The 72,089-nt window shown below is 42.0% G+C and overlaps 1 long non-coding RNA gene across 1 annotated transcript; it reads right to left on the bottom strand.

The window, feature by feature from the left end:
- Positions 1 to 22,626: 22,626 nt before the first annotated feature.
- Positions 22,627 to 31,367, bottom strand: LOC148114325 (uncharacterized). Its single transcript, XR_015734011.1, has 2 exons — positions 31,335 to 31,367; positions 22,627 to 23,106 (listed from the first exon to the last, which is right to left on the bottom strand). It is a non-coding gene; the product is annotated as an uncharacterized LOC148114325 (long non-coding RNA).
- Between the last annotated feature and the right edge of the window lie 40,722 nt (positions 31,368 to 72,089).

Raw genomic sequence — 72,089 nt, forward strand, 5'->3', positions numbered from 1 at the left:
AGATTTCTTTTTCCTCACCAAAAAAGGTAGGTGCAAAACTGCAAACAATGGGAAATTTAGGGCAAAAGAGGAGGTTCAAGATTTTAAAACACAAAATAAAAAAAGCTCTATTTAACTAGGGAATTGTAATAATTGAGATACTATTAATTGTATATTGTGTTGAAAGCAGAAATGGTTAAGTTGTGGTTTGAAGGAATATATGGGGGAAATTATTTGGTTTATTATTATTGATAAATATAATTAATTGATTTGTAAGAAATTGGATTGCATGGAAATAATTGGAATATTCATGTTCATATTGATTAATATACAAAAAAGATAGTTATATAACTAATTGATTTATATTAAAATGTTGAATTTGTATTAAACAACTGTATTGCATAATTAACCAATGTGAGGATGGATATAAAAATAGATGACAATGGGAAGGGGTATAATATAGAATAGAAGGGAAAAAATGAATTTGATTAAGATTAGAGATGAGGATGAAGGGTAATATTGTTTTTTTAAAAAAATAAATGAGAAATAAATATGGCAAAAAGGAAATATAGAAATTGTAAATTTAATTGAAATGACTAAACACTGTTTAAATTTGTGAACCGGCCAAATACTCTGTTCAAAGAAAATACATTGTATGTTTGTATGTGTGTTTCTAATTATTGCTATTTATTCATATTTGTTCTCTTTTATTCTTTAAAGTTTAACAATTCATTCTTAATCTTAATATCTTAATATTTGTTTGGGGTTGGTTTTCTTCCCTTTCATCTTTTTTATTGTACAGCAATCTTTCTCCTCAAACCTACCACCTCTTTTCTTTCCTTCTTACTTTCTCTTCCCCCCACCCTCTTCTTCTCCTCCCTACTTCCTCTTCCTTTCTCCTTCTCCTCCTCTCTTCCTCCCTCTCTTACCCTCACTCCTATTCTAATTTCCCTTCCCTTCCTTCATCCCTCTCTATTGCTGTATCCTTTTATGCACATGGACTACTCAGACGGCTGAAAAAGTTATTTTTGACTGGTCCTCGCTCTTTTGACCAGTCCTCAAATTTACGACTGTCCTCACATTTTACGTTTTTGCCCTATCTTGTCACCATGATGAAGAGAAGCAGTTGTGAAATGAGTGACATGGTTGTTAAGAATGCTGCACAGGCATAAATGTGAGGATAGTTATAAGTGTGAGGACCAGTCAAAAGTGCGAGGACCTGTCAGAAATCACTTTTTTCAACCCTCTGGGTAGTCCTTTTGTGCACATGGACTACTCAGAGGGCTGAAAAAGTTATTTTTGACTGGTCCTCACACTTTTGACCAGTCCTCGAATTTATGACTGTCCTCACATTTTGTTTTTTGCCCTATCTTATCACCATGGTAAAGAGAAGCAGTTGTGAAACGAGTGACATGGTTGTTAAGAATGCTGCACGGGCATAAATGTGAGTATGGTCATAAGTGTGAGAACCAGTGAAAAGTGCGAGGACCTGTCAGAAATGACTTTTTTCAGCCCTCTGAGTAGTCCCTATACACATAGCCATGGCCACCCTGTCACATGACCAGCTAACCATGCCCATCCAGTCACATGACCTCCAAGCCACACCCATAAAATAAGCCACACCCACAGAACCGGTAGTAAAAAATTTTAGAACCCACCCCTGGTTGGGGGTCATCACAACATGAGGAACTGTATTAAAGGGTCGCGGCATTAGGAAGGTTGAGAACCACTGGTTTAGCACGTCATACGAATACTATCATGGTTCAAAAATCATGATGAAGCAAACATGTCAATGCAACATATTTACCCAGATTAGATTTGATAAATCCAGATTTCCACTGAATATAGAAGTAAATGGACTTGTCTCAAAAAAGGTTGGATGAAGGCAGGAGTCGTGAGAGACAGACTCTAGAAAGAGTGCAGAGAAGAGCAACAGAGATTATTACGGGACTGGAGGCTAAAACATATGAAGAATAGTTGCAGGAACAGGGTATGTCTAGTTTAATGAAGAGAAGGACTAGGGGAGACATGATAGCAGTGTTCCAATATCTCAGGGGCTGCCACCAAGAAGAAGGAGTCAAACTATTCTCTGAAGAACCTGAGGGTAGAACAATAAGCAGTGGGTGGAAACTAATCAAGGAGAGAAGCAACTTAGAATTAAAGAGAAATTTCCTGACAGTTAAAACAATTAATCAGTGGAACAACTTGCCTCCAGAAGTTGTGAATGCTGTTCCAACACTGGAAGTTTTTAAGAAGATGTTGGATAACCATTTGTCTGAAGTGGTGTAGGGTTTCCTGCCTAAGCAGGGGATTGGATTAGAAGACCTTCCAACTCTGTTATTCTATTCTATTACCTAGAATTGACATAGATCGGAGTAATCAGGTATTTGAATGGATTGCTTTACTTATTTAAGATACCTAGCAACCTCAAAGCTGAAATTAAATAGAATAAATTGAACAATATAGCCATAAACAAGGACATGCTGAGGATTTTGCGCATTATCTGCATGTTAAAGTCGCTCAAATTTGGGAAGACTTGGACTCTGACTGGGTGGGTACAGGTGGGTTGTCCGAGGTGTGTCTTGAGAATGTTATCTGGGATGAGTTTGACCCTGTGGCTCCCGAGGACGTGAACAGGATGCTGGGGAGGTTGAACGCAACCACATGTTTATTGGACCTGTGTCCCTCCTGGTTGGTGCTGGCTACCCGGGAGGTTACACGAGGCTGGCTCCAGAGGATTATAAATGCTTCCTTGAGTGAGAGTTTCTTGCCTCCCCCCTTGAGAGAGGCAGTGGTGAGGCCCCTCCTCAAGAAGCCCTCTCTGGACCCAGCTGTTTTGGCAAACTATCGTCCAGTTTCCAACCTTCGCTTTCTAGTGAAGGTTGAGAGTGTGGTGGCACGACAGCTCCCGCAGTACCTGGATGAAACTGTCTATTTAGATCCATTCCAGTCCGGCTTCAGGCCCGGGTACAGCACGGAAACGGCATTGGTCACGTTGGTCGATGATCTCTGGAGGGCTCAGGACAGGGGTTGCTCCTCTGTTCTGGTCTTATTAGACCTCTCAGCGGCTTTTGATACCATCGACCATGGTATCATGCTGCACCGGTTGGAAGGGTTGGGAGTGAAAGGCACTGTCTTACGGTGGTTCTCCTCCTATCTCTCCGACCGATCACCGTCCGTGTTGGCTGGGGGGCAGAGGTCGACCTCAAGGCACCTGGTTTGTGGGATGCCACAAGGGTCAGTCCTCTCGCCTCTTCTGTTCAACATTTATGTGAAGCTGCTGGGCAAGATCATCCGTGATTTTGGGTGCAGTGCCATCTGTATGCTGATGACACCCAGCTGTACATCTCCACCCCAGACCACCCCAACAATGCCCTTGAAGTGATGTCCCAGTGTCTGGAGGCCGTGCGCATCTGGATGGGGAGGAACAGGCTACGACTCAACCCCTCCAAGACTGAGTGGCTGTGGTTGCCGGCGTCCCAATATAGTCAGCTGGTGCCATCGCTGACTATTGGGGGCGAGACATTGGCCCCTACAGAGAGGGCGCATAACTTGGGTGTCCTCCTGGATGCACGGCTGTCTTTAGAAGAGCATATGACAGCCGTGGCCAGGGGGGCTTTCTATCAGGTTCACCTGATACACCAGTTGTGCCCCTTTCTGGATCGGGACTCCTTATGCACGGTCACTCATGCCCTCATCACTTCTCGCCTGGACTACTGCAACGCTCTCTACATGGGGCTCCCCTTGAGGAGCATTCGGAGACTCCAACTGGTGCAGAATGCAGCCACGTGGGTACTTATGGGGGTGACATGGTGCCCCCACGTGACACCTCTCCTGCACGAGCTGAATTGGCTTCCAGTGATCTTCCAGGTGCGCTTCAAGGTATTGGTTCTCATCTTCAAAGCGCTCCATGGCTTAGGGCCCAGTTATTTACGAGACCACCTTCTGCCACCGATAACTTCCCACCGGCCAATACGCTCCCACAGAGAGGGCCTCCTCAGGGTGCCGTCGGTCAGGCAATGTCCGCTGGCGACCTTCCGGGGAAGACCCTTCTCTGTAGGGGCAACCGCCCTCTGGAATGAGCTACCCCCAGGGATACGACTGATCCCGGACCTCCGGACCTTCCGCTGGGCTCTGAAGACTTTTTTATTTCAGCAAGCCAGGCTGGGTTAAAAATCTTATAATTGCTGAATTTTATGGATAAGGTGTTTTAAATTGGGGGAAGCCAATATAAATTTAATTTTATTTTTATAGTATTTTAATGTTTATATTGTATGTTTTTTAATTTTGGCTGTTCACCGCCCCGAGTCCTTCGGGAGAGGGGGCGGTATAAATTTTTTTTAAAAAAAATAAATAAATAATAAAAATAATCTCTCTGCAGTTATTTTTTAATGCTTGGGCTGTCATTCTCAAGTTCCTCAACTACTACTTAGTACTGACTTCATTCATCTTTTTGTTTTAGGCCCCTTCTAGGTTCCTTGACTTGGAACTGGTGCTGCACCCATACTCCCAATACTAAGAACTTTTTGGATGTAGGATTTGGTTCAACTGTATCATAGGAAATGGTGCAGAGATCATTTTCCAGCATTAATCTTGTACCTATGTCTGAGATTATTTCCCATTCATAAGAACTCTTGTGTCATCCCAATTCCTTTGCTCTCCCCCTCTCATTAAGGTAATGCTACCTTGCTTAGCCCATTGGAACAAGTAGTAATTCAGAAAATAATGAATTGTGCGGAATCAGATTGACTTACTATGTTACTGAAAGGATGGTGGAGGGGGGAACACAGATTACTATATATCTTGGAGTTAATGGTATAATTGGATGTCAAATCGAGCTATAAATAGAGATATTGGATAAGCATGTCAATTGGTATATGTAATAGACGTTTGTACATTATCCTATACTGTATATGTAATGGGACAAGTTTATTTCCTTCTCGTGTTGTGATGTAGACTGCTATAGATTTAATGTTTGTTGGATGTATAAGATAAAATAAAATAAATAAAAAAAAGGTAATGTTACCTTGCTATGACATTTTTTAATTAAGCAGTGAATCAGTTCTGGAGATGCTCTTCATAGTGACATTTTTTTTCCTCCTTACTCCAAGAAATCAGGAAACTATCTGCAGTCATGGGAAAAGGACAAGTGACATAGATCCCAGGCTGCTAGTCAGTACTTATGCTCTCCATCAGATAGAAGAGTCTGGGGTCAACTGAATATTGTGAAGGAAGAAGAGAGCACTTTCACCTAGCAAGGTGTTCACCTATTGAGAATTTGAAGTGTGAAGCTGAAGGTTAAAGTGGAAGTGTCCTTACTCTTTTGCAATACTTCCCTTAGTCATTTTATATATATATAAAAGTGAAATAGCACTCATGCATCATCACAAAATCTCCAGAACCATAAAGCCAACAAACTGGAAATTTGCCATGTATGTTCCTTTTGGCTTCTAGGTGCTCGGGAAAAATGGCAAAGGATTTTTCGAAATGACGATCAGACCATTAGTATTTCCTATATTATTATTAACCCTCTCTGATGCTAGGGAGTTCTACTTCCCCTGCCCACCTGAAAAGAAATCTGTTTCAAATACAAAACACAAGCAGAGGCGTTTCAGGTTCAGTTTTATTTTCACAGCAGCAAGCAGCTTTACTACACAACAGTCGAGCTAAGCCATGGCAAGGCTCCTTCCTGTCTCCTTCTTGATCACACAGCAAATACTGTTTCACTTTCCAAACAGCACTCTGATGCTTAGGACATCTACTCCCCGCCCCCAGCTGAAATCTGTTCCATGCTCTGATGCTAAGGAGTTCTACTCTCCCTCCCCATCTGAAAAGAAATATGTTCCGAATGCAAAGCACAAGCAGAGGAGAAGAGTTTCACTTTCAGTATTACTTTTACAGCAGCAAGCAGGGGATAGGATAGGAGAGGCTTCTGTGGGGCAAACCTGAGGGAGAGAAGGGCATAGGATAGGGCAGGCTTCCATGGGGCAAAGCTGAGGGAGAGAAAGGGATAGGATAGGGGAGGCTTCTGTGGGGTAGGCTGAGGAAAAAAGGGGACAGGAAAGGGGAGGCTTCTGTGGGGCAAGTCTGAGGGAGAAGAGGGGATAGAATAGGGGAGGGATAGGATAGGATAGGCTTCTGTGGGGAAAGACTGAGGGAGAGAAGGGGATAGAAAAGGGGAGGCTTTTGTGGGATAAGCCTGAGGGAGAAAAGGGGAAAGGATAGGGGAGGCTTCCATGGGGTAGGCTGAGGGAGAGAAAGGGATAGGATAGGAGAGGCTTCTGCAGGGCAAGGCTGAGGGAGAGAAATGGATAGGATAGGGGAGGCTTCTGTGGGACAAGCCTGAGGGAGAGAACAGAGATAGAATAGGATAGGCTTCCGTGGGAAAAGCCTGAGGGAGAGAAGGGGGTAGGATAGGGAGGCTTCTGTGGGGAAGGGCTGAGAATGAGAAGGGAATAGGATAGGGGAGGCTTGTGTGGGGCAAGGTTGAGGGAGAGAAGTGAGATAGGATACGATAGGCTTCGGTGAGACAAGCCTAAGGGATAAAAGGGGATAGGATAGGGGTGGCTTCTGTGAGGCAAGACTGAGGGAGAGAAGGGGATAGGATATGGGAGACCTCTGTGGGGCAAGGCTGAGGGAGAAAAGGGGATAGGATAGGATTCCATGGGACAAGCCTGAGGGAGAGAAGGGGATAGGTTAGGGGAGGCTTCAGTGGGAAAAGTCTTAGGGAGAGAAGGGGGATAGGATAGGGAGGCTTCTGTGGGGAAAGGCTGAGAATGAGAAGGGAATAGGATAGGGGAGGCTTGTGTGGGGCAAGGCTGAGGGAGAGAAGTGAGATAGGATAGGATAGGCTTCGGTGGGACAAGCCTGAGGGATAAAAGGGGATAGGATAGGGGTGGCTTCTGTGAGGCAAGACTGAGGGAGAGAAGGGGATAGGATATGGGAGACCTCTGTGGGGCAAGGCTGAGGGAGAAAAGGAGATAGGATAGGATAGGATAGGATAGGATAGGATAGGATAGGCTTCTGTGGGACAAGCCTGGGGGAGAGAAGGGGATAGGATAGGGGAGGCTTCCGTGGGGCAAGACTGAGGAAGAGAAGGGGATAGGAAAGGGGAGACTTCTGTGCAACAGGGCTGAGGGAGAGAAGGGAATAGGATAGGGGAAGCTTCTGTGGGGAAAGACTGAGGGAGAGAAGGGGATAGAAAAGGGGAGGCTTTTGTGGGACAAGCCTGAGGGAGAAAAGGGGAAAGGATAGGGGAGGCTTCCGTGGGGTAGGCTGAGGGAAAGAAAGGGATAGGATAGGGGAGGCTTCTGCAGGGCAAGGCTGAGGGAGAGAAATGGATAGAATAGGGGAGGCTTCTGTGGGACAAGCCTGAGGGAGAGAAGAGAGATAGAATAGGATAGGCTTCAGTGGGAAAAGCCTGAGGGAGAGAAGGGGATAGGATAGGGAGGCTTTTGTGGGGAAAGGCTGAGAATAAGAAGGGAATAGGATTGGGGAGACTTCTGTGGGGAAAGGCTGAGGGAGAGAAGTGAGATAGGATAGGATAGGATAGGCTTCGGTGGGACAAGCCTAAGCAAGAAAAGAGGATAGGATAGGCTTCTGTGGGGCAAGCGTGAAGGAGAGAAGGGGATAGGATAGGGGAGGCTTCCGTGGGGCAAGACTGAGGAAGAGAAGGGGATAGGAAAGGGGAGACTTCTGTGCAACAGGGCTGAGGGAGAGAAGGGGATAGGATAGGGAGGCTTCTGTGGCGAAAGGTTGAGAATGAGAAGGGAATAGGATAGGGGAGGCTTGTGTGGGGCAAGGCTGAGGGAGAGAAGTGAGATAGGATAGGATAGGCTTCTGTGGGGCAAGAGTGAGGGAGAGAAGACGGATAGGTTTCTGTGGGGCAAACTTGAGGGAGAGAAGGGGATACTATAGGGGAGGCCTCTGTGGGGCAAGGCTGAGGGAGAAAAGGGGATAGGATAGGATAGGATAGGCTTCCGTGGGACAAGCCTGAGGGAGAAAAGAGGATAGGATAGGCTTCTGTGGGGCAAGCTTGAAGGAGAGAAGGGGATAGGATAGAGGACACTTCCGTGGGGCAAGGCTGAGGGAGAGAAGAGAGATAGGATAGGATAGGCTTCAGTGGGAAAAGCCTGAGGAAGAGAAGGGGATAGAATAGCGGAGGCAACTCTGGGGCAAGGCTGTGGGAGAGAAGGGGATAGGATAGGGAGGCTTCTATGGGGAAAGTCTGAGAGGGAGTAGGGAATAGGATAGGGGAGGCTTGAGTGGGGCAAGGCTGAGGGAGCGAAGGGGATTGGATAGGGGAGGCAACTGTGGGGCAAGCCTGAGGGAGAGAAGAGTGATAGGATAGGATAGGCTTCAGTGGGAAAAGCCTGAGGGAGAGAAAGGGATAGGATAGGGAAGTTTCTGTGGGGAAAGGCTGAGAGTGAGAAGGGAATAGGATAGGGAGGCTTGAGCAGGGCAACGCTGAGGGAGAGAAGGGGATAGGATAGGGGAAGCTTCTGTGGGGCAAGAGTGAGGGAGAGAAGACGGATAGGTTTCTGTGGGGCAAACTTGAGGGAGAGAAGGGGATACTATAGGGGAGGCCTCTGTGGGGCAAAGCTGAGGGAGAAAAGGGGATAGGATAGGATAGGATAGGCTTCCGTGGGACAAGCCTGAGGGAGAGAAGGGGATAGGATAGGGGAGGCTTCAGTGGGACAAGGCTTAGGGAGAGAAGGGGATAGGATAGGGAGGCTTCTGTGGGGAAAGGATGAGAATGAGAAGGGAATAGGATAGGGGAGGCTTCTGTGGGACAAGCCTGAGGGAGAGAAGAGAGATAGAATAGGATAGGCTTCAGTGGGACAAGCCTGAGGGAGAGAAGGGGATAGGATAGGGGAGGCTTCCGTGGCGTAGGCTGAGGGAGAGAAAGGGATTGGATAGGGGAGGCTTCTGTGTGGCAAGGCAGAGGGAGAAGAGGGGATAGTATAGGGGAGGCAACTGTGGGGAAAGGCTGAGGATGAAAAGGGGATAGGAGAGGGGAGGCTTCCGTGGGGCAAGGCTGAGGGAGAGAAGAGAGATAGGATAGGGGAGGCTTCCATGGGGCTAGGCTGAGGGAGAGAAGGGGATAGAATAGCGGAGGCTTCCGTGGGGCAAGCTTGAGGGAGAGAAGGGGATAGGATAGGGCAGGTTTCTGTTGGGCAACCTGAGGAAGAGAAGAGAAATAGGATAGGATAGGCTTCAGTGGGACAAGCCTGAGAGAGAGAAGAGAGATAGAATAGGATAGGCTTCAGTGGGAAAAGCCTGAGGGAGAGAAGGGGATAGATCAGGGAGGCATTTGTGGGGAAAGGCTGAGAATGAGAAGGGAATAGGATTGGGAGGCTTGTGTGGGGCAAGGCTGAGGGAGAAGAGGGGATAGAATAGGGGAGGCAACTGTGGGGCAAGGCTGAGGGAGGGAAGGGGATAGGACAGGATAGGCTTCTGTTGGGCAAGCCTGAGGGAGAGAAGGGGATAGGATAGGGGAGGTTTCTGTGGGGTAAGGCTGAGGGAGAGAAAGGGATTTGATAGGGGAGGCTTCTGTGGGGCAAGGCAGAGGGAGAAGAGGGGATAGTATAGGGGAGGCAACTGTGGGGCAAGCCTGAGGGAGAGAAAGGGATAGGATAGGGAAGTTTCTGTGGGGAAAGGCTGAGGGAGAAGAGGGGATAGTTTAGGGGAGGCAACTGTGGGGCAAGCCTGAGGGAGAGAAGAGAGATAGGATAGGGTAGGCTTCAGTGGGACAAGCCTGAGGGAGAGACAAGGATAGGATTTGGGAGGCTTTCGTAGGGTAGGCTGAGGGAGAGAAGTGAGATAGGATAGGGGAGGCTTCCATGGGGCTAGGCTGAGGGACAGAAGGGGATAGGATAGGGGAGGCTTCTGTGGGGCAAGAGTGACGGAGAAAAGAGGGATAGGCTTCTGTCGGGCAAGCTTGAGGGAGAGAAGGGGATAGGATAGGGGAGGCCTCTCTGGGGCAAGGCTGAGGGAGAGAAGGGGATAGGATAGGGCAAGTTTCTGTTGGGCAACCTGAGGAAGAGAAGAGAAATAGGATAGCATAGGCTTTAGTGGGACAAGCCTGAGGGAGAGAAGAGGATAGGATAGGGAGGTTTCTGTGGGGAAAGGCTGAGAATGAGAAGGGAATAGGATTGGGGAGGCTTGTGTGGGGCAAGGCTGAGGGAGAGAAGTGAGATAGGATAGGATAGGCTTCGATGGGACAAGCTTGAAGGAGAGAAGGGGATAGGATAGGGGAGACTTCCGTGGGGCAAGGCTGAGGGAGAGAAAAGAGATAGGATAGGGTAGACTTCCATGGGACAAGCCTGAGGGAGAGAAGGGGATGAGATAGGAGAGGCTTCCATAGGGTAGGCTGAGGGAGAGAAGGGGATAGAATAGCAGAGGCATCTGTGGGGCAAGGCTGAGGGAGAGAAGGGGATAGGATAGGATAGGCTTCTGTTGGGCAAGCCTGAGGGAGAGAAGGGGATAGGATAGGGTGGCTTCTATGGGGAAAGGCTGAGAGTGAGTAGGGAATAGGATAGGGGAGGCTTGAGTGAGGCAAGGCTGAGGGAGAGAAAGGGATTGGATAGGGGAGGCTTCTGTGGGGCAAGGCAGAGGGAGAAGAGGGGATAGTATAGGGGAGGTAACTGTGGGGCAAGCCTGAGGGAGAGAAGAGTAATAGGATAGGATAGGCTTCAGTGGGAAAAGCCTGAGGGAGAGAAAGGGATAGGATGGGAAGTTTCTGTTGGGAAAGGCTGAGAGTGAGAAGGGAATAGGATAGGGGAGGCTTGAGCGGGGCAAGGCTGAGGGAGAGAAGGGGATAGGATAGGGGAAGCTTCTGTGGGGCAAGAGTGAGGGAGAGAAGGGGATAGGATAGGGGAGGTTTCTGTGGGGCAAGAGTGAGGGAGAGAAGAGAGATAGGCTTCTATGGGGCAAGCTTGATGGGGCAAGGCTGAGGGAGAGTAGGGGATAGGATAGGGCAGGTTTCTGTTGGGCAACCTGAGGAAGAGAAGAGAAATTGGATAGGATAGGCTTCAGTGGGACAAGCCTGAGGGAGAGAAGAGAGATAGAATAGGATAGGCTTCAGTGGGAAAAGCCTGAGGGAGAGAAGGGGATAGGATAGGGAGGCTTTTGTGGGGAAAGGCTGAGAATGAGAAGGGGCTAGGATAGGGGAGGCTTCTGTGGGGCAAGGCTGAGGGAGAAGAGGGGATAGTATAGGGGAGATCTCTGTGGGGCAAGGCTGAGGGAGAAAAGGGGATAGAATAGGATAGGCTTCAGTGGGACAAGCCTTAGGGAGAGAAGGGGATAGGATAGGGAGGCTTCTGTGGGGTAAGGTTGAGAATGAGAAGGAGATAGGATAGGGGAGGCTTCTGTGGGGCAAGGCTGAGGGAGAAGAGGGGATAGAATAGGGGAGGCAACTGTGGGGCAAGGCTGAGGGAGAGAAGGGGATAGGATAGGAGAGGCTACTGTTGGGCAAGACTGAAGGAGAGAATGGGATAGTATAGGGGAGATCTCTGTGGGGCAAGGCTGAGGGAGAGAAGTGAGATAGAATACGATAGGCTTCGGTGGCACAAGCCTGAGGGATAAAAGGGGATAGGATAGGGGTGGCTTCTGTGAGGCAAGACTGAGGGAGAGAAGGGGATAGAATAGCGGAGGCAACGGGGGGCAAGGCTGAGGGAGAGAAGGGGCTAGGATAGGATAGGCTTCTATGGGGAAAGTCTGAGAGTGAGTAGGGAATAGGATAGGGCGGGCTTGAGTGGGGCAAGGCTGAGGGAGAGAAGGGCATTGGATAGGGGAGGCTTCTGTGGGGCACGGCTGAGGGAGAAGAGGGGATAGTATAAGGGAGGGAACTGTGGGGCAAGGCTGAGGGAGAGAAGGGGATAGGATAGGATAGGCTTCAGTGGGAAAAGTCTGAGGGAGAGAAAGGGATAGGATAGGGAAGTTTCTGTGGGGAAAGGCTGAGAGTGAGTAGGGAATAGGATAGGGGAGGCTTGAGTGGGGCAAGGCTGAGGGAGAGAAGGGGATTGGATAGGGGAGGCTTCTGTGTGGCAAGGCTGAGGGAGAGAAGGGGATTGGATAGGGGAGGCAACTGTGGGGCAAGGCTGAGGGAGAGAAGAGTGATAGGATAGGATAGGCTTCAGTGGGAAAGACTGAGGGAGAGAAAGGGATAGGATAGGGAAATTTCTGTGGGGAAAGGCTGAGAGTGAGAAGGGAATAGGATAGGCGAGGCTTGAGCGGGGCAAGGCTGAGGGAGAGAAGGGGATAGGATAGGGGAAGCTTCTGTGGGGCAAGAGTGAGGGAGAGAAGGGGATAGGATAGGGGAGGTTTCTGTGGGGCAAGAGTGAGGGAGAGAAGAGAGATAGGCTTCTATGGGGCAAGCTTGATGGGGCAAGGCTGAGGGAGAGTAGGGGATAGGATAGGGCAGGTTTCTGTTGGGCAACCTGAGGAAGAGAAGAGAAATTGGATAGGATAGGCTTCAGTGGGACAAGCCTGAGGGAGAGAAGAGAGATAGAATAGGATAGGCTTCAGTGGGAAAAGCCTGAGGGAGAGAAGGGGATAGGATAGGGAGGCTTTTGTGGGGAAAGGCTGAGAATGAGAAGGGGCTAGGATAGGGGAGGCTTCTGTGGGGCAAGGCTGAGGGAGAAGAGGGGATAGTATAGGGGAGATCTCTGTGGGGCAAGGCTGAGGGAGAAAAGGGGATAGAATAGGATAGGCTTCAGTGGGACAAGCCTTAGGGAGAGAAGGGGATAGGATAGGGAGGCTTCTGTGGGGTAAGGTTGAGAATGAGAAGGAGATAGGATAGGGGAGGCTTCTGTGGGGCAAGGCTGAGGGAGAAGAGGGGATAGAATAGGGGAGGCAACTGTGGGGCAAGGCTGAGGGAGAGAAGGGGATAGGATAGGAGAGGCTACTGTTGGGCAAGACTGAAGGAGAGAATGGGATAGTATAGGGGAGATCTCTGTGGGGCAAGGCTGAGGGAGAGAAGTGAGATAGAATACGATAGGCTTCGGTGGCACAAGCCTGAGGGATAAAAGGGGATAGGATAGGGGTGGCTTCTGTGAGGCAAGACTGAGGGAGAGAAGGGGATAGAATAGCGGAGGCAACGGGGGGCAAGGCTGAGGGAGAGAAGGGGCTAGGATAGGATAGGCTTCTATGGGGAAAGTCTGAGAGTGAGTAGGGAATAGGATAGGGCGGGCTTGAGTGGGGCAAGGCTGAGGGAGAGAAGGGCATTGGATAGGGGAGGCTTCTGTGGGGCACGGCTGAGGGAGAAGAGGGGATAGTATAAGGGAGGGAACTGTGGGGCAAGGCTGAGGGAGAGAAGGGGATAGGATAGGATAGGCTTCAGTGGGAAAAGTCTGAGGGAGAGAAAGGGATAGGATAGGGAAGTTTCTGTGGGGAAAGGCTGAGAGTGAGTAGGGAATAGGATAGGGGAGGCTTGAGTGGGGCAAGGCTGAGGGAGAGAAGGGGATTGGATAGGGGAGGCTTCTGTGTGGCAAGGCTGAGGGAGAGAAGGGGATTGGATAGGGGAGGCAACTGTGGGGCAAGGCTGAGGGAGAGAAGGGTGATAGGATAGGATAGGCTTCAGTGGGAAAGACTGAGGGAGAGAAAGGGATAGGATAGGGAAATTTCTGTGGGGAAAGGCTGAGAGTGAGAAGGGAATAGGATAGGCGAGGCTTGAGCGGGGCAAGGCTGAGGGAGAAGAGGGGATAGAATAGGGGAGGCAACTGTGGGGCAAGGCTGAGGGAGAGAAGGGGATAGTATAGGGGAGATCTCTGTGGGGCAAGGCTGAGGGAGAAAAGGGGATAGGATAGGATAGGCTTCCGTGGGACAAGCCTTAGGGAGAGAAGGGGATTAGGATAGGGAGGCTTCTGTGGGGCAAGGCTGAGGGAGAGAAGTGAGATAGGATACAATAGGCTTCGGTGGGACAAGCCTGAGGGATAAAAGGGGATAGGATATGGGAGACCTCTGTGGGGCAAGGCTGAGGGAGAAAAGGGGATAGGATAGGATAGGATAGGCTTCCGTGGGACAAGCCTGAGGGAGAGAAGGGGATAGGATAGGGGAGGCTTCAGTGGGACAAGTCTTAGGGAGAGAAGGGGATAGGATAGGGAGGCTTCTGTGGGGAAAGGCTGAGAATGAGAAAGGAATAGGATATGGGAGACCTCTGTGGGGCAAGGCTGAGGGAGAGAAGTGAGATAGGATAGGATAGGCTTCTGTGAGGCAAGACTGAGGGAGAGAAGGGGATAGGATAGGAGAGGCTTCTGTTGGGCAAGCCTGAGGGAGAGAAGGGGATAGGATAGGGGAGGTTTCTGTGGGGCAAGGGTGAGGGAGAGAAGGGGATAGGATAGGGCAGGTTTCTGTTGGGCAACCTGAGGAAGAGAAGAGAAATAGGATAGGATAGGCTTCAGTGGGACAAGCCTGAGGGAGAGAAGTGAGATAGGATAGGATAGGCTTCTGTGAGGCAAGACTGAGGGAGAGAAGGGGATAGGATAGGAGAGGCTTCTGTTGGGCAAGCCTGAGGGAGAGAATGGGATAGGATAGGGGAGGCCTCTGTGGGGCAAGGCTGAGGGAGAGAATGGGATAGGATAGGGGAGGCCTCTGTGGGGCAAGGCTGAGGGAGACTAGGGAATAGGATAGGGGAAGCTTCTGTGGGGCAAGAGTGACGGAGAGAAGATGGATAGGTTTCTGTGGGGCAAGCTTGAGGGAGAGAAGGGGATACTATAGGGGAGGCCTCTGTGGGGCAAGGCTGAGGGAGAGAAGGGGATAGGATAGGGGAGGTTTCTGTTGGGCAACCTGAGGGAGAGAAGAGAGATAGGATAGGATAGGCTTCTGTGGGGCAAGACTGAGGGAGAGAAGGGGATAGGATAGGAGAGGCTTCTGTTGGGCAAGCCTGAGGGAGAGACGGGGATAGGATAGGGGAGGTTTCTGTGGGGCAAGAGTGAGGGAGAGAAGAGAGATAGGCTTCTATGGGGCAAGCTTGAGGGAGAGAATGGGATAGGATAGGGGAGGCCTCTGTGGGGCAAGGCTGAGGGAGAGAATGGGATAGGATAGGGGAGGCCTCTGTGGGGCAAGGCTGAGGGAGATTAGGGGATAGGATAGGGCAGGTTTCTGTTGGGCAACCTGAGGAAGAGAAGAGAAATTGGATAGGATAGGCTTCAGTGGGACAAGCCTGAGGGAGAGAAGAGAGATAGAATAGGATAGGCTTCAGTGGGAAAAGCCTGAGGGAGAGAAGGGGATAGGATAGGGAGGCTTTTGTGGGGAAAGGCTGAGAATGAGAAGGGGCTAGGATAGGGGAGGCTTCTGTGGGGCAAGGCGGAGGGAGAAGAGGGGATAGTATAGGGGAAATCTCTGTGGGGCAAGGCTGAGGGAGAAAAGGGGATAGGATAGGATAGGCTTCAGTGGGACAAGACTGAGGGAGAGAAGAGAGATAGAATAGGATAGGCTTCAGTGGGACAAGCCTTAGGGAGAGAAGGGGATAGGATAGGGAGGCTTCTGTGGGGTAAGGTTGAGAATGAGAAGGAGATAGGATAGGGGAGGCTTCTGTGGGGCAAGGCTGAGGGAGAAGAGGGGATAGAATAGGGGAGGCAACTGTGGGGCAAGGTTGAGGGAGAGAAGGGGATAGGATAGGAGAGGCTACTGTTGGGCAAGACTGAAGGAGAGAAGGGGATAGTATAGGGGAGATCTCTGTGGGGCAAGGCTGAGGGAGAGAAGTGAGATTGGATACGATAGGCTTCGGTGGCACAAGACTGAGGGATAAAAGGGGATAGGATAGGGGTGGCTTCTGTGAGGCAAGACTGAGGGAGAGAAGGGGATAGAATAGCGGAGGCAACAGGGGGCAAGGCTGAGGGAGAGAAGGGGATAGGATAGGATAGGCTTCTGTTGGGCAAGCCTGAGGGAGAGAAGGGAATAGGATAGGGAGGCTTCTATGGGGAAAGTCTGAGAGTGAGTAGGGAATAGGATAGGGCGGGCTTGAGTGGGGCAAGGCTGAGGGAGAGAAGGGGATTGAATAGGGGAGGCTTCTGTGGGGCACGGCTGAGGGAGAAGAGGGGATAGTATAAGGGAGGGAACTGTGGGGCAAGGCTGAGGGAGAGAAGGGGATAGGATAGGATATGCTTCAGTGGGAATAGCCTGAGGGAGAGAAAGGGATAGGATAGGGAAGTTTCTGTGGGGAAAGGCTGAGAGTGAGTAGCGAATAGGATAGGGGAGGCTTGAGTGGGGCAAGGCTGAGGGAGAGAAGGGGATTGGATAGGGGAGGCTTCTGTGTGGCAAGGCTGAGGGAGAGAAGGGGATAGGATATGGGAGACCTCTGTGGGGCAAGGCTGAGGGAGAAAAGGGGATAGGATAGGATAGGCTTCCGTGGGACAAGCCTGAGGGAGAGAAGGGGATAGGATAGGGGAGGCTTCAGTGGGACAAGCCTTAGGGAGAGAAGGGGATAGGATAGGGAGTCTTCTGTGGGGAAAGGCTGAGAATGAGAAGGGAATAGGATAGGGGAGGCTTGTGTGGGGCAAGGCTGAGGGACAGAAGTGAGATAGGATATGGGAGACCTCTGTGGGGCAAGGCTGAGGGAGAAAAGGGGATAGGATAGGATAGGCTTCCGTGGGACAAGCCTGAGGGAGAGAAGGGGATAGGATAGGGGAGGCTTCAGTGGGACAAGCCTTAGGGAGAGAAGGGGATAGGATAGGGAGTCTTCTGTGGGGAAAGGCTGAGAGTGAGAAGGGAATAGGATAGGCGAGGCTTGAGCGGGGCAAGGCTGAGGGAGAAGAGGGGATAGAATAGGGGAGGCAACTGTGGGGCAAGGCTGAGGGAGAGAAGGGGATAGTATAGGGGAGATCTCTGTTGGGCAAGGCTGAGGGAGAAAAGGGGATAGGATAGGATAGGCTTCCGTGGGACAAGCCTTAGGGAGAGAAGGGGATAGGATAGGGAGGCTTCTGTGGGGCAAGGCTGAGGGAGAGAAGTGAGATAGGATACGATAGGCTTCGGTGGGACAAGCCTGAGGGATAAAAGGGGATAGGATATGGGAGACCTCTGTGGGGCAAGGCTGAGGGAGAGAAGGGGATAGGATAGGGAGGCTTCTGTGGGGAAAGGCTGAGAATGAGAAGGGAATAGGATATGGGAGACCTCTGTGGGGCAAGGCTGAGGGACAGAAGTGAGATAGGATAGGATAGGCTTCTGTGAGGCAAGACTGAGGGAGAGAAGGGGATAGGATAGGAGAGGCTTCTGTTGGGCAAGCCTGAGAGAGAGAAGGGGATAGGATAGGGGAGGTTTCTGTGGGGCAAGGGTGAGGGAGAGAAGAGAGATAGACTTCTCTGGGGCAAGCTTGAGGGAGAGAATGGGATAGGATAGGGGAGGCCTCTGTGGGGCAAGGCTGAGGGAGAGAAGGGGATAGGATAGGGCAGGTTTCTCTTGGGCAACCTGAGGAAGAGAAGAGAAATAGGATAGGATAGGCTTCAGTGGGACAAGCCTGAGGGAGAGAAGTGAGATAGGATAGGATAGGCTTCTGTGAGGCAAGACTGAGGGAGAGAAGGGGATAGGATAGGAGAGGCTTCTGTTGGGCAAGCCTGAGGGAGAGAAGGGGATAGGATAGGGGAGGTTTCTGTGGGGCAAGGGTGAGGGAGAGAAGAGAGATAGGCTTCTCTGGGGCAAGCTTGAGGGAGAGAATGGGATAGGATAGGGGAGGCCTCTGTGGGGCAAGGCTGAGGGAGAGAAGGGGATAGGATAGGGCAGGTTTCTTTTGGGCAACCTGAGGAAGAGAAGAGAAATAGGATAGGATAGGCTTCAGTGGGAGAAGCCTGAGGGAGAGAAGGGGATAGGATAGGGAGGCTTTTGTGGGGAAAGCCTGAGGGAGAGAAGGGGATAGGATAGGGGAGGCTTCTGTGGGGCAAGGGTGAGGGAGAAGAAGGGATAGAATAGGGGAGGCAACTGTGGGGCAAGGCTGAGGGAGAGAAGGGAATAGGATAGGAGAGGCTTCTGTTGGGCAAGACTGAAGGAGAGAAGGGGATAGTATAGGGGAGATCTCTGTGGGGCAAGGCTGAGGGAGAAAAGGGGATAGGATAGGGGAGATCTCTGTGGGGCAAGGCTGAGGGAGAAAAGGGGATAGGACAAGATAGGCTTCAGTGGGACAAGCCTTAGGGAGAGAAGGGATAGGATAGGGAGGCTTCTGTGGGGAAGGGCTGAGAATGAGAAGGGAATAGGATAGGGGAGGCTTGTGTGGGGCAAGGCTGAGGGAGAGAAGTGAGATAGGATACGATAGGCTTCGGTGGGACAAGCCTGAGGGATAAAAGGGGATAGGATAGGGGTGGCTTCTGTGAGGCAAGACTGAGGGAGAGCAAGGGATAGGATATGGGAGACCTCTGTGGGGCAAGGCTGAGGGAGAAAAGGGGATAGGATAGGATAGGCTTCCGTGGGACAAGCCTGAGGGAGAGAAGGGGATAGGATAGGGGAGGCTTCAGTGGGACAAGCCTTAGGGAGAGAAGGGGATAGGATAGGGAGTCTTCTGTGGGGAAAGGCTGAGAATGAGAAGGGAATAGGATAGGGGAGGCTTGTGTGGGGCAAGGCTGAGGGACAGAAGTGAGATAGGATAGGATAGGCTTCGGTGGGACAAGCCTAAGGGATAAAAGGGGATAGGATACGGGAGACCTCTGTGGGGGAAGGCTGAGGGAGAAAAGGGGATAGGATAGGATAGGACAGGATAGGATAGGATAGGCTTCTGTGGGACAAGCCTGAGGGAGAGAAGGGGATAGGATAGGATAGTGTTTGGTGGGAGAAGCCTGAGAGAGAGAACGGGATAGTATATGGGATAGTATAGCAAGGAGAAGGGATCATCTGCTAATGAATAAGTCCAAGAGTCTGTTTATTCTCTCTTTGATTGCTCAGGGAATCTGACTATCAATTTGAAAATGAAAAGGTTGTGTCAACATATATTCAGTTTGCATATCAACATTTTCAGTAGATATGGTCCAACTGTAAGAGCATCTGCAGATTTCATATTCAGTGACAAATGTGGAACCCTATCTAATGTCTCTTAAAGAAATAAAAAGTTTACTTCAGTTTATAGGAATTTCTTCTGGGTAAATCCACATAAACTTTCTGTCTAAGTCATGTGCTATAGGTTGCAGTGCCTAGGAATATTTAATAAAACTCACACCAGGCTACACACACATAGAATTGATATGTAATTTGGGGTCAGTTGGATTTAAAATACCTAAATCTAGGTTGCAATTTTACATACCATTTTCATGGCATAAAACCCAGTCCTGGCACTCAACCAAAATTACTTCTGACTACATAGCCATAAAATTGCTTCAATGGTCAAATTACGGAATTTTCCTCTGCATTTCTGCCATTTCTTTCAATAATTTAACAGAGCAAATCAAATATATGAAATGAAGTAAGAGAGCTATTATTTAAATGCAATAAATTTTTCTTTTAAAAAATCAACAGTGTAGTGGAAAATTTGAGCTCTGTAATTTGAACTCTGTGATATATTTTGTAGAACACAACTTTCAGCTGATATGTTGATTCTTATGCTATCTCTGAAATAGACAATACATTTCCAATAAGAAAATACATTTCCATTTAGTGACTGACCTCAATCTTTGAATGAGGACCCTTCATGTAGCATTAGAAAGCAGAGCTCCATTACACTGGCACACATTCTATTCAGTCTACTGAAATATTGATTTTTGGACTGCATACATACAGAGTAAAATCAATATCCAGTGTATATAGCAGAGTAGTTACACTATAAAAGCCAATTCACCCACACTATATATAAGTGTATGCTCAAAGATTGGGGTAGAAAGGATGGGATCAAAAGGATGTATATGGGAAAGCTTACAGCAAAACATAAAGGAAAGAAATGGAAGGGAAGGGAAGGGAAGGGAAGGGAAGGGAAGGGAAGGAAAGGAAAGGAAAGGAAAGGAAAGGAAAGGAAAGGAAAGGAAAGGAAAGGAGGAAAGGAAAAGGGGGAAAGGAAAAGGAAAAGGAGAAGTCAAACAAAGCCCTTTGGATGGAAGAAATTCACTAACATGTACTGAAAATAAAGACATTGAAGGAGAACGGGAAAAATAGAGAAAACGCTAAACATACATAAAAATGAAAGCTGATGACATGGATATAACCATACAAGAATGCAATATCCAATAGCCTTCTTTACCAAGATTATTGTTAAAGTACACATGTAGAAGCTGCAATTAATTTGAGTTATACGTAATTCTATGATAATGAAATATTTTGAAAAACCAATATTTTCAAATTGCATTGGCAAGAGCATTCTTTAAAAATAACAGATATATGTCTTCTAAGGCTCATGGTTATACAAATGAACTATCACAGATGCATGACATTAGCCATAAATATGAATATTAGACTTGCTGTCTTGTTTATCATTCGTTCATTACTTCTGAATTTATATAAGAAACTAAATTAAACTCCAGGACCAACTTCACTATTTAGCTTATGTTCATTCTTATTCTCCCTTGGAAAAACAGAAAAAGATAATTATCCCTTTATTCATAATCCATGCTTTTCTATATATTTAGATTCATAAGAGGGGGGAATCATGTAATTAAATATAATGACAATTATTATAATGACATGGAAAAAAGAAATAATAAAAGGTATTTCTTTCATCAATAGCTATCAGCCACAATAACGAATAAAGTGTAATTTCCATATATACCAAGGTCAGTTCATGGCGACATGTGGTATAAACATCCTGAGTAATTTGTTGTTCCTGGAAAAATAGACCTGAAGGCTATTAGTTAATTGTTTATACATGTGTGCCTGAGGGAGCTCCTTTGCATTTTTTCAAGTGGGTCCTGCCCTGAAGAAGCTACCAAGGTGGATCTATCATTGCTATTCTCATGATCTTAATCACAGTTATTTTAATTTGGGAAATTACAGTCATAAGAAAGAATCTATAATTATCAAACAGGAGTAGCCCTTTTCCTAGATTTATTTTTTCCTATGGATAAGGAAAGCTGTGCCTTTGTTGCTGCATTGCTGCTCAGGCGGGGAAAAAAGGACTTGAGAAAGACTTGGATTCTGTGGCTCTTCCTTGAATAACCAAGTGATCTTGTCCTCCTCTCCTCCTTCTGTCTGGCCATTTTTCCATGCTAACACAGTTGAAAAATACACTGGTCTTTTGAATACTTTGAATATTGTTGTGTTTATATTTTTTCAGCTCTAGGCAGCATACACACTATCCCTTTCCTTATCTTTTAATTCCCAACAAACTTCTGAAGCTGGGTTGAGAAAAATTTAACTCCAAATCACCCAGTATATTTCCACAGCAGAGGGTGCGTAGCCTTTCTAGTCCTAGTCCAATGTTGTAGCTACTACACGCTATATGCTTCTTGTGGTTGCAATGGTAGATGAGTGGTGTAATATGAATAATAGCAGCTTAATGTGGACAACATAATATTGTGCCTAAACCTGTGCTTCCTTTTACACAGATTTATGGGAGCTATTTGATTAATTCCATTTGATTGATAAGTTTCAAGTTTTTTTTTTCAATTCCCAAAACCAAATATTCTTTTTGTTCTCTAACATTAGAAGATAATTTTAAACTGTTGTTTTAGAAAGCTCAAGAGAAAGTTTCAATCTAGGCAAAAAACTACCACCTTTTTCAGATAAAAACCAAGCCTCACCAAAGTGAATCCAAAGTGGTTGGAAAATTAATTAGATGGACATTGGTTAAAGTCTATTCTGGCTCAACATTTGTATGTCACACAAAGGATACGTTATGTGATTATAACAGAAACAAGATAATGTTATCAGTCATCTCAGTATAAATATTTCATAGGGGCTTTCACTTTCAAAAGGGGCTATACATAGATCCAGTTACTGCATTATAAAAATTAATTAAATCTATTTTAATTGTTATATTAAAGATTCCTCAAAACCTAAATTGATAATATTTCATTTACACTAAAATCTAATGGAGTTACAATGATTACTCATTCCTGTATTGAACAATTTCCCTCTCCATCATATTAAAAATTACAATTGTGTAACAATACATAGAGCCACACCCATAATTTTGGGTATTATATGTGGTTCTGAAATTTCAGGATGAGCATCTTATCATATAGGAATAAAAGGTTGTTTGAAAAAGTTGAAACAAACATACCATTGAGTAAGTTACATTAATATTAATATGTTAATAGAATTAAAGAGTATTGGAGTTGTAATTATATGAATATGGGAGCAAACTTTCTGTGAAACCTTGGCATAAAAATGTACAATTTCAGGATGCTTTTTAAAAAGAACCAGTTCAACCAGAAAAGTAATCTTTTGAGCCCTGCCATAAAAATAGATCTACTATGTTAGTTTAAATGTGCAAGGCATGAAGAATGTTAAATACCCCAGAACATAAAAAGAAGCCATTATTTGCAGAAATTGTAGTCCTATAAACAAGGAAGAGAGAGTGACAAACTCACAACACCCTACTGAGAAAACATTAATAATTCAAGAAGCAAGAATATTGCTACAGAACATTGAGTGCTAATTGGTTTACACTCTGCACAGCTGTGCTTCGCTTAACTATAGTTTGTTAAATAAACAAGTAGCTGAATTCAGATTATACTTAAACTATGATTTACGAACCACAGGAGCTTAGTTACACAATATAAAATACCAAAACAAGCAACATTGTGAAGTAACACCATTTATTCTGCAATTGTTATAGCAAACATATTTTGTTGAACTACTAAGAGTCCATTTGAATTCTTCTTTTTTTTTCAGCCAATCCATTTGTCCATTATTGCAGCAACGAAGAAGCATGTATTTTTGGGAGCATGCTAACTGCTTTTCACGTTAGCCTTTTATATAATAGTCAAAGAAAGAAGGAAAGCGATTGATCAAAACTTGGTATAGAAGTCCGACACTTGGTCACTCCAACTCCTTTTTCTCCTCTTCCTCAAGAGGTGGAACATATCTCCTCACTTCACTGTGGTGGACCCACTCCTTCACTCCATCCAACTTCAGGGACAAGAAGTTGATCAAATTCACTTTAAAAGGCCCATTCCATCTCTGCTGAGAGGAATCATCCGACCGTTTCAGAACAACCAAATCTCCGACCTTGTATGGATGCAGTGTGAAATCAATCTCAGCTTCTTCTGGATCGCTGTACTGAGAAGCCATGGTGAGAAGATGTCAAATCTGTCCTTACATGAAGATTTATTTAACCTTCCCTATTCAGGGCCGCACCTCGTATCTTAGCTGGTTGGCTGGCTGGCTGGCTGGCTGGCTGCAAAATATGGTTCTGGATTGTCTCCTGGCTGGTGGAGATCTTGTCAGGAGTATTTTCCAGAAGAGAATAAATCAAATTTGAATGAATTCTTAACTGATAATGTCCTCATCAGAAATAGCTTGGGGGCATAAGGCTGTAGCTAATTCTACTAATTAATAATTACCATGCTTTTGTCCATTACAGTATATCTTGATATTTTAAATTGGGAGTTATGGCAAGCATTTCATTCAATGTATGTATGTATGTATGTATGTATGTATGTATGTATATATTTATATATACATATAAACGTAGAACTGTGTTCTCCCTGCTCTGCTACTCTCTTCTATTTTTATACAATATGAGGAAGGTTACAGTGAAGAAGAATCACTGCCTAGGCTAGTGAGTGACTGCTGATTTACTTCCAGGGGCTTTCATGCTTCACTCCTTAAGCCACTATGTTCTTGCTTACCACCATTTTCATTTCATTTCTATTTGCATGGGAAAAATATAATACAGTTAAGTCTGTAACTATTTTAATAACTATTAACTTTTCAAATATTTAGATTAAAGGCAGGGCTTCTTCAGCTAAGGACAATGTCCTTACTTTCAGTTTTTAAAAAACAAGCACCAGGAATTAATTGATAAGTTAATATGAGGCTCACTTGATGATTTTACTCTTTTTAAAGCCCTCCTATTCCATACAATATGCTGTAGCATGTCAGCCATGCATTCTATTACCTATAGAAAAGTCTTTGCTATTAGCTGAATGTAGCTGCTTTTTCCATTGTAAATTTACATTACACTCCCCCATTCTATTGCCCTCTAAATATGTTGTCCTGCAACCTCTGTAAATGCAGCCACTGTGTAGTTTAACATGGTATTTGTTTGTTCATTTGCAAAAACTTTAAAGTGGTTGCCACAAACAAAGTTTTCTGGCTGCAAAATTTTCTGGCTGCAGTGACACAAATCTTTTTTGCAAAAATAGTAGTAAAGTAAAAACATGTGAGCAAATTTGTAACCAAATACTTCCCCCAATAACTATCACTTTGGCTGCATATTGCTGAAGTTGGTTCTGTCATTTAAAGTGCTGTCTTGTAGCAATCGTTTTTTTCACTACCATGACAGCTTCAGTAGTTGGAATGCAGGTGAAGAGACAAGTCACATCATAGGAAACTAACTTTGCTAGTGAAGTCTTGTGAATTGTTGGTGCGATGAGTGGTGTTGCCAACTAGAGGAACTAATAAGGTGGTTAGATGTTTTGCAATGTTGTAGGTGATAGAGTGGATGCTGCTGACAATTGGTCTTAGTGAAATTCCCCCTTTGTGGATTTTGGGGAGCCCATATATGCTGGAGTGGTTTCCCCAGGGTAAATACGGTAATATTGCAGCTTGTTGATGGCATTGTCTTTTAATAGGTATTGCAAGAAATCAATGACCTTTTTTTTGTAACTAATGGTGGGGTCTCTCCTCAGAGTTTCATATGTAGCAGTATCCTTCAGAAGATTGTTCAGCTTGGTCTTGTAGTCATCTGTGTTCAGGATGACTGTCAAAGCTGAAGAAGCTTCTTGGATGAGAAGCGCATTGTCTTCAAAGAAAAACCAGAGTCTAGTTGCCTCTTGAAAAATCACCTTTGGCACAACCATGACCAGGATGACTGAGAATCTCCATAGACTAACAAAAGGAACCAAGGTCTTAGAAAAATGAAACTGACAATATATGCTTTGTTTTGTACTAGCATGTCTACTCATACTCATACCCCAACAGCAAGCGCATAAAGACTATTTTAAGGCATGGTTACAAATCAGTTCTTAATATAAGTCTTCTATTAAATGAAGAAACAGATATTTATCAAGTAAAAAATCACTCTGAAGACCTTTTAAATCACCTACTGAAATCTTGTCCTGATTATCTTAATTCCTTTCCCCTTTTGTTGTTGTTATTATTGTTATTATTAGTATTATTCTCTCTGTTGCTTTGCATCTACATTGAGTGCTTCTGTACTGGAGACAAATTCCTTGAGTGTCTAATGATACTTGGCCAAATGGAATATTCAATTCAACTTAATTACCTAAAACCTGGTAGCATAAAAAATTCTCACTTTAGTGTCATACCATCCATAATCATAATGCAGAAATGGGTAGAGACATTACAGTCCTTCAAGAGACTCTGGTGGTTTTCAAGGGCAACTCATTGGGAGAGTCTATTGATAATTTTGAGTTTTAAGGGCTGGAAGGAATTACTGTCTCTATAGCGTATTTCCTGCTACACAGTAGCTTCCCTAGTTGATCTTGATGGGTTGAATGGGTTGGCTTTTGTGACCAGGTGACCTAGCCCTGCCACCTAGCAGTTCGAAAACATGCAAAGGCAAGTAATTATCTCTTTGGTGGAAAGGTAACAGCATTCCATGCACCTCGGCATATTATGCAGGCCACATGACCATGAAAGCATCTTTGGATAATGCTGAGTCCCTTGGCTAGGAAAGGAGAAGACACCAGCCCCTAAAGTCAGATACAACTGGACAGAAGAAACATTTATCTTTTTTATTGAGAAGGTAGTCTGTTCTGATATCCAGAGGGTCCTGAAGGAAGCAGATTTTCTAGATACTTTTCAGTTGGGTTTCAGACTGAAATATACTGTGTTTCCCCGAAAATAAGACCTTATATTTTTTCGAACCCTGAAATAAACACTTGGCCTTATTGCCATGCGCTCAAAAGCCCAATTGGGCTTATTATTAGGGGGTGTCTTATTTTTGGGGAAACAGGGTAGTACTGAGACAGCATTGATCACACTTTTAGATGATCTTTGGTGAGACCTGGGATGATGCATCTATCTACTCTCTTTGTGAACTCATAGAACACAACTATTTTGCAAACTGCACTGGTTTTCTGTAGGCTTCTGGATGCAATTCAGAGTGCTGTAAAGCCATTCATTGCATAGTGTTTTATTATTTGCAGGACTGCAGAACTCTAAATGTATTTATCTGTCCCACAACATCCAACAAAGTGGGCATGGCTTAGCTCTCTCTATAAAACAAAGTCATCTAATGGGAACCAGGAGTGCCTTCTCTGTGGCAGGGCCTGCCCTTTGAAAGAACATGATGGCTGAAATTTGGATGGTTCCCAAATTTTTTAAAAGTCTTTAAAAACTTGGGTGTGGGCTAAGGTCCTAGGACATTGGATGAGTCTTTTTGGTAATTGGTCTTCGGAATGAGAGTACAGGTACAACTTACAATCACAATTGAGCCCAAAATTTATGTTGCTAAGTGAGAAATTTGTTAAGTGAGTTTTGCCCCATTTTATGACTTTCCTTGACACATTTGTTAAGTGAATCACTGCAGTTCTTAAATTGGCAACATGATTGTTAAGAGGATTTGGTTTCCCCTTTGACTTTGCTTGACTTTGCTTGACTTTGCGACCTTCTGACCTCATAAGGTCGCAAAAGTTGATCACATGATTCTGGGACAATGCAACTATCATGTGAGTCAGTTGTCAAGCATCCGAATGAAAAATCACAAGACCATTGGGATACTGCAATGGTTATAAGTGTGAAAAATTGTAATGTCACTTTTTAAAGTGTCATAACTTTGAACGGTCACTAAATGAACTGTTGTAAATTGATGACTACCTGTACATTCTGATCTTAGTAATTTCTTGCAGCTTCTCTCCAGTTTTCTGTTTATTAGCTGTTTTGTTATGTGGTTTTAATCCAATGTTAGCTGCCTAGGTTTGCAATTTTTGAATTGGGCATAAACTTTATAAATAATAAATAGCCTACCTTTACTGTTTTATGGGTACAAACACTAATCAGCACAGTAATTGGTACTTATTTTTCTTCTGAATTTTCTTTTATATGAATTTGCATTATTTAGTCTCTTTAAGTTTCCAGATATTATTCTGTAAGGTAAAGATAAAGGTTCCCCTCACACATATGTGCTAGTCAATTCTGACTCTAGGGGGCAGTGCTCATCTCCGTTTCAAAGCCAAAGGTGCACGGAACGCTGTTACCTTCCTATCAAAGGTGGTCCCTATTTTTCTACTTGCATTTTTTATGTGCTTTCAAACTGCTAGGTTGGCAGAAGCTGGGACAAGTAATGGGAGCTCACCCAGTTACGCGGCACTAGAGATTCAAACCGCTGAACTGCCAACCTTTCAATCGACAAGCTCAGTGTCTTAGCCACTGAGCGACCACATCCCACGGTGTATACTCTGTATACCTTCTAATTTTATATCTTCCTTTTTAACAACAATAATGTCTCTATCTATATTCAGTGTATCATTTTTTATAACAAGAATGTTGCATCTGACTGGAAGTTAGATAAAACCCAGAAGTACATTGCACATGTCTTATTTTCTGTAATCTATCTTTTGTTTATTAAGAGCTATGTTCTAATCAAGCACTATTTAAGCAAACAAGCCAGAGACACATAAATGTGGGTTTAAGGAATTGCTGATATTACCAGCAGTAAAGACATTGAGGTTTTTTGCTCATTTTTCTCTGACCAAAAATTATAAGATTTCAGCAATGATGAAACTTGAGAGTAGCAGAACTGCCAGCTAACCTTTCTGCCAAAGCTACCTTTTTAGGTCTACTATCTGAGAGGAGAAGTGTATGTTCTCCTCCTTGTTGATTACTTTTGCACGGTGCTATGTCATATTTTAACAGCAGTTTATTTATATCCCACCTTTATTACTTTTCTAAATAACTCAAAATGGTAAAGTACCTAAAATGTTTTCCTCTATTTTCTTCACAACAACAAACTTATAAGGCAGATTGGATTAAAATCCATTACAGAGGATGTTGAGCCTAGCACAAAACAAAAGGGCTTGTCCCCTGATACCACTAGATGAAATTGCTAGGGCTCGCTGCCTTAGAAGAGTGAGGAAAATTCACAGGGACGACTCTGACCCTGGTCACCACTTCTTTACCCTCCTATCATCGGGAAGGAGATACGGAAGCATAGCCAGCCACATAAACAGGCTGAAGAACAGTGTTTATCCATGGGCCTTCAGACTCCTGAATGCGAAATAACACCATAACTATGTAGTACGATGGACTTGCAGGGCCGGTGCAATGTGTAACTTGTTCACACTGGTGCAATAGGACTGGGTGTTTTGTTAATATGATTTATTGCGTTAGGGATTTTCTGTCTTCTCTATGAGTTGTATTGTGTTGGGGAGGGTGCACTGAGAGAGCTCAACCAATCTCATTGTACATATGTTGTACGCTGACAATAAAGATTTGAAATTTAAAAGAGTGATTGGCTCAAAATCACCCAGCTGGTTTTCATGCCCAAGGCAGGACTAGAATTTATGGTCTCCCAATTTCTAGCTTGGTGCTTTAAGGGGAACTGACTCTTTATCGAATAAAGAATAAAGTTCATACACCATGTTTTACAAATTGTAGTGAAGGATTCATATAACATGTTAAGCAAAAATTAAACTACTTATAGTTTCATGCAATCTGGATATGGATCTGTAATTTTTCTGCTACACAGACAGTTGTCAAGAAGGAAACTTGGCTATGGGGAATAAGGAAAGGATCCTTAATTCTGGAAAACAGTTCTGGAAAATAGCAACCTTTGATCCATTCCTAGCGACCAGAATATACTGATTTCCTCCTAGAATACAGGTATTTCTCAACATACAACAGTTCATTTACTGACTGTTTGGAGCACTAAAAAAAGTGATTTATGACCAGGTATCACACTTATGACCATTGCAGCATCCCCATGGTCACGTGATTCACATTTGTATGCTTGATAACTGGTTCATGTTTACGATGGTTGCAGTGACCCAGGGTCACGTGATCCCCTTTTGTGACCTTCTGACAAGCAAAGTTAATGGGGAAAATCCAGTTTCACTTAACAGTTGTGGCTACTAACTTAACACCTATAGTGATTCACTTAACTGTGGCAACAAAGGTCGCAAAATGGGGCAAAACTCACTTGTCTCATTTAGCAACAGAAATTTTGGGCTCAATTGTGGTCATGAGTCGAAGACTACCTGTACTTACAGGTGTGGTATCTTGAAACTTAAGACATGGAGTTGCAAGTAGAGACAAAGCATCATAAATAAATAAAATTTTTAAGAACAAACTATACTGCATTCCAAAAAATTGAAAGATTTAAACTACAGGGAAAAGAAAACACATTTTGTAGGCTGACCTACAAAACTAAGTCAGGATTTGCCTTATAAGCCACAGTTGGCCAATGTTGTATAACAGAGGCCCAAACCCTACTGTACTACAGTGATAGGTTGCTACCGGTTTGTCCTGGATTGGGGGAACCGGTAGCGGCGGTGGCAGGAGGCTCTGTTCCCCCCTTCGGACATGTTTGCGCATGCGCAGAAACTTCTGCGCATGCGAGCGTGTGAGTGCCCATGAGCGAACTGGTAGCGGCTGAAACTGAAACCCACTACTGGTGTACTAATGTCACATTCCCACAATAGAATAGAATAGAATAACAGAGTTGGAAGGGACCTTGGAGGTCTACTAGTCCAACCTCCTGCTTAGGCAGGAAACCCTACACCACTTCAGACAAATGGTTATCCAACATCTTCTTAAAAACTTCCAGTGTTGGAGCATTCACAACTTCTGGAGGCAAGTTGTTCCATTGATTAATTGTTTTAACTGTCAGAAAATTTCTCCTCAGCTCTAGGTTGCTTCTCTTCTTGATTAGTTTCCACCCATTGCTTCTTGTCCTGCCTTCAGCTGTTTTGGAGAATAGCTTGATTCCCTCTTCTTTGTGGCAGCTCCTGAGATATTGGAACACTGCTATCTCCCCTAGTCCTTCTTTTCATTAAACATACCCAGTTCCTGCAGCCGTTCTTCATATGTTTTAGCCTCCAGTCCCCTAATCATCTTTGTTGCGCTTCTCTGCACTCTTTCTAGTCTCCACATCTTTTTTACACCATGGCGACCAAAACTGAATGCAGTATTCAAAGTGTGGCTTTACCAAGGCATTATAAAGTGGTATTAACACTTAACATGATCTTGATTCTATCCCTCTGTTTATGCAGCCTAGAACTGTATTGACTTTTTTGGCAGCTGCTGCACACTGCTGGCTCATATTTAAATAGTTGTCTACTAGGACTCCAAGATCCCTCTCAGAGTTACTACTATTGAGCAAGGTACCATATATACTGTACCTGTGCATTTTGTTTTTCTTGCCTAAATGTAGAACCTTACTTTTTTCACCATTGAATTTCATTTTGTCAGATAGCGCCCAATGTTCAAGTCTGTCAAGATTCTTCTGTATCTTGAGCCTATCTTCCGGAGTGTTGGGTATTCCTGCCAGCTTGGTGTCATCTGCAGATTTGATGAGTTCCCCATCTATCCCTTTGTCCAAGTCATTGATGAAGATGTTGAAGAGTACTGGGCCTAAAACAGAGCTTTGGGGTACCCCACTGCATACTTCCCTCCATGTAGATGCAGTATAGGTTATACTAAAATCAGATTCTCCTGGTGTAAGGATATGCCATCAGCACATAGGCCATGTATGCATTTTCTGTGGTCATCTCGGCCAAGAAACTTCATAGGATGCTATGTTGTCCTTCCCTTTTTGAGTGTGCCCCCCAAAATAGAGGTTCTAACAGTCAAGGGAATTCTGGTGGCAGAGATTCTGTGGGAATTTAGGACTGACAGTAGGAGAGTGTTTTTTGTATATTACAATAGGCTCTAATTTTGCATTGATTTTGTATTACCTGCTTTTTTGGCAACTGCAGCACACTGCTGCCTAATACTTAAGTGATTGTCCACCAAGACACCGAGATACCACCCAGATCCCCAAATCCTGGCATAAAGTGACTTTTTTTGGTACCTTGCTTTAATCTCAGCTCTGGCCACTTGGGTTAGCTTGCCGCACCCACAGCCTTTCCTACTTCCTTCGCCCCAAAGGGAGTTGCCTGCCATTCCTCGCCCCCCATCATTCCAGCAGTGCTGCTTCTCCGACTCTCCCTGCAGGGTCCCCAGGACACCTTAAAGCGCGGACAGAGCCTTTTCGCTCTCCGGTCACCCACATCACATCGTCTTTGCCTCCCCCCCCGCCAGCCCTCCCGATGGGACAGCGGAATAGCTGAAGGGGCGGGGGCGCGCTCATAGCTCGCGCAGGTGCTGCCTCCCACTCGCACCTCATTCAGCCTTGATGGGGTCAGCGTGATCTCGGGGCTCCGGTTCCTGTGCCGCCCCTTTCTTTCCACTGTCTGAGATAGATAAAAAAGAGATAGACTCCTTGGCGCGGAGCAGCTACAGCAACCATGACCTCCGACCCTGCTCTCCGCCAGCCAATAAGAGCGCAGCTCGTCTCCAAACCCAAAATTTCCACGTCGGCAAAAGTCAAAATGGAGCGGAGCTCGCGGGAACCGGGCATTTGCGAGCAGGCAGAGGGAGGAAGCAGAGCAACGGAGAGAGAGCGCGAAGAAGGAATGGGCAATGACGGCGAACGCGACGGCCGGAGGGGCACTGGTTAGCTGCCGCTCCGTTGCCGTAGCAGCAGCCGCTGTTGCAACCACGGATCGGAAGAGGAGGTTGCGGCACCGCCGCGAGAAGTCCGAATCGCGGCAGCTCCGCTACACTTCACCCGCCGGGCTCTTTGCCTCTTCCTATTTCTCTTTCTGCAGGGAAAGGCGAGCGCTGCTGCAGCAAGAACAGTTGGAGGAGGCACCGCATGGACCTGTTGCATCGGGCGTCCTGGTTGCTCCAGGTGCCAAGGAGGCGAAGTGAGTGAGTTCCTTTTCCTCCACCACCCCCTATTGTACAGCGTGGTGGGCTTGCCTCCTGCGCCGATGCGTTTTTTGCAGGCAACACTCCCATTGTCGCCTCGGCATGCTTAAGGTCATTTGGGATGGGAATAGGAGCAAGTCGATTCCTGGATGCAGGGGATCCCCTTCTCTCCTTTACATCTGGATCGGTGTATAGAGAGAAGCAGGTGGGCTTCCGGTTTCTTGATTTGCCTGCCGGTTTTGCTTTCTAGAGTTAGTTTCGATTTTCGGAGCTTATATAGTAGAGAGGAGAAAGAAGGCACAGGTATTCTTCTTTAGGTGTTATATACTTTGGTCTCCGTGGTGTATGCCTACGTGGCCTAATGGAATCTTCCACATAACTACTACCTTCTTCTTGAAGCAAACTCTGTCCCTAGACTAGAGCATATGGGTGCTAGTTTTTGCTTCCATCATGCTGTCAGTTACCAATGCGGAAATCTATCGTGGCAGCTGACTGGAACATACCTGAGCCTAAACCAGCAGTCTTTTAGGAACCCAGCTGGGAATAATTGTCTGAGTGCAATAATTTGGCTGCTATTTTCAGTCCAAAGGTGGAATACACATAAGTTGGAAACTGGGACTGCTCAAATGCTTTGCTTTCTATAAAAATAACAATTTGTGTGCTTTCCTTTCTGAATAATATATGCTTCCCCCCCTCCTTTTATTTCTGTTGCAGTGGACAAGAAATAGATGCCTTGCCTTGAAGCTCCTTTAGTAGAAAAAGTTTTGGCTTCTGGAAAGAAAGTTCTGTGACACTTTGACTCTGATTATAATAGAAGTCAGTGCACTACAGAACTTTCTCTTCAGGGGCTACAGCAGCAAAGGAGTTAACACAGAGCTCCTGAAATTCAGGTGGACACGTCACTGCCAGCTGCTTTCAAGAAAATAGGATGGAAAGGCTGAAAGCAACTCATGGGAAAGTGGCACTTTAGTGGTTATATAAAAGCACTAAGTATATTCCTGTGTTTAAACAAAAACTTTGTTCTTTTGAAACTTGGCCTTTTAGTTTCTGGTATTTTAAATAGCACAGCATCTGGGTGTTATTTACATTCTTCTTTGATAGCAGTTTCAAAGAGAACATTTGACAAAATGCTGTAAATTGTTAATTTCAAGTTGTCTTTGTGATTGTGTATATTGGTGCTGCTAAAATACTGAAGTTTAATAATTGCCTTTGAATATAAACCTTTATTAAATTTGAAATTTTTATAGCATTGATTAGTTGTGTAATGGCTTGGGAAGATTTTGCAGCAATAAACCTACTTAGAAATCTATGATATATTATATGTTTCTGAATTAAATGATTGTGCTGCATTGAATATGCTTGCTTCTTAATTACTTAATTGATTTTAACCTCTTTGTGAACACTATGAGGACTTTTAAAAGTTCATATTTGTGAAAAAAAATTATATTTAACACCTGTTATTAGACCAACTCTTCCTGATTTTCTACTTTTAATAAACGTGCCCATTAATAAAAATGATTGAGTTTTTAAATAAAATGAATATTTATTTGAATCTGCTTTTATTATTTTTACAAATAACTCAAGGCAGCAAACATATCCAACAGACCTTCCTCTTCCTCTTTTCCCCACAGCAACAACCCTGTGAGGTAAGTTGGGTTGAGAGAGAGTGACTGATCCAGAGTCCCCCAGCTGCTTTCCTGGCTAAGGTGGGAACGCATGATCACTCACTTTCTAGTCTGGTATCTTAACCACTACACCAGGGCTGTCAAACATGATTTCATTGAGGGCTGCATCAGGGTTATGTTTGACCGTGGGAGCATGGCCAGCTTGACATCACTCATGTTGGGGGCACCTGTGGTGGCCAAATGCTAAGGCAGGACTTCCCTCAGACCCTCCCACCTCATTATCTTCCTTCCTTCCTTCCTTCCTTCCTTCCTTCCTTCCTTCCTTCCTTCCTTCCTTCCTTCCTTTTCTTCTTTTTTCTTCCCTCTTCATTCTCCTTTCTTCTTCCTTCCTCTCTTTACTTATTTTTCCTTCCTTGCTGTCTTCCCATTTTCCCATCTTTTTCTTTGTCTTTCCTCTCCCTTTCTCCTTTCCTGTCCCTTCTTGGATGCTCAAATGCCAAAAGGAAACTTCTTTAGTTTTGTTTTTAGTTTGTTTTGCTAGCCCTCTGCCAGTGAAAACAGAGCTGCAGGGGGGAGGCGTGTGTGGCCCCCCAGGGCCCCTTTTGGACTGCAACAGCCTCCTGCAGCCCTCTGCCCCCCCCCAATGCTCTGTTTTTGCTGGCAGAGGCACCGCAGGCCTGTCCTTTGTTGTTTCCAGGGTGGCCCCATGGGCCAGATCTAACCACCCTGAGGGCCAGATTCTGCCCTGGGCCTTGAGTTTGACACCCCTGCACTACTCCAAACTGGTTCTCAGATTTAAACAAATATTACCAAAAAAAGAGAGGCATAATTAATTCATATATAAAATTCAATAGGCAGTTCCTTTATAAAAGCCCTCTATTTGATAAATACACTGTTGATAGCAAATGCATTTGCACTAAAGAATGCTTGGGAATAATACATTGAATCCAAGTTTTGAGCTGGAAAGTACATATTTTGGTCTTATCTTTTGGTGGGTATCTATATAGCATACACTTAAGGTTTCCTATGGTGAGTGTGACAAGTGTGCTTAAGTTAGATTCTTACAAAAGTGATCATAGAAAAAAATTCACAAGGTACAATACAATATATCAGTCTTCAATGATATAAAATAACAATGTAATATAAAATTGTGAGATTTGCATTCAGCATCTATTTCTGCAGTTTATAGATAATCGGTTCTCTAGCAAAATGTAAGTAAAGAATTTGTGACTATTTGCATTTTATTTGCATCCAGTCCACTAAACACATTTTCTCTTAATGATCTGTTGATCATTTTCTGCAATTTCATGCAGGTCTTAAATTCTTAAAGTTTAGAAAAGTGTGCTTTCATCTTGGGAAGGTAGTTTTCTTTAATAATTACATTGAAACATTGTGCCCAAATGTCTTTCTGAGTACAATTTCTTTCATCCAAGCAAGAGCATATAGATGCTGATCAACTGTGCAAACATGGTTCAGCCTTGTTCTAGTGTAGCAGTTGGTAGAATACATGCCATTCATATGCTTGTTTCCCACAATATGTTTATTTTAGTGAGTCATGTGATATGTAGTCCAGATTTAGACTACTTAAAGGAGCATTCTGATTAAATGTTAATAGCAGGAAGCTGTTGGATCATGAAGTAGGCCTGTAAAAAATATTGCACAGTAATTCTAAAAAGTGATACAGTTATCTATAAATGTTGATGTACCAATTTAACCAGCCAGAAATAATCCCACAAAATTCATGGATAATAAATTTTTAATGTTTTGAGATGTAAAGGACTTACTTGGTCTAAATCTTTTATTTGGAATAAATCCAACATATGTCAATCAAGTTTCAGCACCTGCAGTTCATTTTGCTGTAGAATGACTTTCTTTTACCTGATTTCTTTAAGTCTTTAATGTTATTTTTACTTTGTTTATTTATCTGAATTTAATTACATTTATTTAGATATTTCAACAGGCCCTGTCTTACAGTGAGATTTGGATACTCAATTTATTCAGGTGAACTAAAACAATGGCAATGTTTATATAATCCTGTCAAATATTGAAAATATGTGAGGTCCTTATTGTGCTTTGTAATAGCCCAACATGGTAAGTCATGGTTATTTGCAGACTGCAAATGAATGGATGTGGCTGAAAGTTGGTGGTTGAAATAATAATAATAAAAAACTTGATACTTTATTATGAAATAAGGTATAGTGCTAATGATAGTTCCATTTTAGATAGTTCACTGCCCTTCCTATCCTAAATTGTATTGGGACTAAAGGTAAAGGTAAAGATTCCCCTCGCGCATATGTGCTAGTCGATCCCGACTCTAGGTGGTGGTGCTCATCTCCGTTTCAAAGCTGAAAAGCCAGGCTGTCTGAAGATGTCTCTGTGGTCATTGTCCAGCATGACTAAATGTCAAAGGCTCATGGAACACTCTTACCTTCCCACCAAAGGTGGTCCCTATTTTTCTACTTGCATTTTTTATGTGCTTCCAAACTGCTAGGTTGGCAGAAGCTGGGACAAGTAACATTACGCTGCACTAGGGATTCGAACCACTGAACTGCCGATCTTTCGATCGGCAAGCTCAGCATCTTAGCCACTGAGCCACCACATCCCTGTATTGGGACTAGAACTCTGTAAATTTTAATATACTAAATTGAAAAGGGCACAACTTTACCTATTATGCAATTCTAGTTTTCAAATATTTATTTTTTCAAATTAAATATTAAATATTTTAATCAATATTTAATATATTTAATATATTAAATTTTGAATAATTTTCAAATATTTTAATTTTTATCTCCATTCTTGAATTCTGAAGTTAGGTTCAAAAGTGCAATAAGTAATGATTTTATTCATCATTACCAGTGGTTTATTTTAATAGTCTCAGACTGCTTTAAAACCAAAAGCTCCGAAATGACTTCTGTACAGTATATGCAAGAAGAAGAAAACACAAGGCTAACACAATAAACATTGCAACATCCCTTCTAAACTGTAGTGTATGATTAACCCTATTCCTCCAGGACGCTTATCAGACTAATAAGACTTGTTAGTGGAAACAATAAATTTTTTCAGATTACCTTAAAAGCAGCTTGATGAATTGTGACCACAGAAACAAGTAATTATATAATGTAATGAATTCAGTCTGTATTTCTATGGATGAGTTGGAAAGATACATAGTAACATAGGCACAAATATATCTTAGAAAAGCTGGAGCTTTGAAATGAAATTAAGTTACCTTGGTTGAATATAATGGCTTATAAATAGGTCTAATACAGTTGTAGCATTACAGTTTATTCTGAAAACGCCAAGGAATAGCAGTTTTAGTGCTACTAAACATTCTGGATTGTCCCCATGCCTCTATTTTGTTCTAGTAAATGTCTGCTAACTGACGCTATTTGAAGACTTATTTTGGGAAAGTCTGGAACACTTTGTTGCTGAAGGATTTTGAAGTATGTTTTCATTTAAAATAAATAAAATTAAGATATATATTACAGGTAGGATCAGTGATATGATGTTAAAGAGCTACTTAAAAAAAACTTAAGACACTTTTCTAGATATCTGAAATGTATACTCATCCATAAATATATATAATGAAGAGCATATTAGGGAAGTCTGTGTGAATCAGTGCTGTTTAAATTTAGGAAGTTTAAATGGTTGCAACATGTTGATAGAAATTCTGATTTTGATTCATGAAATCTCAAATGGAGAAATATAGGCACTTGAGTAATTGATGATTCTCTTACTGATCTACAAATTTAAGAATACCACCTGATATGGCTTTCCTATCTTTAAAGACAAGGCAGGTTTCCCCAACTGTGAACAAAGCATTCTGTGTAGATCTAATGGCATCTAAAGTGAGGAACTGATTCATTTAGGATCCTTGTTAACTCCCAATGCTATCTTTCTATGTGTTATTTTCCTAAGATAACAGCACCTGGTTTTAGTGAGAGACTTGATTCAATTTATCTAACTGAACAGTCCTGTACAGTAATTCTATTTTATAAATGGAGACTTATATTTTTACAAATTGATTATCAAAGCAATACAAGAAAACAAGACAAAATGTCTTGTTTTTAGTTTAGCATCTTGGGTATCTTCTTTTAAACAGGCTTTATTTATCTTTTAAAAATCCTTGGTACTTTTCTTTGGAATTAAGAGGGTTTTTAAAAATTTTAAAAATAGTTGGAATGTATATCTTTTTTAGTGGCGTTGCAAACAATCACTGATGCTAATGTGAAGTATACAACTGAAAAACAAGGATAAAAGAAAAGAGCAAAGGAAAGATAATGATCAGCTATGAAGGATCCCATTACTCCTATATCCTATGACCAATTTAGCCATAACTATAGGTCAGTTTTTCACACTTTTGTGTAATCCTTTTTCTCTTAAAATTAGATGCAAATATACTAAAGGCAGGAAAAGCAGATTGGATTTAATTTTCCATATGTAGTAATAGTTTTTGAAATATCTGGTCATAACTTCAAACTGATCTGCCAAATGTGTAGGGCTTCATAGAAATGTAATGTGTTTTAGATAAGATATTCTCTATTCTGAACAAATTGGTGAATTCTTTGGACATAATGTTTCCTGTCCTTAGCTGGAAAGAGAAATTTCCTGCTTAGGAACATAAAGAATAATGATGACTCTTTATGGCTAATTGGTCAGAGGCAGCTGTCCAAAAAGGCCAGGAATTTTTTTATACTGGTATCTGCCTCCTAAACAAACAGTTTGGTAGACAAAACTTGATCAACTGCCTCCCTAATAAGTTTGTAAAACAAAGTACAGAATTTTGTCTTCATCTTAAGGCAACTTGTCCACACAGAACTGTATACTTCCTGCAGCTTTTATGTATTATAAATTTGATCCTGTTTAATTCAATAGTATTAAGTTTGGGGTTAAATAATAGTATGCAAAACACAGAAACAAATAATGAGATTTAAAGGGAGGTGATAAAATGCAACAGCTACACAGAACTATATTCAGAAAAATGATTGAGACCTCTTTAAAAAGTTATGCAAGTAGGAAAATCATTTTTATAAGGACCATTTTCATGCTTCATGTATGCAATATTATGCAAAACAGTACTGCACAGTAGTCCTCAATTTACTACTGGTCACTCAGTGACATTCAAAGTTACAGTGGACTCTCCAAAAGCCACTTACTCCAAGTTCTGAAATTATGATATTTGCCCCCCCTCCCCACCCAAGGCATGTGACCATATTTTGAGCATTCGGCAACTGGCCTGCATTTACAGCCATTTGCAGTTGCACCCTGCAGTTATTTTTTTGCTGCTTATATTTTTCCAGAAACCAGAACTTACTTATGTTTACTTCTGGTTTTTGGAAAAAAACTGCCCCATAGCAAACAATGGGTTTTCTTTATATTTAACTTAACAATCATTGCAAAAAGATTGTAAAATTGGGTCTAGTCACATGATGATCTGCTTTATAAATGTCACAACTTATAACCATAATTGCCAGGCTCAATTACAGTTGTAATTCGAGAAGTACCTATAGTAAGCCAAAGAGATAATGGAAGATGCAGTGAAAGGGACTCTCTAAGATTCTACAATATTGGCAAATTAATCATGATGTGGACCTTCGTGCAGTAGAATTCGTTTTATCTCATATATTATCAGGTGATAAAATTTAGTCTTGAGCTACAGAAGACAAAATGAATGTGGCATTTCAAAAGATAACATGTCTTTTCTTCTAAAAAGAAGATACAAGTTGCCTTGAGAATCATAGATGTCAAACTCCTATTTAGAGCAGGTCTTGTAAATTGCCTCATATGCCATATATGTACCCTAAACACTTAAACAACCATGCTTGTCAATACTGAATTTATTATTCACTCCCCCCCACTTTCTTTCAATATTTATACTCTGCTATGCCAATTCTGGTCACCACGACATAAAAAAGATGTTGAAACCCTGAAAAGTGTGTAGAGAAGAGCAACAAATATGATAATGGGTCTGGAGTCTAAATCGTATGGTGAATGGTTGCAGGAGCTGGATATGTCTAGCCTATCAAAGTGAAGGGTTGGGAGAACATGATAGCTGCCTTCCAGTACTTGAGGGCTATACAAAGAAGAAGGGATTAATTTATTCTCCAAAACACCAGAGGGCAGGACAAGAAGTAATGGTTGGAAGTTTGATAAAGAAAGATCCAATTTAGAAATAAGAAGAAATTTTCTGACAGTGACTACAATCAATCAATTGAATAGCTTGCTTCCTGGGATTGTGGGTGCTGGATAATAGATGGAACAACTATTTGACTGGGACAACAGTTTAACTGGGATGATATGAAGCTCCTGCCATGAGCAGGAGGTAGGACTAGAAGATCTCTGAGGTCCCTTCCAACCCATGATTCTATGATCCTATTCTAGTTCAAGAGACTCTCAGAAGAGCTCAGAAACAAAACGCCAATGTAAAACAGTAGGAATAGTTGAAAGGCATTGATTAAAATAGAGTAGCATATTAAAAGAATAAAGATGTATGAAAGAATCAAAAAATACTTACCCTGATGAAAGAAATATTTTTCTCAGATAAAGCTTCCTTTAAATTTAAGATGCTACAATTTCAGATATTATATATTCACATATTAAATCCAAAAAAGAATCTGTAGTTCACAACAAGCTATTAAAATTGGTACCTTTGAATTGTCTGATTTAAGAACCATTTACTTGTGTAAAGTTTAGCTGTTGCTTCTTTTTCATAAATACAGTGAACAATCAAATTGCTTGCAGTTGTTCTAGATTATTTTACTAAAGCATCCTAGGATAGAGAGTAGTTTATCATCTTATAGGGAAGGATTGAAACAAATGGATTAAAAATATAACTAAGGCTCACTATTGAGTTAGGGGGCCTAAATTCAAATCTCACTTTTTTCTGTTCTTTTTTCAGACTCTTAATTGTTATGATGATTAAGTTTCATCTATGTGTGTTTCATTTTTGGGTCACTCTGTTCATGGATTCAGATTCTGGAATAACCTTCTGAAGAAAAAAATCAGAAGTTGGAATTGAATTGCCCTTAGTAAGAGAAGATTGCAAAACATGCCATAGTGGTGAAATAGAAGTCTTTACTAATTTAATCAACAGGGACTTTCTCTGAAAGCACTGATATATTAATATCTACAGTCTCTTCCTGAAATATTAAAATAGCCTGCATAATGAGTGTAGAATGAAAAATTGCATAATTTACATTGTATTCCTCTTGCCTTAATCTGCTTCTGTTGTATATGAAAGAGGGTATATAGTATAATACTCATTTACAACAGATCTAATCGTTTCTTAATCTTGAGTTGATGCTCATTTAAAGGTAAAGTGTAATATTATCAGATGTATTTAGCTGGTAATTGTTTAGACAAATGTTACAATGTCACTGTGCTTGTTGGCCCTACTGTATATCATTAGCAAGATATAAGAGTAAGTAAAAAAGTAAGAAAAGATGAGGGAGTTACATATGCCATAAAGAAATGGAAGGTGAATTGAACTCATAGGAATTCAAATAGCTGTGAAAGTTATTGTAGAAGCTAAATCCTATTGCTCATTGTGAAGATGATTTTTAACCAATCCAGGCTATTCTTTCAGAAGGTTTTAAAAGCTCAAAATTAATAAATGCTCAAATTCCAGCTTTATCCAAATAAAAGTAACTTCCAGCAAGAAAGGCAATGTTTCTGGATCTATATGCAAAAGGATAATTTCTGAGCAATATTTTTTAAATGAAAATTGTTTAACAAGAGGTGTAGTTGACATATTTGAGCTCAGATGCATGAACTCTGTAGTAGATTGTCTAAGAGCCTGCCAGGATGGAGAGCTTTCAAAATTATGGATGGCTTGATATAAAGCAAAAAATCTGCAGAAATTATAAAAGAAGCATTCTTTTATGGATTTATATTTAGTGGTTTGCTAAAAAGATGATGGCACATGGATCATACATTAGTGAAAATAGAACAGTACATACCTTGGGCCTTCCCCTTTATATTTGCATCTAACTCCACAATAAACATGCCTATTATTCATTTTCTCCCCTGCCATGGCTTCATGATAGTGCCTTCATCCTATCCTGATAACTAAGGCAGCTTGAAGTCATCCTTAGTGTATGGCAGTATTTTCCCCCTTTAAACAGGTAATAACTTTCTGCAGTTCTTCTGTGGGTGCAGTCGAGCAATCTTCATTGTATATTGATTTGGTTAAGGGTGCAGTCAAAGTGAAGCTGAGAGCAGAAGGTGAAGTGAAGCTGCATCACCTTTAAATATGGCATCTATATGATGCAAGCCTTCTCTTCTTGAACACTCTTTGCAAAGCGGTTCTGCTTTAAGCAGTGAGTAATTCTAGTTTTTTCAAAGCTGGCTTTTCCCCCTGTACCCACCAACTCTCCAACCAACCCCAAATCTTTCTGAAAGCAATAGAACAGACTGTGTGGTGCATTGGGATGGAGGAAAAGTTTGCTTTTCACAGAGCCAATTTCCCTGTGCCTGTCAGTTTTTTAGATTGTTGCCGAACATGGACAGAGTAGTCTTCTGCTATAGTTGTCTGGCTGCACAGGAATTGATAGATAGTGATTGAACTCAGCAATTAAGAGCAGCCCTCTTCGTGTATGAATTTCACTTTATTCTTCTGCATTATTATTATTGTTGTTGTTAATTGAACATGAAACTCAGTCAACTGAACATTTAAAAATGTATTACAAATATCATTGACTGGCGCTGATGGTTGATACAACTTGCTGCCAGCGTCCTAGGTATCAACCAAGTATCTTCTTAAAATGTATGATGTTCCGAGAACCGCAGGAAGCTGCAATTTCTTGGTGTATTTTGTAAAATTTTTAGACAAGGTACCAAGTGCCCCAATGGATATCACTGTTACATGTTTCATCCATAATAGCTATTATTATTATTATTATTATTATTATTATTATTATTATTATTATTATTATTATTATTGTTGTTGTTGTTGTTGTTGTTGTTGTTGTTGTTATTATTATTATTATTATTATTATTATTATTATTATTATTTAATCTTTAGTGAGGTTCACAGCCTTTAAGGCTGGTTAATAGCTCAGCAGCTCGAGTCCTAACCAAGGACCTAGGAACTGTTAAGGTATCATCGGAGGATGTAAGCTGTTCCGAGTAAGGTGGTTTTTTGTAGAGTCAAAATGTTCAAGTCTGGCAAATTTAGAATTTCTAAATAGCGGGGTAGCCCTTCGGGTATTGCTCCAAGGGCTCCAATTACAATTGGGACAACACACGATTTCTTTTTCCACAGTCGCTCAACTTCAATTTGCAAATCCCAGTACTTTATGATTTTTTCTTGCTGCTTATCTTCAATCCGTGCATCACCAGGTATTGCAATGTCAATGAACCATACTTTTTTCTTTTCAACTATTGTTATGTCAGGTGTGTTGTGGACCAAGTGCCTGCCAGCCTGAATCTTAAAGTCCCACAAGATCTTGAGTTTCTCATTCTCTAAAACTTTCTCAACCTGATGTTCCCAGTGGTTTTTGCTGTACTCAAATCCAAACTTCTGGCACAATTTCCAGTGAATGATCTTAGCAACATGGTCATGGCATTGTAGGTAGTCAGTTTGTGAAATTTTGCTGCACCCACTAATCAGGTGGTCGACTGTCTCATCTTTCTCATTGAAGAGGTGGCATTTGCTGTTGGTGGTAACATGCTGAATTTTTGCCTTCATGCAGTTTGTGGCTATGGCTTGTTCTTGAGCTGCCAAAATAAAGCTTTCTGTTTCTTTTTTCAGTACTCCTGATCTTAACCAGTTCTAAGTTAGTTTCTGGTCAGCTTTGCCTTCAATACTTTTCAAGTATTGGCCATGCCGAGCTTTGCTTTTCCAATTTTCAGCTCGCTGCTCAATTACTTCTTTCTTATATTCTGCTTTTGTTTTAGTTGTCTTTAAAAGGCGTCCTTTATTTACTTCCTTAATCATTGGTTCTTCACTTTTCTGGATGTAATCATTCAAGCTGTGTTTTTCTTCTTCCACAGTCTGCTTTACTTGTAGGAGTCTTCAACCATCCTCTGCTCTTGGTAAATATAATTGGTCAACATCACTTTTAGGATGCAAGGCATGATTCATTGTCATAAGCTTCCTTGTTTTTCTGTCCAACTTGTCTAACTCCATCTGGGTCCAGTCAATTATTCCTGCAGAGTATCTAATCACAGGTATAGCCCAGGTATTCATGGCTTTTATGATGTTTCCTCCACTCAATTTGGACATTAATATCTTACGAATTCGCCGAATGTACTTGGGTGAAGTTAATTCCTTGACTTTATTATGCATTAAGTCAGAGGCTTCTAAAATCCCCAAGTACTTGTAGCCTTCTTCTGATTTTACTACCTTTATCATTTCTTCATTCTCTAGTTCTATTCCATCCTCTTCTATGATCTTGCCTGCTTTGGTTGCTATTGTTGCACATTTGTCAATTCCAAACTGCATACCAATGTCTTGGCTGAATTCTTTTGTGTTTTCAATTAATAAATTCAATTCAGCTTTTGTTTTACCAAACAGCTTCAAATCATTCATGTACATCAAGTGCGAGATTTTCAGTCCTTTCTTTGCAAGTTCGTATCCACAGTTCATCTTCTTCAAAATGATTGTCAGTGGTAGCATTGAGAGTATAAAAAGTAGGGATGAAAGGGAATCGCCCTGGAAAATGCCTCATTTAATTTCAACTTCACCCAGTTCTTCTTCATTAGCCACAATTTTCATTTTCCAGAGGTTCATTGAAGATTCCATGAATTTTTGTATGTTGCTGCTGATGCCTAAGATTTCCAGGCATTTCTTGATCCAGCTATGGGGAACTGAATCAAACGCTTTCTTATAGTCTATCCAAGCCATGAACAGGTTTGGTTCGTCTTTTCTTTGAGTTCTTTAGGATTAGCTTGTCAATCAGCAATTGATCCTTTGTTCCTCTTGAATTTTTGCAGCATCCTTTCTGTTCTACAGGAAGCAAGTAATTTCTTTCCAGGTATCCATAGATTTGGTTTGCAATGATACCAATAAGAAGCTTGTATGTTGTTGGCAAACAGGTAATTGGCCTATAGTTTCCAGGGTCCTTTCCTTTTTCTTTATCTTTTTGGATCAAAAATGTCCTTCCAGTTGTCATCCATTCATCATTTTCAGATGTTTTTAGGATCTGGTTCATCTGTGTTGCCAATCTTAAGTGCCTTTAACCAGAAGCCATGCAGCTCATCTGGTCCAGGTGCACTCCAGTTCTTCACTTTTCTTGACTGTCTTTGCACCATTTCTTTTGTTATTTTCACGTCTTCCATTTTATGCACTTTAATAGAGTCCTCAACCTGTTTGATCCATTTTGCATTTCTGTTGTGGTTGTTTTCCCACAAATTCTTCCTGAATTTCAGAGCTTTCTCTTTACCAGGCTTTTCATTTGTTGTTACTCCATCTCCATTTTCTAAGCTCTTATAAAACTGGTGCTGATTTGCTCTGAACTGTGAGTTTTCCTTGAACTGAGTTACTCGGTTTTCATACCTTTTAATCTTTTCAGCGATGGCAACAACCCTCTGCTTCAGCTCTTCAATTATTACCGCAATCTCCTTATTCCTCAGATCATATCTTGCTTCCAGGCTGCTTTTGACCTGCTTGTTCTTTAGCTGACCTTGCCTTAGGTTCTTCAAGTTGCTCAAATCTCCACGTACTTTTTTGATCTTCAATTCTAACTGAATTTTCCACTTAGGCTTCCCCTTCTTGCCTCTTTGGTTCTTTTGTATTTTCAACCCCAGTTCTTCGGTGGTTATGACGGCTGCTGCATACATCAGTTGGTTTGTTTTGGCTAATGTAGTGGTTCGAATAGTTTGCACTGCCTCATTGACCTTTTTTAGTACATTTCTCAATTCTTTCTGGTTCACTTGGTTCAGCTTTGGCAAACGTGTTCTTTCAGCATCTTCCATTTGATCCTTTATTTTTCCAGCTAATTGAGCACTATCTATTGGTGTTTGTTCTTTAGTGCTTCCTTGTTCTTTATCTTCATCCATTTCAGTATCCTCTTCCTCCGTTTCTTTCTCAATTTGCTTTTTAGTTTGCAAATCATTCTTGATGTTACTCTTCTTTGTTGATGTACTCAGACCATTAATTGCTTTCTCTTCTATTGCTATTAATTCTTCTGTAGTGAAAAATTTGTGGTTTAGGATTACACGTCGTTGGTCCATAAACCTTTGTTCACTGGTGTCACAGTCCATATGGTTCATCTTCCAAATCTGATACATTCATTTTTGAAATCCACGTTTTTTGGCTCAGACTGATAATAAGCTTCCATAATAGAGGTGTTTTCTTCCCTAGTCCAGATTTTTCGCTTTTTGGGGTTTTTTTCCAGTAGCTCGTCAGCTCCATGCCCTGGTTGCCTAGCAGAGGGAGCTGAGCCCTGTAACTCATTTTGCGTAGAATGCCCAGGAGCCATAGCATCCAACGGAACCCTTGTTAATCCAGGTGACGGTTCAGCCGGCATAAATTTCATTTTTTCTGTATTCACCATGTTTGAATGGGTTATGGAGCAAATTTTGTCTGGCCCTTCACCTAAGGTCTGTCTGATATGGTTGCACCTGTTCAGCATAGCCCTTAGAATCACTAGAGCATGCAAGCCCCTCCACCACGACAAGGTAGAGCTCTTCGGAGGGGTTGTTGTTGTTGTTGTTGTTGTTGTTATTATTATTATTATTATTATTATTATTATTATTATTATTATTTACTTTATTCAATAAACATGAAACTCAATCAAATGTACATTTAAAAATGCATCACAAATATCATTGACTGGTGCTAATGGTTGAAACGGGTTGCTGCCAGCATCCTAGGTATCAACCAAATACCTTCTTAAGATGTACGATGTTCCAAGTAGCGCTGTTTTTTGCAGTTCCGCTGGTGTTATTGCAGGAAGCTGCAATTTGTTGATGTATCTTATAACATTTTTGGACATGGTACCAAGTGCCCTGATGACAATGGGTATCACTGTTTCATGTTTCATCCATAGCCATGTAGTTTCAATGGCCAGGTCGCGGTATTTCATGATTTTTTCCAGTTCTTTCTTTTCGACTGGCATCTCCTGGTACCGCAATGTCAATAAATTGTATGTTTCAGTTTTTGACAACTGTGATATCTGGCATGTTGTGTTCCAAGTGACGATCTGTCTGTATTCGAAAGTCCCACAAGATCTTCACCTTCTCATTTTCTATAACTTTTTCCACTTTATGTTCCCATGACTTTTTGGATACTTTTGGATACAGGTAAGTCGTATTTTTTACATAATGACCAGTGGACTAATTTAGCAACTCGGTCATGTCTAGCTTTATAATCAGTTTGTGCGATTTTTCTGCATTCACATATTAAATGTGAAACGGTTTCGACTTTGTTGTTGCAAAGTCAGCAGTTTGGATTGTCGGTAGATTTTTGTATCTTTGCTTTCATGGCATTAGTTTGTAGTGCTTGTTCTTGAGCAGCGAGTATTAAATCTTCCGTTTCTTTCTTGATGGTTCCCATGTTAAGCCATGTCCATGTAAAGTTGTAATCACATTTTCCTTCAATGTTTTTCAAGTGCTGTCCATGCAAAGCTTTGGTTTTCCATCGATTTAATCTGTCATCCAGCTGTTTTTCCTTATATTCTGCCTTTGTTTCTGTTATTTTTATAATGTTCTCTGTTTTCACAGACTGCAGCAATTTTTCTGTACTTTGGTTCTCATAATCATTTAAACTTCGTTTTTCTTCTTCTACAGTTTGATGGATTTGCAATAGTCCTCTGCCCCCTATTTTTCTTGGCAGGTACAACCTGTCGATGTCACTTCATGGATGTAAAGCGTGGTACATATTCAAATTATTATTGTTATTGTTATTGTTATTGTTATTCGCATAGTCAGACATATATTTAAACAGGATTTGGTTTTGTTATTCACCTATCGAGTCCTTCCCAAGAACTTGGATAGGGAGATGTTCTTTGATAGTTTTAAAGGTATCATTTCAAGATGTAAGCTGTTCCGAATAAAGTTGCCTTTTGCAATTATTTTAATTGTTCTTTGCACAGTCAGCCAGATGTTCAGACTGGATTTGGCATTTTTTTAATCCACCAATCAAGTCCTTCCCAAGGACCTAGAATAGATAGATGTGGATGTTTGATGGTTATTAATATTGTTATTGTTATACCATCATTATTATCTTGCATATTTAGTTTAAAAACTGGTTTACAGTCATGCATACCCTCCTGAAGCAGAAGTAAACTCCAAATCTCTTTGTGGTCTCTGAGCAGATTCTCATTTAGTTTTCCCCACTCCTCAATCCAAACAAAAAATCTTAAAAAGTCCATTTAAGTTTTGCTGATCCTACAGCTCTTTGGGCTATATTTCATATTTTGTACTGATGGTAATGATATTTATTTTTATGTAGTGCTTCTGTGAAGATATAAAGTGCTTCATGCTTTTATATATCAAATCCCAGGAATCTATTTTGAAAACCACATGAGTGGCTTACCAAAGTGCTGTCAAGAGCTAATGTAGGTGTATCAGGAACTGGGTCAGGGTGGTGTTGAGGAGAAATAAAGATTGCAGGAAAGATCAAGCGCTGTTTCAGGGTGTATTCAGAGCAGGAATAATGAAAGTATTACAAAGAATTTGTTCTTATTTGTAACAGTCATAATTACCAAAGAAAGAGTTCTTAAATACACCCAAAAACTTTGGTAGGTAGCCTTTGACTTACAACCATTCATTTAGTGTCAATTCAAAATTACAACAATATTGAAAAAAGTGACTTATGACTGATTTTCACACTTACAACTGTTGCAGCATCGTAAGTTGAACATTACCTGTAGTGGAAAAACTGTCATCTCCTTAATATATATCCTTGGCCTATGCAATAAACTGAAAGACGAAAGTCAACTACATGTTTATGTAACTGATTCCTGGTGAAGTATTTTTCACAGCTCTTTGTAGTTCTATTCATAAAAGTCATATCCATTAAAAATGTCATTTATTACAATAGCAAGATGCACTGCTTGAAAAAACAAAATAAGTCAATGAATATTAAGAGGATTAATGCGGTTCTGGATAGCTGCCTTGGGTCTAGTTGAGAACATGTGCATGTTTGATAGGATTCACGGGCTGAAAAATGCTGCTTAAATATGCTTGATCAGGACTCAAGAGTCCAATGAAATGCCAGGTCTAACAGAGGCTTGTTCTTCTAACAATCTTGTCTGTGATACAAGATTCACTGTGTTTGTGCAGAATTGTGATTAATTGAGTTAGGTGACATGGTCATTGTATAGTAGCAGAAGTAGAGTTCATCAATGCTTAACTGTAATATAATCCCCTTAAGTTGAATCGCCCTCAACCCAATTTGTCTTAATTGAAAATGGCTGTTTGGCTGCTTTCAGCAGTGTTCCTAGCTTAACAAACAAGCTTGAAATGTTTTTTTAAAAGAGGATATAGCCTAATTTGGCACAGGCAGGTTTTAAGGGTTTTTGGAAAGTATTGGTCTTGTAATTGTGGCTAAAATCCTCAAATCAATTGATTGATTGACCTGTTTCACTTAAATAAGGTAACATGTTCCTTAAGGCCATTCTGACAAAGACATAGATTTCATATATAAGAGCCTCATCACTGATTATATAATAGGTGCCCCCAATTAGAAAATTGCAATTAAACATTTTTTTAAAAGTATTGTGCCCTTGTATAAAAAAGAATGTGGATTCTATGATATTTCAGAAATGAAATACAATATTGCTATATATATGTGCTCTGCTGGGATGGGATTCTTAGTTTATCCCTCCTGCAAAGTACTAGGATCCTGCAGTATATTGCCATGGCTCCGAAAAGAAGTCAAAATACCAAATTGCTAGTAAGTTAACATTAGTAAAAGTATACAAACATGGTGGAAAGTTAAGAATGTATTCTTCTTTATTATTGAAGGGGAAGGGGTGTGAGTGTAGGTATTAGATGGCATTACAGTGTACTCAATTACTGGCTAGCAAATAGACACTAAGTGACTGACAGTTTTATTCCTATGTTCAAATTATGGCCAGAAATGGTAAACTAATGGTTTTCGATAAACTCTGTAGTTTCACAGATATGTAGATATGTCTACTGTTATACCACCCCAATGTCTGGATAGATCTGAAAATAGTCTATATTAGCTTCAGGGATATTTTAAATTGGATTTTGGAGGATTGGAAAATGGAAAACTCTTTATGTTGAAACTCTCTTTCTCTAACCAGAATTAACCAGTGGTGGGTTGCTACCGGTTTGCACCGGTTCACAAGAACCGGTAGTAAAAATTTGTAGTAGTTCTGAGAATCAGTAATAACATTGGCTGGCCACGCCCCCAAACTGGTCCCTGGCCCGGTTGCCGCTCACTTACCCCACCCATCTCATCAGAGGCTTTTTAAAAAAAGAACTTTTAAAAGGATTTTTTCTACAACCTCTTCTGCTGAAAAAATGCTTTTAAAAGTAAAAAAAAAAAGCCTCTGATGATCCCGCAGCTCAGCTGGGATCATCAGAGGCTTTTCAAAGCATTGTTTTCTGCAACCTTTTCGGCCGAAGAGGTGGTAAAAAAAATGATTTGAAAAGCCTCTGATGATCTCAGCTAAGTTTCCTGATTAGCAGAGGCTTTTCAAAGCATTTTTTTCTGCAAACTCTTTGGCCGAAGAGGTGGTAAAAAAAATGCTTTGAAAAGCCTCTGATGATCCCAGCTGAGTTGCCTGATCGGCTTTTCAAAGGATTGTTTTCTGCAACCTCTTAAGGTTGTAGAAAAAATGCTTTTAAAAGAAAAAAAAAGTTGTCCACGCTCACCCAGTCACATTACCTCCCCCCACCAAGCCACGCCCACAAAATAAGCCACGCCCACAGAACTGGTAGTAAAACATTTTAGAACCCACCCCTGGCATTAACTATAATTATTTCTCAAAATGAGATTGGCATCATATAGCTTATATGAATGGTTACTTGTTTTAGGATAAGACAGTTAATTTTATTTGAGTTTAACTCAAATATGAGCCAGCAGTGTGCTGCAGCTGCCAGAAAAGCCAACACAGTCCTAGGCTACATAAATAGAGGGAAAGAATCAAGATCATGTGAAGCGTTAATATCACTTTATAATGCCTTGATAGACCACATTTGGAATATTGCATCCAGTTTTGGTTGTCACAATAATAAAAAAAAGATGTTGAGATTCTATTGTAGAAAGAGTGCAGAGATGAGCAGCAAAGATGATTAGGGGACTGAAGGCTGAAACATATGAAGAATGATTGTAACAAATGGGTATATCTAGTTTAATGAAAAGAAGGTTGAGGGATGACAAGATAGCTGTGTTCCAATATCTAAGGACCTGCCACAAAGAAGAGGGGGTCAACTTATTCTCTAAAGCACCTAAAGGGAGGACAAGAAATAATGGAAGGAAACTTATCAAGGAGAGAAGCAACCTAGAACTAAGAACCAAATATGGGGTTTCCCCAGGGGTGAAATCTACTTACCTTCCCTACCGGTTTGGAAGTTCATGTGCCACGCACGTCATGTTCGCGCGCAGATCCTCTGCGCATGCGCAAACCCTTCTGTGCATGTACAGAGGGTAAAAAACAGGTTACTTCCTGGTTAAAATGAGGAAGTAATGACGACTGGGTGGGTGGGCAGAGCCTCATGCTGCTGTCATTACCGGTTCTCTGAATCACCCGCCGCCATCGCTACCGATTCAGCTGAACTGGTCCGAACCGGTAGCATTTCACCCCTGGGTTCCCCCCCACCAAAAAGGCAACTGAAGAACTGAAAAAGCTTCTTGGATGAGAAGCAAAATGTCTTCAAGGAAAAAGAAAAGAAAAAAAAAGTCCAATTGCCTTTTGGGGGAAAAAACACCTTTGGGACAACCATGATCTGGATCATTGAGAATCTCCATAGACATCTAGAACTAAGGCAAAATTTCCTGACAGTTAGAACAATTAATCAGTGGAACAACTTGCCTTCAGAAATTGTGAATGCTCCAACACTGGAAGTTTTTAAGTTGAGATTGGCTGAAGCATTTGTCTGAAGTGGCATAAGGTTTCCTGCTTGAGCAAGGGATTGAATTAGAAGACCTCCAAAATCCCTTTCAACTTTGTTATTCTGTTATTCTGACTATATTGTTTTCTCAGTGATAGTCTAGAAGTGGTTTTCAATTACTGTCTTCCAGGATATATTTTTTAAAATGTTGCAATCTTGTCTAAAGCTCTGGGATTTCCTAGTAGCTTTCTTTCAAAATACTATCCAAATCTTACACTGCTTAGCTTTTTCAAGTAAAATAAAAGTTAACTAAATGTTCTAACTGATAGCAAGTAGGATTGTGAAAAACAGCACAGTCTATTCCCAGAATGCTTTGCGAAAAACTGAGCTACCTTAAGAACAGTCAAATTATTTATTTCTAGAAATGCATCTTCTGAAACAAGACATGAACAGTGTTTTATACATGGCCCTACACCAGAACAGACTCATATGCTATTCTGATACATCAAACTCAATTTTTGAAACTACTTAAGATGTCATTCCTGTTACACTGAAGTGTCTGAGCAAGTCCCAAAACAAATTAAATTATAGGCACAATATGAGCACGTTTTTCATATTATCAGCTCCAAAGGGGAAAAAAAAACCCTTAATGTTTTGCCCTTCAGATGTACATGACTCCAGCCATTCAGGCTCAGAGCAGGCACCATTGTTCATATGGAAGTAACTATTTTGTTTATAATTTAGTAGAAAAACAAAAGAGGAGAAGCCATATGAATTTACAACTAAAAATTTACTACATGAGGCTGCGTTCAATCTAACATAGTGTCCTAAACCAGTGGCGGAATTCAAATTTTTCCATTACCGGTTCTGTAGGTGTGGCTTGATGGGCGTGGCTTGGTGGCTGGGTCATGTGACTGAATGGGCATGGCCAACTCACCATCACTCACTGCAAGGTGGGGCGGCACTACCCCACCAAGCCATGCCCACCAAGTCATGCCCACAGAACCAACAGAAAAGTAGAGGGCAAGCAGGTGGTGGCCCCAGGGCAAGGCTGGAGCCAGGGAAAGGTGTGTTCCCCAAAGTGGCCAAGGCAGGTGGCAAGTGGGTGGATGCTTGGGCCTTGGGGAATGGTGCATCCCTGGGCCCCGGTTCCAAAGCGAAGAGCGAGTGGGCGGCATGCTTGCCTTTGGTGAGCTGAGCAGAGTGGGTGAGGTACGGAGGTGACTGGCGAGGCGATTAGCTGGGCCGCATGGCGAAGGCAACATATATAGGGTGGGGGTGGGTGGGGCGAGTGGCAAGCGGGTGAGCGGGCATGGGAGGGGCCAACCAGAGGTGGTATTTACCAGTTCAGTGAACCAATTCAAACTGCCGCTACTGGTTTGCCCGAACCACTCCGAACCAGCTGAATACCACCCCTGCCCAAAACCCATGCAAATTATTTTAGCTTTCTATGTTCTTAAGTCCTTAAAATGCCTTCTCTTGGCAACTGAATATCCCTCCCCTCATTTGTGACTGGGTCAAAGACTTCCTGATGGACTGTCCACAAACAGTAAGAGTTGGGTCTCTGACATCTTTCACCCTGAAGCTCAGCACAGGCTCTCCTCAGGGCAGCGTTCTCAGCCCCTTCCTGTACTCGCTTATACATATGACTGCATATCCTCGAATCCATCTAACACCATAATAAAGTTTGCAGATGACACAAGGGTGTTGGAGCTTATAACTGGAGGAGATGAATCAGCATACAGGGAAGACGTCCAGTAGGCTTCCATATAGTGTTCAAAAACAACTTACATCTAAATATTAGCAAGACAAAGGAGATGGTGCTAGATTTCCAGAAGCACAGAGAGGAACCTGCCCCACTGTATATCGAGGGGGCTGTGTGGCGAGGATTTCCTTTTTTAAATTCTTGGGAGTGTTCATTAGTCAAGATCTCACCTCAAAAAACAACACGTCCCTGGTGGTTAGTAAGGCTCAGCAGAGACTTCATTTCCTTAGAGTCCTGACTTCTTTTTATCGGTCTATGATAGAAAGTGTCCTCACATACTGTATAACAGTATGGTATGCTGGTCTAACAGCTGCGGACAGGAAGGCACTACAGAAAGTGATCAATTTGGCACAAGAAACCATTGGCTGCCCTCTAACCCCACTGGATGACATCACCAGGTCTTGCTGTTTCAGCATAGTGAGGAAGATACCTAGGGATGAGTCACATCCTGGCCAGTGTCTCTTTTCATTTCTACCATCAGGCAGAAGACCTTGAAGCATAGCCAACCGGACAAACAGGTTTAAAAACAGCTTCTACAATCACAATCACTCCACACACATACGGAAACATATGACTAGTCTTTTTTTCCCAATTATTTGTTTAGGGATTATTTTCTATACTATTTATATTGTTTTGTATTTTCTGTTATGGATTGCACCAGAGAGGCTAAACCAATTTCGTTGTATACCATATATGATGTACAATGACAATAAAGGCTATACTACTATATTATACAATGCTATGCTATGCTATGCTATGCTATGCTATGCTATGCTATGCTATATACTATTGCCTGGGTTCCATTCTACTTTTAAGGAAGAAATCAAAACTTTGTGTGATGCCTCCACCAAGCATCCCATATTGGCATCTTTTTAGAGGTATTGGTGTGTAAATGTGTGTGTGTGAGAGAGTGTTTGGAGAATTCATCCCATACACTGTGCACCTCCAATCAATAGGTCCATCCTCAGCTAGTGTTCTAGGGGCTGGCAGGGCAGGCAGAGAGTGACCAAGGATCTTATTCTGACTTCATGACTAGCATTATCCGGAACAGGCAATGATCAGAAAGAGAAATTTTATACTGGAGTTGTAGAGCCAGACAATTTTATTTATTTATTCATATAGTTGCCCACCTTATACCAACCTTTGGGTGGCTCCCAATTGTGATAAACTTCCAGTATGGTGCCACCAATGCTGCCTGCTGCCTTCTGCAGTAAGAACACGTAATTGTAATATTTATAGGCAGGGTGATAGTTGGAGTACTCTTAGGGGAATTTTCTGAGGCAACCAAGGAAAAAATAAGACCATGAAAAATTTCTCAACAGAAGAACCAGAGAAACTTTAGCGCACACTCACTGGTGATGAAACTGGCAACACGCAGCTATTAGAACTACCTTTGTTTCCTAGTTTTAATGAACTTCCTGGGCACATTCAAAAGCATATGAAATCCATGTTAAAAAGGTCTACTGCTTTTCCAAAACATTGAGTTTATGTTGATAAGGAATCCTTGAAAAGTGTACTCACAGATGTCTCTGTGAAAGCCATTTTGCTCTCTTGGCCAAACCAAATTTGGATGTATGGATGTTTGTTGCAGCAATCTAAAGTGGCCAGTAGGAGCTGGGCAATCTGACCGCTGGCCAGATATCTAGGTAGCAGCTGACTAGTGATGGGATAAGGAATCTGTGGAGTGATGTGGGAGAAAAAAAGGCCTGGATTGCTTGCTGCTGCATAACATGTCTATTGGACCTGTTAGATATTGTTTGGATTGGTTTAGCTCTTTTTTTTGAATGGCATTAAAACCCATATCTGAAAGGAGCTTCCTATTGGGATTCTTTTTAAGTATCTCTGTGCAAAAGCAATGCATTTTGAGAGATGGATAACTCCCAGACTAATGATCAGTCAAATCTTAGCTCCTTTCCATTTCATGTTTAATTCCATATTAAGAAAACCTTTTGATCTCTTTCCAACTGGGGACCTTTGCTGCAAAGAGTGGAAATAAGACCACCAATGCATACTGTTAATATCTCTTGTACTTGGTAAATACAGATACTTATCTGGCAATATAAAGGGGCAGCAAGTTTTATACTGGCATGGTTGTCTGCTGATTCAAGAATTGGTGAGTCGTATTTTAATTCACAATAAAGAAAATCCCCATTTATAGATCAGCTTGTATAGTAAATTTCCCCATCCCACTCCCCCACAAAGACAATTTTGGAAATTATTCCAAAGCTATTTCAGGTGCTTTTAGTCACACTGAAAAATAAAACAATATAAAATTTTGATGTAATGTTTTTTTTAATTAAAAAACAAGGACACATAGTATAGCAAGAGGAAAATTATAAATGATGCCTCCTTTCCTGGCCCAAGTTCCTTCTGTCTGCTGCTAATGTGCATTTACATAATTTCAATGGGTTTTGAACTCTTTCCCCAGTATAAATGATGTACAGTAGTAAATAGGGTTACAAATGTAAACAATAAAAACTTTAATAGTCTTTTATACAAATAAGGAGCAGCTTAAAATGAATTAAGACCCTAAGTCATAGCCCTATGGTTTAGAAAGTTTTAAAATTTGCAGAATTACATTAGCAAAGACCTGAGTTTGAGTTTTATGCATGCTATATTTTCTAAGTTCCTTTTAGTTTTCCTGAAAACGAAAAAGTGGATATAACTTCTGAAATATGAGATGAAAGAACTCACTTAGTTCTTTTTCCCATCAAAACTTCTCCCAAATTAATATGGAGCTATCTCTTATTTGTGTGTAATATCATACCAAGCATTGTGTGCTCCGTATTGTAGCAAACATTTGTGTTAGAGCACAGATGGAACTAATTTCAGGTTTTATTTTCACCAGCAAGGGTATCACCAATAAAGGAACATGTCAAACTGACAAAAAGAGATAAGGCATCTTTGCTGGTTTAGTACATTCTGTTGTATTGTTTCTCAGTTCTTCTCCCTGAAAAAGGGAAACCTATAAAATTGGATTTCTCTTTGTTGGGTCACACAAGATTTCTTTACCTTCTTGTGAGACTTTTTTTAAAAAAAAATTTATTGTATTTTTATTGTTAAAGGATAACAGAAAAAAGAAAAAAAACAATACAAAAATCAATAATAAAGAAAAAAAAATTCCCCCCCCCAACGTACTATACAAATGGAAAGGAAGTTTTAGGAAATTAAAGTCTTCTGAGACTTTTTTAACCACAAAAAATAGAATCTGGATCTCCCATCTTAACAATGCAACCATAAGGACTAGAATCTGATTTTGAAAACTAAATGCCTCCTTTTCCAAATTGTGCATGCTCAGTGGAAACTGATCACTGACAGCAAAAACTGCTGACACAGCCTGGAAGAGTCAACATTGGTATTTGCCTTTTCTACTGTTAGAGTTGCAGCCAACAGAATGTATGGGTCACACACAGGTCAATACACAGCAAGAATGCTGGTTCACAAAATTTTGTCAAAGTACATGGTGCCTTGGGTTTAGTACTGATACTGTTTTCAGATAGACTTTTAAAAATTCAAACATTGAGTTTTCCATTGGGTAAAAAGAAAGTGTTTTGAGAAATCAACATGCAACAATGGTTCCAAGAGAAGGTTTGGGGGGAAGGTAAAGAACATTTATCAAGAAACTAAGAATTTTGCTAAGCACAGCAAGTACAATGTGTGTCTGACTTACAGAGTAAGGGCCTCCTCTGTGGCAGTATTCAAATTGTAGAACTGTCTTCCTTTTTACTTTTTAAAACTAAGTTTATCATAATATAAAATACAAATACAAATAAAGATAATAGGGAAATAAGAAGGGAAGAGAGAAGTTAGGGTAAAGGTAAGGAGAAAAAAAGCGTTGGTTTCCAGCTTTCTGCAGTACAATAAAATAAAAAAATGAGGTTACAGTCTCAACTTTTTCTTTTAAATAGTAAATGCTAGTTATTTCTATAACAACAACCTAATCTAAACAGCAAATCTTAAAAGTCAAAGTGTCATTTTTTTTCTATTTTGAGTACAAAGTCTAGAAGTAATTTCCAAGTAGAAACAAAACTAGGTATGTTATTTTTTAAAATTAAAACAGTTATGATTACCATTTCTGCTAACTATTTATTTATTTATTTATTTTATTTATTTATATACTGCCCCCCTCCCAAAGGACTCGGGGCGGTGTACAGCCAATTAAAACACAAAATACAACAACAGTTTTAAAATAGTTAAAAGTATTAAACAATTTCGGCCAGAATTTAAAACCCAAAATTTAAAACACCAATTTAAAAATCATTTACATAGATAGCCCTGCCTGGCGGAACAGCAGGGTCTTAAGGGCACAGCGAAACACACGGAGGTCGGAGATCTTGCGTATTTCCAGGGGCAGTTTGTTCCATAGGACAGGAGCTCCCACAGAGAAGGCCCTTCCCCTGGGTGTTGCCAGCCGGCATAAATTGGCTGATGGCACCCTGAGGAGTCCCTCTCTGTGGGAGCGAATTGGCCGGTGGGAGGCTACTGGTGGCAGAAGTCGGTCTCAAAGGTATCCAGGTCCTGAGCCATGGAGAGCTTTAAAGGTGGTAACCAACACCTTGAATCGCACCCGGAAGATCACTGGGAGCCAGTGCAGCTCGTGCAAGAGAGGTGTCACATGGGCGCAACGAGTCGCGCCCATAACCACCCGTGCGGCTGCATTCTGGACCAGCTGGAGCTTCCGAGTGCTCTTCAAGGGGAGCCCCATGTAGAGAGCATTACAGTAGTCCAGCCAGGAGGTGACAAAGGCCTGAGTGACCATGTGTAAGGCGTCCCAGTCCAAAAAGGGCTGCAACTGGCGGATCAGGTGAACCTGATAGAAAGCCCCCCTGGCCACGGCCGTCGTATGTTCTTCTAAAGATAGCTGTGCATCCTGGAGGACACTCAGATTGCGAGCCCTCTCTGTGGGGGGTAAGGATTTACCCCCAATAGTCAGCGATATCACCAGCTGACTATATTGGGACGCCGGAAGCCACAGCCACTCAGTCTTGGACGAGTTGAGTCTGAGCCTATTTCTCCCCATCCAGATCCATCCAGACCCGCATGGCCTCCAGGCAGCGGGACACCACATCAAGGGCAACATCTTCTGTTGTGCAGATTGATATATCTTTCCATTTTTTTCATTTAAAGAATTCTCTTGCAGTCAATACATGCAATAACAAAGTTCTATTTTTTTTTTCAAGTATCTTGTCTGCTAGTCTTAAAGGAAAACTTCTGGTTTCAGTCTTATATTCATTGTAAGAATCTTCTGCATTAAAATATGAATCTGGCCCCAATATTACTTTGCTTTATCTCAAATCCACCAAAGATGATAAAAAGTCTCTTCTTTACAATTGCATTTCTAACATACATTTGAGATGCCTTTAGACACTTTTTTTTTTATTGAAAAAGTTTTTCAAATACAGATTTTTCCCCCTTTTCCCCCCCTCCCCCCCACCCCCCCTCCCCTTGACTTCCTCATAGTAAAACCCAAGTTCATAACAGATTATATCATACTTTACTATCCACATACTCAATCTCCATATACTGACCCTTTCATTTTAATAAGATTATCATACCCCCCGTATACTATGCTATAATAAGCATTTCAAAGTGACATTCTATTATAACATTATCTAATAACTCCTGATTTAAAATAATAATATTATTATATCTCCCAATTTAACAATTTCTACTCGTAGTCTACCCTTTTACTACCCCTCAGACAATATAACATTCAAAACATACTTCTATTCTAAGTATTCAAAAAGTCCTAATTTAACACTTATTCAGTTCCAGTAGCCATTTCGTTTCCCCCCTTCATTACAAATATTCACATCTAAACATTTCTTTAAAATAGACAATCCATAACCTAACCTTTCTCCACCCACTTTCCTACAGAATTACCATAATTATTCTTAATATCTTTATTCTTCTACCCAATCCCCTAGAAAAATATTCCCTTATGTAAATAAGATCCTAAAAGAAAAAAAAAACTTTAAACTTATGATCCATATAGCATCTTCTGGAATATCTTTCAACTGGATGATGAACTCCACCCATGTTAGGGTAACATCGCATCCTTATTCCAACAGTATTTTCGATATCTTCAGTTACCATCTGCCCCCATCAGCAACAAATATCTTCATATTGGAAAAGAAAAAACCCCGACAACCACCCGAGTGACTTTATAATTATATTCCATATAATGTTTATGGAGGTGTCTTTGATCCAGATAATTGGTTCCAACCATCATAATAGGGTAACAACCAGATCTTCTGCGTGCCCCAATCCAATAAGTCTCTTGCCATATAGCTCAGCATACACGTATTTATCCGGAACTCCAAAAAACAAACAAGATATTTCCAACCATTTGGTTTAAGGCCTTTTTCACACCCAATAATTCAGCACTGCAGAGATCTGCCACTCTCCTCAGGATAAAATAAGCCAATATTTTGCCCATTATCTTTTTATATATTCAGTCCTCTCATAAGTAACTGGCATTACACTGTTGTTTAATTTAAAAGTTTTTATGTTTGTGAGACCTATTTCTTCTTTTCTTAACTTCTTGTGGGTTGGATCTCCATCCTAAACTCCTTTCTGTAGATTGTGTATCAACTATTTGGTTTTGCTGAAGAGTAGCTTGATCCTGTTGGGTTTGCATCTGTGGCTGAGATCTTTCTGGTTCTGTAAATTGTATATCAGCTGATTGACTTACATGCTCGTTTGTGGCTTGACAAATCATTGCATTAGGGTCCGGAACCGCCTCTCTTATATTAGATAATCCAGCTGAGGCCTCTGAAAGAGGATCCAAAAGCGGCTCATCTATGGAGACCTCTTTAATTTGTTGTTTCTTCGTTATTTCCATCTCCTTCTGCTTTTCTTGGGTTTCTATCTCTTGTTGATTTTGCTTTTTAAGTACCTTATAATAGAATTCTTCCGCTTTTTCAAGAGTATTTAACTGATATCTTACTCCTTGATATCTCAATATTATACCCACTGGGACATCCCACCTGTATAAGATATTCTGTCTTCTTAACTCAGTCACCAAGGGCCCAAATTTCTTTCTATCTCTTAAGATCTTAGGTGGCAATTCCTTATATATCCAAATTTTTCTCCCATTCAGTTGTAAAGTAGAGTTAAAGGATTTTTGCAGAATATCATTTCTTATCTCTTTTTCTGTAAAGTAAATTACCACATCTCTAGGCAATTGCCTTTGCTTGGCAATCCAGGAATCCACTCTGTAAGCCTTATCAATTTTACTGATTACGTCCCCGTGATGAACCTTTAAGATCCCAGCCAAAACTTGAGCAGATGTTTTTCTTAAGTCATCACTATTATTTTCCTGTAAGCCTCTAATTCTGATCGCAAATTCTGTGATCCTGTATTGCAACATTACAGCCTCTCTTTCAATTCCTTGCTTTATATCTTCTAGATTATAAGTCTCGTGACCAGCTTCTTCTTTAGACTTTACTTCTAAGCTATTATCTCGAATATTTGCTAAGTCCTTTTCAATTCTTAATATTTTATTGTCCAAGTTATCAATTTTCTCCATTTTAGACTCTAGCAATTTAATATTTGTATCCAACTTTATCGCAATTTCTGAAAAACCATTAGTCACTGTTACAATCTTTTGTTGCAAATTATCATACTTTAGTTGTATCATTTCTTTAATTTCCTGCCTTAAATTTTCAAATTTCTGATTCACAGTTTCATAATATTTTGCCATTTCCTCCTGAATAAATTCTTTTAAATTACAACCATTCTGCAGGGTCTGTAGGCTCAGAGAGTGGGGGAGCACCCCCCCTTTCTTGTCTGTCAGCTTTTATTAACGCCATCCTTCCAGCAGACTTTTCTCTTATACCCCCCAAACAAGATCAAGTAATCACCAGGAAGAGAGGAACCTAAAATAACTATTGTTGTTTCAAATTGTAGCCAGCGCTGTATATTCCGCAACTTTGTATCTGTTATAAAAAGACTCTTCTTTCTTCTACTTCCCAAGCCTCCGCGGCCATTTTAAAACTTTTTTTTTTTCCTTCTCTTCACTTTAAAATGCTTGTAAATTCATTAAGAATACTTGCGGTTTAGGGTCCCAAATCCAAATCCAAATCTCATATTTTTTTTTTTAGTAGATCCATCTGTTAAGTTCATTGATTAGTCCGGTTCCAGCGCCTGGCTATGCAAAAGTGCATAGTGCACCCGATGCCTGGAGCGGCGGCGAGGGAAAAAGGGGGAGCGCCAACCTGCTCATCCCCAAGAGTTTAAAAAGACTCTGGGGACTTCGCAGAGGGCTCTACCCACCCCCACCCGCTCAGACTCACATTTCCATCAGGAAATGGAGTTTTTCGAGCCGCCTTTCAGATGTAAAGGCGGCTCTTTTACAGGCAACGGGGCGGCGGTCGCAGAGGACCGTCTGGCGGCACCGGAAACCAGACAGGAAGCCCCGCCTTTAGACACTTTTGACAATTTATCAGATGTTAAGTACCAATCATTTAGTAAAAAAAATTCTTTAATAATATAGTATATACTATAATTTCATTCACAGGTTTTCCTATTGCTCAAGCATAATATTATATCCAAAATTCCTTGTCCAATGAAACATACAATGTTTCACATATTCATTTTCCAAGTTCAATTTCAGCAACATTTTATAAATCTTGGTAATAACATATTCATCATTAACACACAGCACAATTTCAAATTTATTTTTTTCCAGATTCAAACCCATAACTTTTTTTTGGTGTAAGTTAAACCTTGCCTTCAACTAGAAGTATGTTAGCCAGTGGCTGCTATGTCCTTCTTATTCCAGCTCTTCGTTTGACTTGAAATTAGGTTCATTTTGATTAAAAGATATTATTCAACCATAAACTCACTAGTCTGGCCTGACTCTTTTCTGAAGAAAGCCTCTTGGGTGACACCTAAGGGGCACCTTTAGGGAGGGCCTTTTTAGGTATTTATTTCAAATCCTTAGGATGGCACATCTAACAAAATGATTCTTAAAATCATCATTTATTTTAACCTTGCAATACTATAACTAGGTATGCCATCCAAATCTTAATTCATGATCAAGTATTTATTTTTTTAAGAGTCATACCAGTCTTTCATCCATACCAAGCAACAAGCATCAAAATACAGTTTCACATCTTGTAAACTCTTTCTTTAGCACTTTGCAACAATTTGTATTTAATACACAGGTTTTTTTCCTTGCCAATAAACTTAAAAATACCCTTTTGCAATTGTTTAAATGGAACATCAGTTATCAATATCAATAATGTCTGGAAAAAAAACTTCGATAAAACCAATCATCTTATTTACAGAAATTCTATCCAGTATGGATAATTAATTATCCCATTTTAGTATGTCTTTTTCAACATCATTTCAAACAGACATAAAATTTGGCAATATAACCCCAAGATATTTAATCTTTTTCTCCATCCAATATTCCAAATTGTAGAACTGTTTTTCAAGGAGGTATGAATAGCCAACAACACTGCTTTATTTAGTGGACAACCAAAAATAGGTGTGTTCCTCCATATATTTTTCAGTTGGTCTTTTAAACTGATTTTTAAAATGGACCTGTTTTGATTGTTTTGTTTCCATTGTTCTTTCCAAAATGTTGGAAAGAAGTTATGTTAAGGGCCATTGGACTCTATATGTCCAGCAGCTCAATAAAAAATTGGTAGAGGATTGTGAGGGGTGAGAGAGATGATGACAAAAGAAGTTTGAAGTTGAAAATGGGCTGAATCAGATCAAAGTCTATAGCAAAAAACATTCTAGAAAAAACATATTGGGAGGGACAGCTGGGCTGCTGGCAATTGCTCTATTCTAAGCCCCTCTGCCTCCTCCTTCCCAGTCACATGACTAAGAACAACATGTATGTCAGATGTTCTGTGCATGAATGTGTACAGGCAAATATGTAAATTGGGAGAGAAAAGACACATCTTGTTTTGTTGCTGCACAGAAAAAAAAATGCAATAAATATTTTCAATAGCCACTGCTGGTAAAAATTGGAGAACATTCCAGAAGGCATACTGTGCAAGCTTTCTGTACTTGGCTGTATTTTATCAGAATTACACTATTCTGAACTACTTTAGGGGGGGAAATGCAAGAGAAGTTTAAAGCAAGCAAACAAATTATCGTGGTGGGTGGGATACTATGGAATATCTTTTCTTGCCTTGTTCCTTTTGTTGAGAAATGTGATATATTTATATCATGTGTATTATTGGGAAAACCTATCTGTTGAACTTTCCTAAAAGAAAGTTTTAAACACATTTTGGGGTGGTGGCCAGTTTTCTGAAATATAGTTTACTCAATCCATCATAGATGCAATCTTCTACTAAATAACTTATTTAGCTTTGCACATTCAAAGAATTTGGACAAGGGCTAAAATTCTCAAAAGGTTTAATAAACTAGAGGGACTTTGGGACTATATCTATCTATCATCTATCTATCTATCTATCTATCTATCTATCTATCTATCTATCTATCATGTTGCAACTCTGGGCAGCTTACACCACAATTTAAGCAAGAATACAAAAACATTAAAATTAATAGGAATTAGATAAAACTGGAAACCATGAACAATATGGAGATATGATTTTTCTTAGTCTACAAATCTGTAACAGAATGGAAGACTCATATATGCATAAGCCCATGATAGTTTAAATCAGGGGTGAAATGTAAAATTTGTTACTACCGGTTCTGTGGGCTGAGGCTTGGTGGTGGTAATGTGACTGGGTGGGCGTGGCCAACTTTTTTTTTTTTTAACTTTTCAAAGCATTTTTTCTAATTTCTCTGCCGATCAGGCAACTCAGCTGGGATCGTCAGAGACTTTTCAAAGCATTTTTTTTACCACCTCTTCAGCCAAGAGGTTGCAGAAAAAAATGCTTTGAAAAGCCTCTGACGATCCCAGCTGAGCCGCGTGATCATCAGAGGGTTTTTTTTTTTTTTACTTTTAAAAGCATTTTTTTCGTCGGAAAAGGTTGTAGAAAAAATGCTTTTAAAAGTTAAAAAAAAAAAGTATCTGATGATCCTGCAGCTCAGCTGGGCATGGTGGGGGGTGGCACAGGGATTTTTGCTACTGGTTCTCCAAACCACCCACCACCATTGCTACTGGATTGGGCGATCCGGTCTGAACCGGGAGCATTTCACCCCTGGTTTAAATGTTTCTAAAGTGCTGTTTCCAGATGATTTATGATAAACTAATTATTATTTTAGCTGTGATAGAGAATCAAATTGGAACAGTGGGAATTGAGAAAGTGCCTGCTATTTCTTGATTCATTCATGAAATTACAGTAAACTGGCACTATAGGCATTATCAATGAATTCTAGTTATACTTTGTAAGGAACTTGTACATTCTTACCATAGATATCAGTACACTATTTCTATATTTGGACCTGAAGAATATGCATCTATACTTGTCAGTATGCTATATGTGGAGTATATTATATCACTGCTATGTCACTGCATGGTGAATATCACCATTGCTTTTCTTTTGATAAAATCATTGTCCTTTAATGATTATTTGCTGATCCTACTGTCTAGATCAGTTGTATTACTAGATGTGCCAACAGTGGGAAAAGGAGAGAGAGAGGGGAAAAAAACAGTTATAGGAAGTTTCACTTGATTTAAACTTCTGTTGCATCTGAGCTTTTCTTCTGAAATAATCCACTGTTATTTCACTTTCTTGATAAAGTAGCTTTTCTTGTGTCACCAACACTTGGCATATTAGAAATGTCATTGCTTTTCATTGGCATTTCTCTCACTCATTTTTTAAGGAAAGGAATTAGCTAAAAGTGGGTGTCTTCTTAGTAGCCTAAAATAAGAAATATGAGGAAAAGGTTTGTGTTTGATATGGATTTTGAACTAAACATCTCATAATCCCATGAGAAAATATAAACCTGATATGGATTATGAAGCCCAAAACATCCAGAGGGTGCCAGGTTGAGGTTAATGATTTATATTTCAAAGGACAGAAATTATTCAAAATTCTGGAACTAGCATTACCATGTTATTTATTTATTTATTTTATTTATTTGTTTCCATTTCTATACCGCCCTTCTCCAAATAGGACTCAGGGCGGTGCACAGCCAAAGTAAAAACAGAGCATACAAAATTTAAAAAACAGTATTAAAATAATTAAATATTTTGGCCGTAAATTAAAACAACCCAATTTAAAATCAATTTAACATTTAACTCAAGCCAGCCCAGCTAGTTGAAATAAATGGGTTTTCAGGGCCCGATGAAAAATCCGGAGGTCTGTTATTGTACGTAACTCTGGGGGAAGGTTGTTCCAGAGGGTGGGCGCCGTCACAGAGAAGGCTCTCCCCCTGGGGGTCGCCAGCCAACATTGTCTGGCGGACGGCACCCTGAGGAGGCCCACTCTGTGCGAGCGTACTGGCCGGTGGGAGGCTATTGGTGGCAGAAGGCAGTCTCGTAAGTACCCTGGCCCTAAGCCATGGAGCGCTTTAAAGGTGGTCACCAACACCTTGAAGCGCACCTGGAAGACCACCGGGAGTCAGTGCAGCTCGCGCAGGAGAGGTGTCACATGGGAGCGCCTCATCACCCCCATAATCCCCCGCGCTGCCACGTTCTGGACCAGCTGGAGCCTCCGGGTGCACCCCAGGAGGAGCCCCATGTAGAGAGCATTGCAGTAGTCCAGGCAGGAAGTGACTAGTGCCTGAGTGACTGTGCAGAGAGAGTCCCGATCTAGAAAGGGGCGCAACTGGCATATCAGGCGAACCTGATAAAAAGCCCCCCTGGCCACGGCCGTCAAATGATCTTCTAAAGACAGCCGTGCGTCCAGGAGGATGCCCAAGTTACGAGCCCTCTCCGTGGGGGCGAGTGATTCGCCCCCAATAGCCAGCGATGGCGTCAGCTGGCTATATCGGGACGCTGGAAGCCACAGCCACTCGGTCTTGGAGGGGTTGAGTCGGAGCCTGTTTCTCCCCATCCAGGCCCGCACGGCCTCCAGGCACTGGGACATCAGTTCAAGGGCATCGTTGGGGTGGCCTGGGGTGGAGATGTACAGCTGGGTGTCATCAGCGTACTGATGGAACTCCACCCTGAAGCCACGGATGATCTCACCCAGCGGCTTTACATAAATGTTGAACAGAAGGGGCGAGACGACCGACCCTTGTGGCACCCCACAAGCAAGGTGCCTCGGGGTCGACCGCTGCCCCCCTGTCAACACAGATTGCGACCGGTCAGAGAGGTAGGAGGAGAACCACCGCATAACGGTGCCCCCCACCCCCAACCCCGCCAACCGGTGCAACATGATACCATGGTCGATGGTATCAAAAGCCGCTGAGAGGTCTAACAGGACCAGGAGAGAGGAGCAACCCCTATCCCGAGCCCTCCAGAGATCATCCACCAACGCGACCAATGCCGTTTCCGTGCTGTGCCCAGGCCGGAAGCCGGACTGGAGCGGGTCTAGACAGACAACTTCATCCAAGTACCGGGGAAGCTGTTGCGCTACCACACTCTCAAAAACCTTCGCAATGAAGCGAAGGTTGGAGACTGGACGATAGTTAGCCAAAACAGCCGGATCCACAGAGGGCTTCTTGAGGAGCGGCCTCACAACCACTTCAACCACTTTCAAAGCAGCCGGCAGGACCCCCTCACTCAAAGAAGCATTAACAATCTTCTGGAGCCAGCCTCGTGCTACCTCCCGGGAAGCCAGTACCAACCAGGAGGGACACGGGTCCAATAAACATGTGGTCACGTTCAGCCGTCCCAGGACCCTGTCCATGTCCTCGGGAGCCACAGGATCGAACTCCCCCCAGATAACACTCTCAAGACCTGCCTCAGTCATCCCGTCCGGACATACCCAGTCAGAGGCCAGCCCTTCCCGAATCTGAGCGATTTTGTCATACAGATACTGCACAAAGTCCTCAGCTCGGCCCTGCAAGGAATCATCCCACGCTTCCAGATGGAGAAGGGACCGGGTCACCCTAACCAGGGTGGCCGGGCGATTATCTGATGACGTGATAAGAGCGGCAAAATAGCTAGATTTCGCCGCTTTTATCACCACTAGGTAGGTCTTAATGTGAGACCTCACCAGTGTTCAGTTGGATTCGGAGCGGCTGGTCCTCCAACTACTCTCCAGGTGTCTTTTCCGGCGCTTCATCTCCCTGAGCTCCTCGGAGAACCAAGGAGCTAGGTGAGTTTGGTGCCGGGTCAGAGGCCGCAAAGGCACGACACGGTCCAAGGCCCCGGCAGCCGCACTATCCCAGGCGGCCACCAGATCCTCAGCCGAGTCATGAGCCAGAGTTTCAGGAAATGGCCCAAGCTCCATCTGGAACCTATCAGGGTCCATCAGGCACCTGGAGCAGAACCACCTGGTCAGTCCCACCTCCCTGCGGTGGGGTGCAGCGGTTAGAAAGTCCAGTCGAAGGAGCGAGTGGTCAGACCATGACAAGGGTTCGATGACTATATCCCCTGTATCAAGGCCACTCGACCACTGACCAGAGACAAAAACTAAGTCCAGAGTGTGTCCACCTGTGTGAGTGGGGTCATGAATTAACTGAGTAAGGTCTATGGCTGTCATGGAAGCCATGAACTCTCGAGCCACCTCAGACGTTTCGCTGACAGATGGCAGGTTGAAATCCCCCATGACTAGAAGTCTGGGGGTACCAACCGCCACCTCAGCTATGACGTTGAGCAGCTCGAGCAGGGCCGTTGCCACGCGGCAGAGAGCCAGGTACGTGATCAACAAGCCCATCTGTACTCCATGACCCCACTTCACAAAAAGGGACTCACATCCGGCTATCTGTGGAACAGTGATCTCCCTCGGATCAAGACTTTCCTTTATAATAACTGCCACCCCCCCGCCCCTGCCCTGAGCTCTCGGCTGATGGAATGCTCGGAAACCTGGTGGGCATATATCCATGAGGGGAACCCCCCCCCATGGCCCAACCAGGTCTCCGTAATACCTGCCAGGTCCGCTCCCCCCTCCGGAATAAGATCGCAAATGAGGGGGGCTTTATTTACCACGGACCTGGCATTGCACGACAGCAGCCGAAGGCTCGGGCCCTGAGAGTCTGAACAGCCTGGGGTACGAGAAGGGCTATGGGGACCGGGGCGCGCCACTGCTCGAAGATAGCGAGTGCGTGCCCCCACCACATGATGCGGCCCCCTGCTCCCGCCATATCTGCCCCTCCCACTCAACACATTGATAGAAAAGCCCTCGACAGAATGGACTCTGATGTCCCCCTTACCCCCGGAATCCGCACCCTCCGTGGCCCCACTGACAGCTGGGCCGGACCCCTCCCCCCGTGGGTTAACCCCCAAACCCACACAACCCTCCCGCCCCTTAAAATCCCTTAAAAATCTATCAAAAAGTTTCCCTAAAAAACCCCTCAATCCCCTTTTTGCAGCATGCCACCTCTTGGGGTGCCAAAGCCAGTCATAAAGGTAGGCCCTTGATAAAGTGGAAGGCCACACCTGCGAGAGGGGGGAGTCTCGCAGAATAAGAAGTTCTGTTGGCGAATACATCTAATCAATCAATTAATTAATTAATCTGGGGGAAGTCCACGGCCTGGGGGTGATGTTAAACTGTTGATTTCTGACATACTTGGAAATGTACTAAATCTGCACTAGTAACTGAACTTTGGAACAGTCATTTAGCACTGCCTGTGTCTTTAGCCATTCAAACAGACTTTGGAACAGATATTTGTATTAGTAATATTGTGATAGCAGCTACAAGGCCATTAAATATGATTTGATATCAAAGACAGCTTTTTGCATTCTAAGGATCAAGCCAGGGGTGAAATGTAAAATTTGTTACTACCGGTTCTGTGGGCGTGGCTTGGTGGTAGTGGTGGTAATGTGACTGGGTGGGTGTGGCCAACTTTATTTTTTTTAACTTTTCAAAGCATTTTTTCTAATGCTTTGAAAAGCCTCTGCCGATCAGGCAACTCAGCTGGGATCGTCAGAGAGGTTTTTAAAAAAATGCCTCTCTGCCGATCAGGCAACTCAGAGACTTTTCAAAGCATTTTTAAAATCACCTCTTCGGTCAAGAGGTTGCAGAAAAAAATGCTTTGAAAAGCCTCTGACGATCCCAGGTGAGCCGCACGATCATCAGTGGCTTTTAAAAAAAACTTTTAAAAGCATTTTTTCGTCGGAAGAGGTTGTAGAAAAAATGCTTTTAAAAGTAAAAAAAAACCCTCTGATGATCGTGCGGCTCAGCTGGGCATGGTGGTTGTGGTGGGCAGGGATTTTTGCTACCAATTCTCCGAACTACCCACTTCCAATCGCTACTGGATCGGGCGATCTGGTCTGAACCAGGAGCATTTCACCCCTGGATCAAGTCCAAGGTCTGAATATGATGCAGTTTACTTATTATCTTAGTCTAAACTAAAAGCTGCATTTTCCCAAGAAAAGTCACATAATCAATATAGACAGTATGATATATGAAGCCAAAGAGTGAAATATAACAGGACAAAACTTTGAAGAAAATTGTCAGCAAATCTAAGTGGACAGCTGAGTTTCTCTCTGAGATGAGACAAAATCCGATTGACATCTAATACTTCAAAAGATGAGATTTCCAAAGCATCCTGATTTGTCATCCATCAGATTATGACATCTTGAATATTTGTCTTTACGTGTTTGCTTGTTTGTGTGTGTGTGTGTGTGTGTGTTTGTGTGAGTATAGACTGTTATGAAAAAATTACTTGGAGGAAGTTATTGTCTAACTTTGTCTAGCAATGGCAAGGCTATGTAGTAGGTCACAATAGCTGTGGCAGAAGATTTTAAAATAAGATTTAACTCTACTGAGCATTATTTAGTAGAATAATATTTTTATAGTGGACATTTCAAATTTCACAATACATAAACAAAGGGCTGATCACCCATGCAGTTGCATAGCTGCATCTTTAACACTGGAGGTGCTAAATGTGCTAAATGACAGGTTGGCAATGGGTATGTGGGATTTGGTGTGACCCTGGCATGTCCATTGATACCCATCATGTTTCTGATTCCTTTAACTAGGAAAAAAGGAGGTAGGGCAGGGGTGAAATGCTCCTAGTTTGGACTGGATCGCCTGATCCGGTAGCGATGGAGGCGGGTGGTTCGGAGAACCAGTGGCAAAAATCCCTGAGCTGAGCCACGCAATCATCAGAGGCTTTTTTATTTATTTATTTTATTTTTAAAAGCATTTTTTCTACAACCTCCTTGGCCAAAAAAATACTTTTAAAAGTAAAAAAAAAACAAAACCCTCTGATGATCACGTGGCTCAGCTGGGATCATCAGAGGCTTTTAAAAGCATTTTTTTCTACAACCTCTTCAGCTGAAGAGATTATAGAAAAAATGTTTTTAAAAGGAAAAAAAACCTCTGCCTATCAGGCAAGTCAGCTGGGATCGTCAGAGGCCTTTAAAAGCATTTTTTTTACAACCTCTCCAGCCAAAGAGATTGTAGAAAAAATGGTTTTAAAAGTAAAAAAAAAAAAAAAGTTGGCCACGCCCACTCAGTCATATTACCCCACCACCACCACCACCAAGCCATGCCCACAGAACCGGTAGTAACAAATTTTATATTTCACCACTGAGGGGTAGGGGTTATCTCTACAGGCCTGATGACTGGCTAGTTTGTGGGAACCGCAGTACTGTCAAACCTGGAAGCTCTGCACTGAAGGCCAGTAAGGCACAGAGGCATCTAAGAAAATAAAAAGGGATTTTATTCACAAGTGTATTCTTCTTTCCTGAATAATCAAGGGAGAAAGGCAAGTTAAAATAAATGCAGGATGTATATGGGTAGTCTTCAATTTACAGCCAAAATTGGGATCAGAACTTTTATTGCTAAGCAATGCAATCTTTAAGGGAGTCATGCCCAATTTTATCACTTTTCTTGCCACAGTTATTAAGTGAATCATGTTATTAAGTGAATCTAGCTTCTCCCATTTACTTAGTTCGTCAGAAGCTGGTTTGGAAGGTCACAAATGCCAGTCACATGGTCCAGGATGGTGTAATAACCATAAACACATGCCAGTTGCTAGGCACCTGATTTTTGATCAGCAGGCCATGGGCATGCTGTCACAATCCCAAATGCAAGGACTAAGTTGTAAGTGACTTTTTTCAGAGTTGTTGTAACTTCAAATCTTTGCTAAATGAATTGTAATCAAAGATTATCTGTAGTATTTCATTTGTCTGCCTTCAGGTAAATGGAGGTTTAATGAATAGATAAATCCCTCCTCATAATAGTCATTTGTGAGCATCCACAAAATGTCTCAAAATTCTAAATGTGTTTGTTGGTCCACACTTCCTCAAGTAGCAATGCTCTCAGAATGGCTCTATATCAGAGGTCTTCAAACTTGGCAGCTTTAAGACTTGTGGACTTCAAGCATAGCATAGTTGGCTGGAGAATTCTGGGAGTTGAAGTCCACAGGTCTTAAAGCTGCCAAGTTTGAAAACCTCTGGACTATATGCATATGATATTCTTATGGTTCCTCATGGGTGTGTTGGACAGCTGATTTTATTTTTGATATTGTAAATGAGTAAATGTTTCAACAAGAACTGAACAAGTAACAACAACAACAAAAAATCTTACACAGTGAGTGATAACCTATAAACCTTGATAAGAGCAGCCTGTTCCAAAGGTTTGTGTATTACGTGCTTTGGTTGACTGCTGCTATAGGAAGAAATGGATGATCTAGTCAACAATATGTGTTGGTAAAATACACACCTATTGTTAAATATCTTTCAACCCAAAATGCCTATTGGTTGAAAACAAAGAATACAATATAAAACCTAAATCTAGATTATAATTCTAGAACAGGGGTGTCAAACTCAAGGCTTAAATCCTGCCTGCAGGGCCGGCCTGGAAATATGAAGG

The sequence above is a fragment of the Pantherophis guttatus genome, chromosome 4 (assembly GCF_059756535.1).
Source record: "Pantherophis guttatus breed Tessera chromosome 4, ASM5975653v1, whole genome shotgun sequence".
Taxonomy (NCBI): Eukaryota; Metazoa; Chordata; class Lepidosauria; order Squamata; family Colubridae; genus Pantherophis; species Pantherophis guttatus.